Source organism: Panthera tigris, chromosome E2 (genome assembly GCF_018350195.1).
Source record: "Panthera tigris isolate Pti1 chromosome E2, P.tigris_Pti1_mat1.1, whole genome shotgun sequence".
In the NCBI taxonomy this organism is placed as follows: Eukaryota; Metazoa; Chordata; class Mammalia; order Carnivora; family Felidae; genus Panthera; species Panthera tigris.
In genome coordinates, this window is record NC_056674.1 from 34,263,822 (window position 1) to 34,333,874 (window position 70,053).

General features: G+C 54.4%; 2 protein-coding genes across 4 annotated transcripts; one reads left to right on the top strand and one right to left on the bottom strand.

Annotated features, from left to right (window-relative positions):
• Nucleotides 1-6,028: 6,028 nt before the first annotated feature.
• On the bottom strand, nt 6,029-29,889 carry CCDC102A (coiled-coil domain containing 102A). Of its 3 annotated transcripts, XR_006212016.1 has the most exons (10): nt 29,805-29,889; nt 20,998-21,736; nt 18,649-18,875; nt 15,387-15,495; nt 12,808-12,924; nt 12,239-12,448; nt 11,688-11,858; nt 10,406-10,509; nt 7,246-8,191; nt 6,029-6,436 (listed from the first exon to the last, which is right to left on the bottom strand). XR_006212016.1 is itself a non-coding variant. In XM_042969952.1 (9 exons), the coding sequence occupies exons 2-9, from the start codon at nt 21,580-21,582 to the stop codon at nt 8,062-8,064; spliced, it is 1,653 nt and encodes a 550-aa protein (XP_042825886.1). In that variant the 5' UTR covers nt 21,583-21,736; nt 29,805-29,889; the 3' UTR covers nt 7,116-8,061. The 3 variants fall into 3 exon arrangements, 2 of the variants coding, with proteins under 2 accessions (XP_042825886.1, XP_042825887.1); XM_042969952.1 differs by lacking the exon at nt 6,029-6,436 and having other exon boundaries at nt 7,116-8,191; XM_042969953.1 differs by lacking the exons at nt 6,029-6,436; nt 29,805-29,889 and adding an exon at nt 26,826-26,863 and having other exon boundaries at nt 7,116-8,191.
• A 5,319-nt stretch (nt 29,890-35,208) lies between these two features.
• Nucleotides 35,209-55,796, top strand: ADGRG5 (adhesion G protein-coupled receptor G5). Its single transcript, XM_042969654.1, is given in 14 exon segments — nt 35,209-35,614; nt 36,832-37,020; nt 41,797-41,898; nt 42,098-42,176; nt 42,812-42,968; nt 43,532-43,642; nt 44,155-44,274; nt 45,717-45,869; nt 46,609-46,730; nt 46,985-47,232; nt 47,235-47,243; nt 51,935-52,052; nt 54,698-54,975; nt 55,358-55,796. Coding segments are annotated over 12 exon segments (1,560 nt in total). The 5' UTR covers nt 35,209-35,614; nt 36,832-37,020; nt 41,797-41,834; the 3' UTR covers nt 55,459-55,796.
• The last annotated feature ends 14,257 nt before the right edge of the window (nt 55,797-70,053 follow it).

Consider the following 70,053-nt stretch of genomic DNA (forward strand, 5'->3'; position numbering starts at 1 on the left):
TTCACTGCCACTGTAGTTGGGACCCTCTGGGGCCTCTCTGAGGCTGCCTGGCAGGCTGACGGAGTGGATGGACAGGGCAGGGGGAAGAAGCAGACGCGGCCAGAGATCCGGCCGACGGGTGCGCCAGAACACCTTTGCGGCCGCAAGCTTTGCAGAAGAGCACAAAGGCTGATTCAGAGCCAGAGGAAAGGGAAAGGAGGTGGCCAAGGTCACCGTGGGCTAGGGGGTGCAGATCTGAGGGCTGCCCATAGAGCCAGGAGAGGAATGCTGAGGTTAACAACAGTGTGAGCAACCGTGGCCCTTCTTCCTGGCTCTGTGCTTGGGCCTCAAAGCCTCCCATCGAGACCGGTGCCATTGTCACCCTTTTAGGGAAGAAATGACAGACCTTAGATGTCCTGCCTCCCACCCTCCCGCTCTTCCTTGTCCACCTCTAGCCACGCCCTGCAAAGGGACAGAGGGGGAACAGAGGCCTGGGGTGGTGGGGGACTGGCCACCGGTGGCAAGGGGGGAATCCCAGGGGTCCCCACTCCCAGAGCGGGCTCTGCCCCACGGTGGTTGCCCAGCATCCCTGCGGAGCCCCTACCTGCTCCTCCTCCCTTCCCAAACCGCCGGGGGGCCAGGGGCAGTGGCAGGTGCACGTGTGTGTTCAGGACGTGCAGAGGCTTCCCCTTCTCCCAGCATCTAGAGCCAAGGCCAGCGCCATGGCCATCTCACCTGTCCTGGTCGACCCCCAGATGTTGTCCCTGGCGCCTTGGTTACTGTTTTGGGATCAGCCGTGCGGTAGCCCTTCCACTCTATCTGGGTTTGATTGTCCATAGAAAAATTAATGGTCCCTGCAAATAAAGAAGCATAACAACAGAGGAAGGCTTTTTAGACAATCAATTAAAAGCCTAGGAGCGGGATTATCTCACTGAAATATCAATTTTTAATAGCACCGCATCTTTGAGTTTCCTCTCAAAAAACTTTGCACACTCCATCTGCCTGCTCTGGTTTATAACTTCATCTCTTGCTGCCTTTGACCGACCTGAACCTCTGGGACTGGCCTTGGGCCACCCAGAGCAGGCGCCTGAGACGGAGCACGGAAGGTCATTCATTCATTCGTTCCTCCATTCATTCATTCGTTCGTTGAACACTCAGCGAGGTCCTGCTGTGTGGCAGGCGTAGGCACTGGGGGATACGAAGGTGACTGAAAAGGACCAAGAATTCTAGCCCTCAGAGAATTCACGGGCTGACAGGGGAGCAGGAAGTCAGCGCCGGCCAGGTGAATAAATGGGCAATTACAAAAGGAGAAGTCATCCAGAAAAATCAATGTCAAGGGACTGGGATGGAGGTTAATGGGCATAGGAGAGGGAATATCTGTGTGGCTAGAGGAGCCAGGGAAGGATGTGAAGGAGGGGAAGATGTTTCAGGGCAGAAGGAACAGCGTGCCTGCAGACTGGGGGCGGGAACGGGTTTGGGGCGCTGAAGGAGTAAACAGGCGGCCAGTGGGCTGGGACACAGTGAATGAGAGGGACGTGGCAAGAGAGGAAGGGGGACGCCACACAGACCTCCGAGGGCCCGGAGGCCGGGGAGGGGCACCTGTTACTTGCAAAGTGCACCAGGAGCCGCTGGTACAGAGGTCCCAGCGTCTGTTCCGGACGGTGGTGGCCCTGGTTCAAATCCTGCCTCTTAGTTGCTGTGACACCTGGGGAAGCTGCTGGGGGCCTCAGCCTCAGTTTTCTCACCCGGTGAGGTGGGAGAATAATTGTGATGCCTCACTGGGCTGCCATGAGCATCAAAAGAAATAAGAGGCCGACTGCCTGGTGTGGCCCCTTTTTTCTCTGTCCTCCTTAGCTTGGCAGCTTCCTCTGGTCAGCCCTTGGGGGGAACAGGGTGATCAGATAAACTTCGTCTTGCAAGAGACGCCCACCGGCCAAATCTCCAGGGATCTTGTTACACACATCATTTCAGCCAACAGGGTGGGGTTGGTGGCGGGAAGGCTGTGGTCCAGGAACAGACAAAGCTGCCTTTGCTTTCCAGTGCGACCCCGCTGAACCCCATTCCATCCTGAAATCAAGATACCTGGGCAACTGGGTGGGTGGTCAGGTGGAACTTCCTGAGATTGGACAGAGGGCGGGGGGAGGGGAGCGTGGCTGGGTGGGTGGTACATGCAGGCAGAGGCAGATCCCCGACAAAGGTCCCCACCCCAGACGGACAAGTGCACTGGCCTTCCACACAGACGTGGCAGGGTCCTGGGACAAAAGCGAACAGTCCTGCTGGGAGCTGAACCTCATGCTGGGAGCTTGGCAAACGTGCTTTCTAATCCCTACGGCACCCCATCTGTGTACATCTGTGGAAACTGAGGCCCAGGGAGGCAGAGCTTCCTGCCTATTAGTGGTAAAGGTGAATGCACATCTGTTTGGCTGTGCTGTCTCGAGTTATTATAGTAATGGAGGAGGTCAAAGGAGTGAAGGGTCACAACCCTATTAAAAGGGCCCAGGGAGTCCCAGGTCACACTTCGCTCTCTAAACCTCAGTTTACCCATCCAGGTAGTGAGATCCCCAACTCCAAGCTGCCTACCTTAGAGGATGAAGTGGGCTGCTGGATGAGAGAGGGCCTTGCAGAGTCTCTGAAGGGAAGAGGGCTTGATGTCAGAGGTTCTTTCCATCATTAGCTCCCTCCTGCCTCCCTCCTGCCTGCTCTGAACCGGCTCAGCCCTGTGCTGACGGCTGTAGCTGAGAACAACGGCCTTTAGATTTGCCTGGGTTCCAGTCCCAGCTCCCAGCCCTGTCCTCTCCTGGCTGGTCCCTTCCCTCTCTGGGCCTCGTTTTCCCCATCATGCCCTTGTGCCCCTATATAAACTTGAAATGACAGCTGGCAGAGGGTGTCAGCTCTGAAGGACCCTCTCCCTCCCTCCTGGGGAGATCCAGATTCCCAGAGGCAGGACCTGGGCCCTCAGAGCTGGAGGGCCAGGTGTGAGCAGCTTGCCAGGAACTGTCACGCAGTCCCAGGCCACTGATGCAGGTGTGGAGACAGTGCTGGCAAGGCCAGTGGGGATGGGAGAGAGGCCACAGCAAGGGGCCCGTCTGGACTTTATCGTAGAGTCACAGGGACCTGAAACCAAGGCCACTTGGAGCACGTGCTTAAGGGCATGTAGAGAGCACTCCCAGGGCCAGGATGTGGAGCGAGGCTATATTTGTCCAGCAGTGGGGAGCCACGGCTAGTTCTTGAGTGGGGGAAGGGGAGGCTAGGATGCTCCTCTCTGACTTCAGGAAGCCTGGGAAAGGGGAAAGCCACAGAGGAAGGCTACCTCCTGCGGAAGTGGGGGTGGCCTGAGCACCATGGAGACGACCCCCAATGCAGCTGGGTCTGTGGGGTTGGAGGAGAACTGGGAGGCTTTCCGGGGAGCCCCGCTCCATTGGGAGGAGCCCGCCTGGGGCCTGGGAGGCAGCTGGCATCTTGCAACCCTGCAATTAGTAGGTGGAGGAACTGGGTGGTGGGGGGGGGGGGGTTGCCGAGAGCTGCAGCCGGTTGATGGGTGCTGCCTCTGCGTCCGAGGTCCCTCCCGCTGCCCCAGAGGGGTGCCCAGGGTGGCTGGCAGGCCCCAGGCAGACAGGGCACTGGATTCTTGGGAGGGGATGCAGAGCATAGGGAAAGCCAGGAAAACAATACTAACAGTAAAGTCGCGTTGTTGGACGTGGGTTTGGACAACCCAGGTGCTATTGTCCTCATTTTCAGATCGGGAAATGAAAGCCCAGAGGGATAGAAGCCAGCAGACACTCAGCCAATTGGAAAGAGCCGGGGCCCGATACCATGTTTATCTGGAGGGCTGGGGCGCAGCGGGGAGGGTCACTCCCGGGTACGGGTACGGATCTCAATGCAGGCGACCCCGGGGGCTGCCCAGTAGAGTCGGGTTGGCAAAACGACTCAGGAGGCCGAGCCTTCAGAGGACTGACTCCAGAGCCCCCAGCCTGTCCCTGCAGGGGGAGGAGGGGCTGGGTGGGGCAGTCTGGCCCAGCCGGTTCTCTAGCCTGTCTGGGCACCCCAGGCCTGTGAGGAGAGGCCTGGCACCACCACCCCTGGGCTGCTGCTGCTTTCGTACTCGGCCCTCTGCCCTGGGACACTGCTTATCTGACCAGCGCAGACTCCCATCCAGGACCAGTCCTGCAGGTACTACAGTGGGGCTGGATTTGGGGGGTGGTTCTGGCTTCAGCCTTCTACCAAGCCATCCATCTCCCTCCCTCCCTGCCTCCCTTTCCTCCCCTTCCCTCCCATTCCCTCCCCTTTCCTTCCTTCCTTCCTTCCTTCCTTCCTTCCTTCCTTCCTTCCTTCCTTCCTCCCTCCCTCCCTCCCCTGCCTCCCTTCCCTTTCCTTCCTTCCTCTCTCCCTTCCCTTCCTCCCTTTCCTTCCTTCCTTCCTTCCTTCCTTCCTTCCTTCCTTCCTTCCTTCCTCCCTCCCTTCCCTCCCCTTTCCTTCCTTCCTTCCTTCCTTCCTTCCTTCCTTCCTCCCTCCCTCCCTCCCCTTCCTCCCTTCCCTTCCTTCCTTCCTCCCTCCCTCCCTCCCCTTCCTCCCTTCCCTTCCTTCCTTCCTTCCTTCCTTCCTTCCTTCCTTCCTTCCTCCCTTCCCTTCCTCCCTTCCCTTCCTCCCTTTCCTTCCTTCCTTCCTTCCTTCCTCCCTCCCTTCCCTCCCCTTTCCTTCCTTCCTTCCTTCCTTCCTTCCTTCCTTCCTTCCTTCCTTCCTCCCTTCCCTCCCCTTTCCTTCCTTCCTTCCTTCCTTCCTTCCTTCCTTCCTCCCTCCCTCCCTCCCTCCCCTTCCTCCCTTCCCTTCCTTCCTTCCTCCCTCCCTCCCTCCCCTTCCTCCCTTCCCTTCCTTCCTTCCTTCCTTCCTTCCTTCCTTCCTTCCTTCCTTCCTTCCTTCTTTCCTTTCTGTTCTAGCTTCAGACTTCTATCATGTCATCCAACTATCTATCCTTCTCCCTCCCTACCTTCCTGTTTTGGCTCCAGCCTTCTCTCATATCATCCATCCATCCTTCTCCCTCCCTCCCTCTCTTTTCTGTTCCAGCTCCAGACTTCTACCATACCTTCCATCCATCCATCTGTCCTTCCTTCCTTCCTCCCTTCCCTCTTTCAAAGATGCCCACTCAGTCCAGGCTACCGTGACGGCTGCTGGCAGGATTCTCTGGCCTCCAGGAGCATCTGGTGGGGCAGGCAGGAGAAGCAGAGGAGTACACAACCCCCTAAGACTCTAAGAATGAACAAAGTAGGCTGAGCTTTGAAGGACTGGTGGGGCTTTGATGGGGGAGGGGCAAGGCTGGTGGCAGTAGGGGGTGCACCTTGGCTGGAGCTGCAGGGTCTCTGGAGAAGTGGAGTGGGGGAGGGCTGCAGGGGAGGGCAGGGGCTGCACCACGTGGGGCCTTGCCTTGGAGAGGTGGGGTAGGGAGCCGTCCTCGAGAGCTCGGACTCTGGCCTCGGATCCATCGGACCTGGAATGGCAACATCACCACCAACCAGCTGTGTGGCCTTGGGATAGTTACTTGCCCCCTCTGAGGCTCTGCATCTTTGGTGAAAAGTGGGAGGATGATGGTAGCGCCTGCCTCAGCGGGTGTGAAGTGCACGGCGTGGCTCAACACGGTTACCCGTTCTCGGAAGTCACCCCGGTGTTGACGAGGAGCCGGTAAGAGTTCCGAGTTCATGGCTGACATGTGTCCCTGGACTGACTATACCTCACCCTGACCCTGGGCCAGTGTCTCCCCTTCTTGGTCAGTTCCCTCACCTGTTCAAGGAGAGACTGGACCAGACCAGAGGAAAAACCCTCAGGTGCCTCCGGGGGCCGGGCGGTGATGTGAATGAGGTGCACGCAGAGTAAGGCTGCAGGGAGCGGTGGGGACTATGGCCCGCCCAGGTGCCTGTGCCAGGCAGCACCTGCCTCTCCGCCCAGCGGCTGAAGTCACTTGTGAGCGTGAACCCGACGTGGTCCAATGTGCCGATTCCTCATGAGAAGGAAACCCGCATTTTTCTGAGAAGCTTCCCATTGCTATTAGCAATGCGTTTAATATAGTTTTCAAAGTATCACGTGAGCCAAAGCTGCTGCCGTCACCACCGCGAACGCAGGACGAACAGGCTGCGAGCAGGAAGGCAGCACATTCCAGGCCTGGAGAATCTTCTAGTTCCGCGTCTGCCCCTCCCGAGACTTTGGTCTTCCCTTGGAGGCTGATGGGGGAGGCCAGACCCTCTCCTCACTGCCGTTCTCCAGAGCGGCCCCGCCCGCAGATGGGCTGGAATGGGGTCCCTGCTCAACACTCTTTTTTCAGGGGTGCCAGGGAGTCTGGGGAAGCCCGCCTTACCAGCAGGTCTGCCTGGGGCCTGGGGAGGCGGCTCTCAGGGCTGCTGTCAGTGAGGGCCTGGCTCCTGGGTGTCAAAGGGCAGGCAGCATTTCAGCCCCTTCTGGGACTGACTTCCTGTTTGGAAGAGAAAACAGAAAGGCCCCAACAGGAAATGGGTCTTCTTCCCTTCTCCCCACAGCGCTTTTTCTGCTGGCTCTGGCCTGTGGGGAAAGACCCATGATGGAGGGAGGGGGGCTCCCCATGGCTGGGTCTCACCCACTCCTTCCTTTGCCCTTGGAGCCCAGGAGGGAACCTGAGGCCTCTCCGCCATGATAGCAAATCCCACCTCACCAGCACTGCTAGGTCACTGATCACCAGCACTGGGGCCTTGGGGGCCCCCTCAGACTGGGCCACAAGAGAGAAAGCACGGGGTGCAGCTCTCCACCACAGCCACAGAGTCTCTTTCCCAATTGAAGTGAACTCCTCTTTGGTGCCAGGCCCCTGCTCAGAGCCACAACTGCTCCTTGCATACCCCCTGAGCACAGGGAACTCACCCCTTCTGCCTGCTAAAACACAATGTTGACAGAGCCTCTTTCTGCAGAAAGCAGGCCTGCTGCTGAGAATTCATCTAAGGGCAGGTGTCTCAATGCCACCTAGACTTGCAGATTCAAAAATGTATGCTATTGTGTTTTGAATAAGTTTCTACCAGATTTAACATAAATCTGCTGGTTATAGAGAGTTTAGACATTAAGTATCAAAAATAACATGGAAACTACCTGCAATTTCATTACCTAGAGCAGGGCTGGGATAAAGATACAAGGATTTATTATTTATTGTGTTTACACCTACCTCTGGTCACCTGACCTTCATCCCATGCGGCAGAACCCAGCGGGCAAATCCCCCCTCTCTGGCACACACTTTCACGTATTTCAATAAGAACTAACCTTTACTGAGCTCCAGATGAACTCATCTTATTCTCACGATAGCTGTATGAGATGTCTAATTTACTGATGGAGAAACTGAGGCTCAGAGAGGTCAGGTACTTCCCCATGGTTGCACAGCCAGGAAGGGGCAGAGGCACGGATCTGAATCCATCCGGAGCAGAATGGAAGTCTCTTCTTCTCAGATTAGACACACACTGTACCTCTTCCTTCCCCTCATGGGAGCCGGATTCCCGACCATTTAGCAGCTCAGATGTTCATTCATTCATTCTTTTGCATATTCAGTCATTCATTACGTAACTTGACATTCCTGAGCTTGGGCTAGGTGCTGTCCCCTACACCAGCTGCCCACATCTGCCACACTCTCAGGACTCTGCCCTGAGAACCCAAACTCGGTTTATTACAAAAGGCTGAGTTTATCACATTGTACTATAAACAGCTCCACCTGACCCCCAAGCTTCAGAGAGGCAGCCTGGGTCGAGGCCCCAACAGCCCCCCTCGCCATCCCCCTCGCCCCTGCATGAAGGTCCTGGGTGGATGGGGGGTGTGGAGACCGGGCCTGGGAGCAGTCCTGTTTTTATAACATCAGATGGGTCCAAGGACCCCGCGCACATACATAAAATATACATGTATAAAACACAGGCGATGGCTTCCCTTCCAAGAGGCGTTGCTAGGGTGGGACGGTCGACCCCCACCCTGGGAGAGGAGGAAGTCAGCCGTGGCGGGGAACACGGGTGGCTGCACCAGTCCGAGTGGCCGGTCCGCCTAGGCACCCAGGGGCCTGTGGCCACGGGCCAGTCCTGTCCGGCCCTGGGAGCTCTAGGCCACCTGGATCTGCAGGTCCTCATCCTCATCCAGGTCGCTGGCTCCGTCCCCGGCTTCCTCAGTGCCGAAGCGAGCGCTTCGGATCTTCCCGAAGAGGGGGGCGTTCTGCTGCTGCCTTCGGAGCCTGTGGGGCCGGGTGACAGGACAGTCAGGGGAGTCTGTCAGCTGCAAGCAGCCAAGCCTTCCCTAGCACTTCCCTGCTGGCAGGCCCCAGGTTGGGCCTTTTTCATCCATCACCTCATCACCCATCATCCTCCCAGAAACCACGGAGGTGAGGGAGATGCTACTTCACCCCCGTTTGGCAGACAAGGAAACTGAGGCACAGAGCAGCCACGTAATCTGCCTAGTCCCCCTGGACAGTAGTGAGTGAGGCTGGGCTCCACGGTGGGCTGGGGCTGGAGAGATAAAGTAGCCGCTTAGGGTCATACTGCTGGGATTTGAACCCATGTCAGGCTCCAAGATCACAGGCAGAGAGTTTGGGGCTGGGGGTCTGAGTCCCCTACCCCCCCAGGGACAGTGAGAAAGTGCTCCGCCCTCGCTCTTCCCCACATTCAAATTCCTAAAGCCAAAATTTACAAGGGCTGGTGGAGGAAATGCCCATCCCCCAGCAAGTGGCCGCCTTGGCTGCATCTTACTGGAAGGCATGAATTATTAACACGGCAGGGAGGGGCCCCGGCGGGGGCCTCCATTACTGGGCCGTGATTTAGTGAGCTGTCCCCAGAACATTAAAGCACAAAAAGTTGGAAAATAAAACGAGGCAGCGGTCCTGGGCAGCCCTGCCCTCCCCGTTGGAAGCACTTGAGAGGCTGGGTAGAGCCTGCCTGTCCATTTGGGGAGTTTATGGCTCCCAAAGAATGTGGCCAACACTGCGGGAAAGCCCGGGGCTAGGCGGCCTCTGAGGGGTGTGTGCTGTAGGGGTAGAGTGGCCAGTGCCGGTCAGACACCGAGTCTGACTTGGACTCATGCCTGGGCCCCTGCACAACACTTTATGGGTCTCGTCCCAGGCAGACGGGGAAACTGAGGCCAGGTTGGCCACGTCACATGGCTTCAGGTCTGGCTTCATAGCCTGAATTCCCAGCCACGAAAACCCCACACACGGCAGCACATGGCACGTGCTCAGTAAATCAGGGCACAGATGGCCAGGGGGCAGTTTGGCCAGAACACTGGTCCACTGTGTGGCCGTGAAGACATCTACCTTCTTAGGCCTGAGTTTCCTCGTCCGCCAGCTCCCTAGAACAAAATATCTTCTACTTCCCTTCTCTCATAGGAGCATGATTCTTGCGGCACAACATGGGTCCCAAATATAAGTACCCCCCCAACAGCCCCCAGGGGCTCCCCGGGGGCAGAGGCAATAACAGCAGTAGCAGCACTTACTATGTGCCAGGTACTTTTATAAGCTCATTTAACTCACAATAACCGCGAGGTAAGAACTGTATCATCCCCATTTTACAGAGGAGGAAACTGACACAGAGAGTTTAAGCAAGTGACCCAAGCAAGACCACGTTGACCACCGACATAGCTACTAAATGCAGATTCCCACCACCCGGGCAGCCTGGCTGCAGAGCCCGTATCTCTCTGTTCTGTGAAATAATAGGATGCCACTAAGGGCCTGGCTAGGGCCTGGCACAGGAAGTTGGTCAGTATAGTGGTCATGATGCCCTTGGCTGGCGGGGCACCTATGAAGTAGGCAGCGGCTTAGGCTCGGCTTCTGTTACCTTGTGGCCCCGGGGAGAGTACACAGAGTCCTGGGATGGGGTGGTCAGGGAAGGGATGAAGAGTGCTAGCTGGGTGCCCCAGAGACCCTGAGGTCATCCTTCACTAACGCGGTCGCGTCCCATCCAGAGCTGATGGGTTGGGTCTACCATCAGGGCCGGGGCTCCTCCATGCTTCCCTGCCTTCCGATTCCTCAGCTCCCAGCTGGCCTGTGGTCACCCCAGCCCGGGGACCTTGGGGGCTGCTTGTTCTTCCTGGCCATGACTCTCCAGACCCTTTGGCCCTGTCCGCTGCCCCACCTAGGACCCGACCTCTTTGGCCGCCCTTCCTTCCCTCTCCCCACCCGCCCACCTGCCTGCCAGCAGGTCACAGGAGATGATTCCAGGGCTCCCAGCTGGTCTCACTTCCTGCACTCCCCTTCCCTGGTTTCCTGGCCCTGGCCCTTCCTGCCTGGAGGGGACAGGATTCTGGCCCCAGGGGTCTTGGATCTCTTCCTTCACCGCCTTCCCCTCTAGCAGGAGTTTGGGGCTCCAACCCTGACCGGGAGGAAGTCTCTCTGCCCGGTTTCTGTGCCCCGGCCGGGAATCCTCTCCCCGCTGGCCCTCCTGCCGCACGCCGGGCTCACCTGGACTGCAGATGTTCCAGCTGCACTTGTAGGTTCTCGCTCTGCTCCGTCTGCTCGTCCAGCGACCGCTGCAGCTTCCGTGCCTGGTTGTGGGCCTCGTCCAGCTGGTGGGCGAGCAGGGAAAGAGCGTGAGGGTCACCTTGGGCCAGCCACTCCTGCCATTCCTCTGCCTTCCCCAAGAGCAAGCCCTGTCTGCCCATTGAGGCCAAAACCAAGGCCCACCTCCGCCCAGGAAGCATCCCTTTGCTCCTCTCCGTATCTGCTGCGCCCCTGCCTTCCAAGTCTACACGTCTTGCAACACCCCAAGCTACTGATGCAGCGATCAACCCACCTGCCCGTCTCTCCCTGTGGGTCTGTTTATCTGACCATTCAGCCGTGGAATAGCATCTGTCCATGGAGACACCTACCTACCTGCCCACTCACCACTGCTTATTCTACCCGGCCACCCATCTGCCCCGTCTATCCATTTCCACTCTCCCAGACATACCTATTATCCCATCTTTCCATCCTTCTGTCCTTTCTCTCTGTCCATTCATCCTTCTACCCACTGATCCAGTTATCTGGCCATCTTTGCACTGTCATTTGTCTTTCCACATATCTGTACACTCATCTGTCATTTGTCCGCCCATCCACTCACCTACCCATCCACCCATCCATCTATCCACTCACCTACCCATCCACCCATCCGTCTATCCACTCACCTACCCATCCACCCATCCGTCTATCCAATCACCTACCCATCCACCCATCCGTCTATCCAATCACCTACCCATCCACCCATCCGTCTATCCAATCACCTACCCATCCACCCATCCGTCTATCCAATCACCTACCCATCTACCCACCCATCCACTCACCTTTCATACACCTATCGTTACATCCTCTCCATCCCTCCCTCTTCCCTCCTCCCCCTCCCTTCCCCATCCACCTGTCCATCTGTTCTCTCATACATCTGTTCATCCATCCACGGAGTTACTCTCTCGTCTTTCCATCTACACATCTATGTGGTACCTGTGCCTCCTACACATCCACGCACTCATCCATCCATTAATCTATTCGACTACTCATCTCTTCGCCCGTTTTTCTTCCCACGCTGCTACATACGCATCTATTTACCATCCGTTGGACGCCCACATCCCGCTCTACCCTGGGCACCTCCCGAGAGTCAGGCTCATGCCGGGCACCGGGGGCCCGGCGCAGAGCGACACAGGAGGGCCCTGCCGCCCCACTCCCACCCCGGCTGAGGTCTGAGGCCGCCCTCCGGGCCCCCGCGGGTGCTCACCTCGTCCTCGGCCTGGGCCAGCTCCTTCTTGAGCTCCTCCACCCGCAGCCGCAGCTTCTTCACCTCTGCCTCGTGCTGTTCCACCCGCCGGTTGGCGTGTGCCAGCTCTGCCACCTTCTCCTGGAACTGTTTCTTCAGCTTGCCGTGCACGTGCTTCAGGTCTGCCAGCTCCTGCGGGGCAGGGGAGACGGGGGAGGACTCGGCGTCAGAGGGCACCTGCCTGTTCGCCGCCGTGCCTCCAGTGCCCACAACAAGGCTGCACCCAGCGGGTGCCCGATGGACATCTGGAGGATTAAGAGGCTTAAGCGACACAACGAACAAAGAGCACTGGCGCGGGGCCGGGCTCCCAGTAAAGTGCTCGGTAAGCCTCGCCCCCGGTGGGCACCCAGGAGGAGCAGCTTCTAGGGCGACTGCCACCCCCGTCCTTAGTCGTTACTTCAGGGGTCCCCGGCCCCCAGTGGGCTGGAGCTGGACACCCAGCAGGCGCTCTGCCCTGGCTGCACGGGGCCCCAGGGGTGCCCCGGCCCCGGCCGTACCACCCGCTACCCCACCTTGTTCTTCTCGAAAAGCGCAGCCTGGCTGGCCCGCAGGTCACAGTCCAGCGCGCTGGCTGTCTGCCTCCGCCGCCGGGCCAGCGCCTCCTCCAGGTCCCCGACCTGCGCCCGCAGCTTCTTGTTTTCCCGTTCCAGGCCCAGCTTCTCGGTCTCCAGCCTCTCACGGCGACCCCACTCGGCTGCGTTCTCCGCCTGCAGCCGCTCCATCTACAACAGGGCAGGACGGGGTCAGGGTTCCGGGGGACAAGGGACAGCAGGGTCTGGGCTGGATGCTCCCCCTCCCCATCTCCTCCTGTAGCCAATTTTGGCTCCAGGAAGCAGATCCGGCTGCAGCAGCTATAATTAACCTGGGCTGATTTCACGGTGTGCAGGATGTGAGGGAGCTTCTGGTCTCTGTGTGGGAGAGAGGCCCGTCACCCCCTGCAGGCTGGAGCCCGGGGTGTGGCTGGTCCCCACCTCAGCGCACAGGCCTGCTTCTTGCCCTCTTCTGAGCGGTCGGCTGATGGAGACGATGCCCCTGGCTCCCCCCGGTCCCAAACTCTCCCGGCTCCCAGCCGCGGCCTCACCTCACCCCTCAGCTCGGCCATCTTCCTGTCCATGCTGGACCGCGCACCCAGCTCGTCCTCCAGGTCTTCGGACATGCGACCCAGCTCGTCCTGGTGGGCCTCCTTCAGGATGCTGAGCTGCAGGATACAGCACAGCCTGGTTATGTGAGAACCACCTGGGTGCATCTGGAACCAGCTCTGGGGGATGGGCTCTGGTGCAGGAATGCTCTGCAAAGAGTCTGAGGCGGGGCCCACGTGGGCCACAGAGTATCCAGAACAGAGCCTGAATCCCACCACTTGTGCCATTTCTGGCATCTCACGCTTCCGACCTCATTACCCGCTAGCCTCCCAGTGTCTACTCGTGGCCCCTGTCACCCCACTTTCCACAAGAGTAGCCTAGAAGGAGCTCTTTAAAAAGACAAATCCAATCATACCTCCATCTTTGGGTTGCTTAGGATAAGGACCCGCCTCCTTTCTATGGTCTCATGAAGCCCTGCGTGGTTGGACCCTCGTCCATCTCTCCTCAGCCTCATCTGCCACCTCTCTCCCCTTAGTTCACTGTAATCTAGGTTCTAGTCCTCAAACACACCAAGCTCCTGTCTACCGCTGGGCCTTCGCACATGCGGCTCTCTCTACCTGGTGCACTCTTTCCAAGCTATTTTACAGGACTGACTGTACTCATTCTCAGGGTTTGGCCCAAATGCCCCCTCCTCAAGGAGGCCCCTCTCCTCCTCCCTAACTACAAGGGGTGCCTCCTTTACTCTCTGTCCCACTCCCCACTGGAATGTGAGCTCGGGAGGACAGAGAGCTTGCCTGTCTGCCCACCTTTGTATCCCCGATGGTCTCGGCCCTGGGTAGCCCTGTGCTGGCTGAATGCACACAATAGACCCGAACAGGGTCTGCGTATGGGTGCGGGGCTGGCCATGTCAGGATCGCCTGGGGTGATTCTGGCAGAGTTGCACATTCCCTGTTGCACAGCAGGAAAACCAACAAACTACCACTCTGTGCAACGACACGGATGAACCTCAAATACATAACAGTGAGGGCAGGAAGCCAGTTACAAAAGAGAATCTTTATAATTATCTGCTAAACTGCACATTCATGTTTTATTCACTTTTCTGCAAATGATTCCACTTCATAATTTGAAAAGATTAAAAAGGCAGATTCCTGGGCCCATCCCCCAAAGATGCTGCTTCAGGAGAGTGAGGGTTTTAGGATATTTCCCAAGAGTCTACCATGGGACCAGCCTTAGTCGCCTCCACGGCAGTTTCAGGCTCTGAGGTCTGGATCTTTGTACCTTCTGGAAATGCAGCTGATCCACAGGCTTTCTCTGGGTGGCTGCGCCCCCTGGTGGCTATGAGGGCCTGCACAGGAGGCAGTAGCGGCCCCCCAGGGGGATTTCTGCCTACCCCGAATCCCCCTGCTACCGTGGTGGAATCCCCTGACAGCTGGAGTCTCAGTTTTGTCATTTACAAAATGGGGACATCAGGGTCCAGCCTCCTCGACCGCCCCGAGGCATCAGTGAGAGCACACACTAGGTGCCCAATGAATGCTACATCCAGACTCTTCCCCTTCAGCACAGTCTACAAAGCCCAGTGAGGTCTGGCTCCCCTGTAACCTCCTCTCTCACTACCCTCCAGCCACACTGGCCTGTTTCTTGCACACACTAGGCTTATTCTGGCCGCAGGACCTTTGCATTTGCTGTGCCTTCTGCCAGGAACTCTGCTCCCATATTGTCTCAAGGATGGCTTCTAATTCCTTTAGGTCTTGCCTCAAACATCACCTTCCTAGAGAGGCAGGCCTGCCTGCCTGCCTGCCTTCCTTCCTTTTCTTCCTTCCTTTCTTTCTTTTAAGATTTTGTGAACTTTATTTTTTTTTTTATACTTTATTTCTTTATTTTGAGAGAGAGAGAGCAAGGAGGGGCAAAAAGAGAGACATAGAGAATCTCAAGCAGGCTCTATGCTGACAGCACGGAGTCCGACCCGGGGCTTGACCTCACAAACTGTGAGATCATGACCTGAGCCGAAATCAAGAGTTGACTGACTGAACCACCCAGGTACTCCAAGAGAGGCCATTCTTTTTTTTTTTTTTTTTCTTTTTTTCTTTAAATGTTTATTTTTGAGAGAGAGAGAGAGACAGAGTGCGAGCAGGGGAGGGGCAGAGAGAGAGAAGGAGACAGAATCTGAGGCAGTCTCCAAGCTCTGCACTGTCAACACAGAGCCCGATGCGGGGCTTGAACTCATAAGCTGTGAGATCATAACCTGAGCCGGAGTTGGACGCTTAACCGACTGGGCCACCCAGGCGCCTCTAGAGAGGACACTCGTGACCCACCACCCCATCTCTCTCATTCTGAGTGCTTCAGAGCTTATGAACGTACCTGCCCGGTTACTGTCGGTATCCCCCGGGCCCCACCCCGTGGCCTCCACAAGGTGAGCTTCTGAAGGCAGGGACATCGCCTGCCCCGGCACCCAGAACGGCGTACGGCACACAGCCAGTGCTTGGCGAGGAAATGCCTGAACGCCCTGTCTCCTGCTCCCACTGCTGAAATTCAGCAGCGCAGTGCTGCATCTCAAAGGAAGACCGTCAGCTCCAGGACTTACTTGCTTGAGCATCTCCTGCTTGGTCTTGTTCAGCTCCTCATACTTGATCTTCCACTGGCTGAGCTCCCCTTCCAGCTTCTCAATGTTCCTGCTCAGTGCCAGTTTATCCCTGGAGAGAGGAGGAGGAGAGGCAGACATGGGGGTGAGCTCACTGAGGCCCTCTGCTGAAAGCCCTCACCGGTGGTCTGCACCGGAGGAGTAGTCCGTGTCCAAAGTCCTTGCCTTGGCATTCAAGGCCCTGGCACCCCACACTGTGGCAGGCACCCTGCTTCTGCACTCCTTTTGGAGGGGTACCCCCAACCCCACACACAACCGCGATTGCCCGGCTTACGACGTGGGGAGGTGACCGAGACTCCAGGGCAGTGGCCATCCTGGGCAAGAGTCTCAGGCTCAACTGCCAAATATGACGTCTGTTCCTGTTTTACGTACTGGGGTTCCCTGTAAGGCTTGGTTTGCACACAGGGTTCGGGAGTTGGAAAAGCTGGAAAATACTGTCCAGTGGGTCTTAGATGGAGGGGGCACTTCCTGTCATCATCCCTGGGTGGGTCTCCTGCGATCCCCACTCTGCACTCTGCTCTGCGCATGCATGAGATGCTGGGAGTAAAGAGCACAAGGCCTGGCCCTGGCACACAGTAGGTGCTCAACGAAGAGCTGTGCTTATCATCACTCTTCAGCATGCTGTGCCTCACGACTGTCCCCCTCCCCCCACCACTCTCAGGAAGCCTGACGTGTCCTACGTCTAACATGGGCTTCTCAGAAGAGACAATGCCACCTTCTAGGAGGTATGTCTGATAATCACGCGTGATCGGGTCATTTAGTGGGCAGGGACAAGGCGTGCCTACGTCCTGCAGTCAACGCCCAGGACATCTTGTGCACCCAGGAGCTGTCCCGCATCCCTGTAACGCGTGCATGTCCTGTTGGACATCCCTGGGTGTGAAAAGGATCTGAGCCTTGAACCTCAGGCTGATTCCCATATAAACAGAAAGTATCTTCGGTATAACGTGGTGTTCCCCAGGAACAGAATCGCTGTGTAAATTGAGGGAATGTCGCGCTCTGCTTTGTTCAGAACTCTGCCAAAGGCTGTTCATCTCTCAGGAAATCTGGTCACCAAAGAGACAGCACTTGTGTATTTGAGTTATTAACCCCACACACCTGCACCTGCCGTTTTTGTAGCCACCCTGGGAGGTGACTTTACCTGACTGAACACACGTAAGGCTGCAGGACAGTGGCTGGCTCGGAGTATTTGCTGGTATGGTTATCATCGCTATCATTCTTTATAAAGTTACCAGATGCTGACTACATTTGACCCTGAACACCATAGATTTCAACCGCATGGATCGACTTACATGCACACTTTTCAATAAATACGGTACAGTACTGTAAGTATATTTTCCTTTCCTTTTTTTTTTTTTTAAAATGTTTGTTTATTTTGAGAGAGAGAGAGAGAGAGAGAGAGAGAGAGAGAGAGAGCGAGCGCATGTGCCCAAGCAGGGGAGGGGCAGAGACAGAGGGAGAGAGAGAATCCCAAGCAGGCCCTGCACTGGCACCCCAGAGGCTGACGTGGGGCTCGAACTCATGAACCATGAAATCATGGCCTGAGCCGAAATCAAGAGTCAGAGTCTTAACCAACTGAGCCAGCCAGGCGCCCCTTCCTTTCCTATTCTTTTTTTTTTTTTTTTTTTTTTTTTTTATTTATTTTTGGGACAGAGAGAGACAGAGCATGAACGGGGGAGGGGCAGAGAGAGAGGGAGACACAGAATCGGAAACAGGCTCCAGGCTCCGAGCCATCAGCCCAGAGCCTGACGCGGGGCTCGAACTCACGGACCGCGAGATCGTGACCTGGCTGAAGTCGGACGCTTAACCGACTGCGCCACCCAAGCGCCCCTCCTTTCCTATTCTTAATGTTTTCTTTTCTCTAGCTTACTTTATTATAAGAATACAGCATATGATATGAATAACATACAAAATATGTGTTAATCAACTATTCACATTACCAGTAAGGCTTCTGGTCAACAGTAGGCTATTAGTTAAGTTTTTGGGGAGTCCAATTCTGGGGAGTCAGATTTTCAACTGCACGGGGGGGTGGTCAGTGCCCCTAACCCCCACATTGTTCAAGGGTCGACTGCATTTCACTATTTCTTCTAGGGGAGCTGGGCCTGAGCATTTCCATGTCACGATACATATATTTTATGATAGGCTCCCCTCATGTGTACTTTAAATTTCAGTTAATGAAACAGGTTGAGTTTCGTCTGTTTTGCTTAAACAGAAATTTACGGTCTCACGGTTCTGGAGGCTAGAAGTCCAAGGTCAAGGTGTCAGTAGGACTCATTCTGTCTGAAGCCCACGAGAGGGAATCTGTGTCCTCGCTTCTGGGAGTTTGTGGGCCACCACTGGGGTTCCGTGATTATAGAAGCACCACACTGACCTCTGTCTTCACACTATCTATGCATTTAATTTCTGGACAGAAAAGGGGGTGTTACAAAATATTCTTTGCAATCAGGCCTGTGCCCTGATCAAGGTCACCGGGAACCTCCCTGTTCTAAATCCATGGGTCAGAACTTAGTCCTCTCCTTACTTGATCAATTCAACTGTTCCCTGTCCTCTGTGAAACAGGTGCTCCTGGCTTCCCTGTCCCTTCCGGGACTCCCTTCTCCTGTCTCGTCTCCTGCTTAGCTCTTCCTCTGCTCTCTAAACTAGGTTGGCTCCAGGGCTCCGTCTCTGACCTCCCTTCACCTGGCTCGTGGCTTTACCAGTATCGCCTATTCACTGCTGACTCTTGAGTTCTTACCTCCAGCCCAGATCCACCTCACGAACTCCAGACTCCTCATGTCCCCAGCTGTCTCCCTGTCATCTCAGACTCAACCAGTCCAAACCTGAATTCCCATCGGCAACCCCTCAACCTCCCTGACTGTCCATGGCACCCTCTCCCTGCCAGGAGAAAAGCTCCGTGAGGCCAGGGGTGGGGAGGTTCGGTCGTATTTAGAGCGGTATCCTGACTGCCGAGCACGGGTTTGCCAGAGTAAATGCACGATACATATTATTTAACTAATGAATTATTAAAATAAGTCAATAAACCAAACCTTGCACTGGGTCCTCCGGTAGAGCACGCCGCTCTAAAGTTCCAAGACTCGGCCCTAAGTAGTGCCATTCACCTGCAGCGAGCCTCACGTTCCACAACACTGACTTTCATTCTGTGATTCTGAGGGTGCCCTGGTGTGGCCGGGTCCACCCCCTGGGGCCCTGCTTCCCTCCCAGGACTCACTCTCGCTCCTTGAGTAGCACCTTCTGGGATTCATCTAGCCGCAGCCGCAGGGCGGTCAACTTGGATGCACCCTCTTCGATGGTGGCTGTGTCTTCCCAGGGCAGCCGGCTGCGCTCCTGGCGGCCTGAGCTGCCCCGTGGGCCCCCGGCCCCCACGCTGCGGGCCTCCCAGCAGCCCTCGGGCTCCTCTGGTCTGCTCTTCAGCAGGCTCTCCACTAGCTCCAATTCCTGTGGGGACCAAGGCGGAGGATGGACCAGTGGCAGCTGAGCCCCGCTCTTGGCCAACCTCCTGGCCTTTCCCAGGCCCAGGGTCTGGGATCAGCTTGTAGGTAACCTTGGGCGAATCACACAGCCTGCCTCTCCATCCCGTAGCCTGCCTCTCCATCCCTGGAGAAGGAGAGACACCCCCTCTTCTGGGCCTCCCCCTTCACTTCCTGGAACTGTGCATTGAGTCAGCCACCAAAGTTCTCTGTATCCGAGAAGATTTTGCAGGAGATGGTGAGCTCCCTGTCATTGGAAGTATGCAAGCATATGGTGGGACACTGGTGTGAATGGAAGCAGAAGCAGGGACACTTATAATGGATAAGAGCTAGCTTCTCTCAAAGGGAATTCCGGCTCGAAGATCCCATTCTTCACGTGCCAACACTAAGGCACCAGGAGATATGTGACATGGTAAAAGAGGCAGTCCCTGTGAGCAGAACCAGCTCCCAGACAGGAAGCACTGAGGGATTATTAACTCAGTGCCAAGCCCTCTTCCTCTCCTCCAGCCTCCCCCTACCCCTTGGCCCCTTCAGCCTGCCCCTGCTACACCCACAGCCTGTCTCTGACCACGAACCTGAGACATCCATGGACTCTTTTCCAGCCTGGCTTCCCTTGTGACCTTCCTAGATGAGTCTAGGCCACTCCTTCCAGGTCTGGCCCTCCGTTTCCCTATCTGGACTGGGACAGTGGCCCTGGGAACTACCTGGGGAGAGAGGCTCTACTCCTAATGTATCTCAGACTGTCTGGGTGGAGGCCTTGGACGCCACCTGGTCCAAAGTCCTGTTTCACAAACAGGGAAACAGGGAGGGAAGGGCTTTTTCTGAGTCTCAGACCCAGACCCTGATCACCACCAGCAGCCCCTTGGCTAGGCTGGAGGAAAAAACCTCAGACTGTAATCCCAAGGTTCCTGCCACTGCACTGCCACCTCCGGGGCTGTGACTGGCAACCACAACAAGGACAGGTCAGGAATAGCACCTGAGGCTGGCTGACAGGAGCTGTCATTATCTGCCCCAAAGAAGAGCAATGAATGCCACCTCTGAACACCAGGCAGGCCTGGGGAGGGAGGGGGGGGGGTTTCAGCCACCAGGAGGCAGCAGTGCCCACTCCAGCCTGCAGGGATGGAAGGGGAGGGAAAGGGGCAGCCAAGAATCTGAGCTGGAAGAGATGGCCTGTCTGGGGATGGAGCTGGGAGGAATGTGAGTCTGGACTCTGCTCCTACAAGGACTGCTGGGTCAGGGGATGCTGCCCTCCACACCCACCATTAATGCTCCAGCCAGACTGATTATTACAGTGGGTCCTGGAGTTCACCTGGTTCAACTACCCAATGCCCCAGTCACCAGCTGGCAGACATTGGTACTTAATCTCTCTATGCCTCAGTGTCCTCATCCACAAAGCAAACACCTCTTGGGATTGTGAGAATTAACTAGATACGGCACACGCAGAGTTTAGTGCTCTGTGTAGGTGCCCACTGAATGACGGGACCTGTTATTCTCAGCCTCTGGGCTTTTGCATGCCTAGGATGCCTGCCTGCACATTTCACAGCTAATTCCTCCACATCCGTTTAGTCTCAGCTGAAATGGGACCTCTTCCAGGAAAGCTGTGAAGCCCCCTTCCCAAAGCCTGGTTCAGGGACCTTCTCTGTGCCCCTATTGCCCTGACAATCTCCCACCCCCTCAGCTTTGATGATGCGGGTTATAGATGTTCACCCCTACCCGCCCCCCATTCAAGCTGAAAGGATGAATGAATTCAGCTGCGATGCTAATGGACGCCTACCAGGCAACTGTTCGGATCATACTCCTGCCCTAAAGGGACGATTTCATGGTTCTGTTGACTGCTCAGATGTGGGAGTGGAGGGACCACCAGGTCTCAGGCCTCGCCACCCTGGCGATCTGCCTCTCCCGAAGAATGGCCTCTTGAGGCCCTGGGGAGCAGAGGCCAACCCAGGGGAGTGAAACCTCCCAGGGGACCAAGCCCTTCCTTATCCCCCTTTCGGAGTCCCGCAGCGCTCCCTTCCGGACCCCGGTGCCAAGGCCCTGCCCAGGAGCCCACCTCGTCCCCAGCCCCACAGCCCCACCCGCGCGCCGCGCACCTGGCTGCCCTGGGGCACTTCCGACCCGACGTCGCGCACCGGCTCCTGCTCCCGCTCGGGCTCCGGCCCGTCCGGCGTCCTGTCGGCGTTCCCCCGGGCGCCGCGCAGCCGCGCAAGCTCGCGGCCCCTAGCCTCGCACTCGCCCTGCGCCTCCTGGCGCTCGCGCCGCGCGCCCGCCAGCTCCTTGGTGAGCGCGTCCAAGCGCTGGCGCAGCTGGCGCACCTCCTCGCGCGCGCGGTTGCGCTCGGCGCGCACCTTGCTCCACTTCTCGCGCCAGTTGGCGGTGCAGTCGGACCACCAGCGCATCGTCTTCTCCATCTGCGCCGCACGCGCGCGCGCCTCCTCCAGCTCCCGCAGCCGCAGCTCCTCGCGGCTCTCCCAGTCCCCGTCGGCCAGCAGCGCGGGCGCGGGCGGCAGCGACAGCGCGGGCGGCGGCCCCGGCGAGGGCGTGCCGCTGGGCGGCGTGGGCGGCAGCGAGTCGGCCGGCCCCATGCGCTCCGGCGAGGGGCTGCCCAGGATGGTCAGGAGGCTGCCTTTGGACAGCTGCGGGGACTCGGCCAGCCGGGGGCTGGGCCCGTGGCTCATGGTGCGGCCGCGCGGGCGGGCCCTGCGTCCCAACTCCGGCCGGACTCAGGGGCGGCACGGGGGACGCCCGGCGGATGCGATACGACTGTGCATGATGGCCACTGCTCCCCACCGCTCTCCTGGCCACTGGGTGGGGGACGCTTCTTCCTTGGACCTGTGGGAGAACACAACCGTTATTTGGTCGTGGCCACCACCTGTCCATACCCATAAGCTCAGACATGGGAAGGGCAAAACCGGTAGCGGGAACCGCATGAGCAAAGGCAGGAGGGGGGAAACGGTCTGCTTCAGGAAAGTCCCAGTGAGGCTGTAGTGGTGAGCAAGGGCCTGTAACCGCTTCCTCACTGGCCTCCAGACACCACCCTACTGTCCCCTCACCCTGCAGCCGAGGCAGCTGATCTGAAACCTTGATCTGCTGTCCCTGACCTTCAAGTCCAGTCTCACAAGGTGAATGGCTGGTACTACTTCCCCATCTCCACCCCAAATGCAGCACGCATGCTTGCTGAAGGAGTCCCCTCCCTGCCGCTTGCTGCGCTGGGCTAACTCTCATCCTTAAGATTTATCTGAGATATCATCTCCTCCTAGAAGTCCTCCCGGACCGCCTCAGGCCAGGTGGCCAGCCCCATCTGTGTCTCCATCATTAGTCTAACCAACCTCACCTACCATTGATCTGTATCCCTGTCTGCTCCCCATCCTGTGAGTTTGCTGAGGGCAGGGGCTGGCTCTCGGCCACTGTTTTAGTCCCAGCATATGATGACAATGGCAGTGACATTTGTGGAGGGCTGACTACAGGCCGGGTACCATGCCTAGGGTCTCATTTATTCCTCTCAATAGACTCCAGGGAAATGACTGCCATTTACCTGAGGGGAAAGGGAGGCTCAACTCAAGGTGGGTTAAAGCCTCGGTCTGATCGCAGATACTGTGTCTGGGAGCCCAAATGCAAACACTGGTGAGGGTTTGGTGAATGCAACACGTGTTCTGGTGGTATGATGGAAAAAAGCCCGTATGCAGTGTGGGGGTGTGGCGTGGTGAGGGATCGGTCCCACTGCTGGACTCTGCTATTTGTGGGCCACATCACTTTAAAAGAAGCGAGATGTGGACCCCTGGGTGGCTTGGTCGGTTAAGCATCTAACTCTTAATTTTATCTCAGGTCATGCTCTCAGGGTTTGTGGGTTCCAGTCCTGTAGCTGGGCTCCACACTGACAGTGTGGAGTCACCTTGAGATTCTCTCTCTCCCGATCTCTCTCTGTCCCTCCCAACCCCCTCTTTCTTAAAATAAATAAACTTAAAAGAAAAGTGAGACGCATGCCCTCTCTCTGTCCCCAGCCTGTCCCCCTCTCCCTCCATTGTGGCCTTGTGTTGACCGCCAGCAGCAGCCTCTCTTGGGACATCATGCTCTTCCTTCCCCATTCAGCAGAGCGTGTCCCACAAATCCTCACCCAGGGCCCTGCCCCGATAGCCATCCCTTCCTTTCCAGTGCACTTCTGGCGGGACTCAGCCCCACAACAAAGTGTCTCAACACCAGCTGCTCCCAACACTGCCTGGCCAGCCCTCTCTGTCCCCTCTTCATCCTCCTCCCACCTCTAACCCCCACTCTCAGCAGGTGATCTAATGTCATAGTTGCAGTGAAAAGGGAAGCCATCAGATTGGCACTCCCTCCAGGTCCTGTTCCAAGTCCCGTGGCCCCCTTCTCTCTGGCCCTAAGAGGATGGAAGGGCTGTCCCTCTTTGGGTCAAAGGTCCCCTCTCCGGTTTCTCCCATCTCTGCCAATGATGCCCTCTCTAGGGGGCCTCACCCCTGCTGGAGTCTCTCCTGGCACGATCCTCCCCCCTTCTCCCCTCCTCTCTCTCTTCCCTGTCAAGGCCCGTCCACCCTTTCAGTCTCTTTGCCCTCTCTCATCAGGCCACGCCAGGCTGGTTTCCGGCCACACTGCCCTACCTACCTACTGGGCAAGTCTCAGCCCTCGCCGCTGCACCCTCTCTAGCGTGGGCACCGTCAGCCTCTCCTGCTTTCCTGCGTCACCCTCATCCAGGACGCCGTGCTCTCCAGGTCTTCCTCCTACCCTCCAACTGCTTCCCGCCAGCCTTCCCGGGACAACCTGGGTGCATCTGTTGAGTGGCGGCATCATCCAGTCCTGGGGCTCCTTGTCTCTCACCACCCGGCCTGAGCCACCCCACCATGTCGTCACCAGCCCTGAATCTCTCTCTCTAGCCCAGGTGCCCCACCGGAACCTCCCATGCCTCTACCGGGATGTTCCTCAGATAACTCAGACTCAGCCTGGCTGAACTGGAACTCACCTTCTCCATTCCCTCCACAACCAGCTCTTCCTTCTGGATGCCCCCTCTGGGAGAAGAGCACTTCCTCACTCCTTCATGCTGTGGAGTACATTCTGGAATCTTGCTTTGTCCCCACACCCCTCATCCCGTCACCTCCAACTCCTGTTGGTCTGTCTGCCACATGTCACAAGGATCTATCCACCTTCTTCCTACTCTGTCACTAACCTGTCAAGGCCACCACCATCATTTTCCCCCTGGGTGACCCCAGCCACTGCCTCTCTGCTTTCCCCCCTGGAACCAAAGGTGGTTCCTTTGCCTTCTTCAAATCCATTCTTTTTTTTTCTTTTTTAAAAATGTTTCTTTATTTTTGAGAAAGAGACAGAGTGTGAGTCTGTGGGAGAAGCAGGGTGGGAGAAGTGGGAGAAGCAGAGAGAGAGGGAGACACAGAATCGGAAGCAGGCTCCAGGCCCCAAGCTGTCAGCACAGAGCCCGACACGGGGCTCAAACTCACGGACCGTGAGATCATGACCTGAGCCGGTTGGACACTCAACCGACTGAGCCACCCACGTGCCACTCTTCAAATCCATTCTGAACAGTGGCAGCCAGAGTGAGTTTTAATTTAATTGTTTTTAAAGTTTATTTATTTTGGGGGAGGGGGAGGGGACAGAGGATCCGAAGCAGGCTCTGCGCTGACAGCAGAGAACCTGACACAGGGCTTAAACTCACAGGCGGTGAGATCATGACCTAAGCTGAAGTTGGACACTTAACCGCCTGAGCCACCCAGGTGCCCCCAGAGTGAGTTTTTAAAAATGCAAACCTGGGGGCACCTGAGTGGCTCAGTCAGTTGAGCATCTGACTCTTGATGTCAGCTCAGGTTGTGATCTCGAGGTTCACGAGGTCAAGCCCCGACCCAAGCACAGAGCCTGCTGGGGAGTCTCTCCCTCTCTCTCTCTGCCCCTCCCCTGCTCGGGCGCTCTCTCTCTTAAAATAAACAAACATTTTTAAAGAACACCAACCTTTGGCCACGCTTTGTTGCTGGCAATAGCGGTGACCCCCCTCTAGTGTCAAGTCCGAGCTCACTCCCTCTGGGAGTCCCAATCACAAAAATCCTTCAACCCCACCACTTGTTCGCGGTCCGCACCACCCGCCTCCCACCCCCCCCCCCGCCCCCCAGCCCTGCTCCCCTCACTCAGCTCACGTTCCGCGGCCCTGCTCTCGCCTTGGCAAACTCCCTCAGCGCCCCAGCCCCTCTCCTGTTCTTTTCTCCCCAGGCAGTGCCAACCTAGGTCACCTCCACTGCTCTGCCTGCCTTGCCTCCACCTGTGCAGCCAGACACCGCGGGTTTTACCCTCAGGTGGAGGAGTTTACGTTCGTGACCGCTCGTGTGTCAGTGCTGCCCGGCGATCCTCCTGTATTTCTCTCGTCCGTTGGCTGTTTGTTAATTGTCTGTCCACCGTCACCAGGCATCGGTTCTAAAGGCCCAGCTCTGTCACCAACCTCGTGTAAGCCACTGCCCCTTTTTGGGCCTCAATTTCTTCACCTGTAGCATGCGGGTGGCGTGGGAGTGCGGGAGACCAGTGCTTCCTGATCAAGGGATTTTTCGGATTCCCCTAGATACTGGCTTAAAATGCTGTTCCTGGGCCTTACCTCCCCCACGCCCTGCCAGAGCCTCATGGTCAGTAGGTGTGGGGCTGGGGATCTGCATTTTTATAGTCCAGGTTGGGGACATTTGAGTACATGGTGATGCCTCGTCACCACCCCTCATTTCACATAGACACACGTGTACGTCTCGATGCCAATAACAGCTACACAAAGTCACACACCCAGACACAGCCATACGGACCTAGCTTGCAGTTCCCCACACACCACCACCTCCCTGGCAGGCTGCGTGCCCTCCGACAGGCTCTCTGTGTGTGCAGTGAGGTGGCTGGCCTAGATACCACGTGCATTCGCAGACATCTTCGCACACCCGGACACGTCTGCAGACACGCATGCAATCCCACACACTTAAACACAGACACAGAGCGACACGGGAAGGCACGTATCCTCAGGGATGGACCCCTATGCACGCACCACGGTACGGATGCACGGAGATACTCCCCTGTAGATACAGAGTCACGGATGCACCCGAAGACACGCACGTGAAAACACCGGTGGATACACACGGACACGTGCCGATACTCACCCCTAAGACAGACAGATGCACACGCACACAAACACACACTCCTCCTCTCCGCCTTTCCCTGGCCCAGCTCCACGAGAAGAAGCTCTTGGAAAAGAGAAACAATGTGAGGGCCTGAGGGGGAGGGGAGGAGGCAGGAAATCCCAGTGCCAGCCCTGTGCTGGTTCTGGGATGTGGGGGGGGAGGTCCGCCAGGCTCCGGCTGCTGGGCCCTTCTGGCAGCCCTAAACTGAGAGGGTGGCAGGGAGGGGGCCACGGCCATATTCTCTTGGCCTCCGGGAGCTTCCAGGCCTGGCATGGGGCTCAGCAGTGAGGGGGCGGGGGCGGGGGTGGGCTCTTTCCAGGAATCTCAAGCCTGTCGCTCAGGGGCAGGGCAGGCGCCACCCAGGCCCCTAATGGCTTCCAGGCGCCCACACTAAAGGCAGGGGTGGGCTCCAGACGGAGCTCCTGTTGCCCTTCCCAGCAGCCTGGCTCAGTCCCTCCTGGGGGCTGGGGGAGGAGGAAGGGGAGCAGCGGGGAAAGAGGGACTCTGGACAGCCCTCCTGCAAGCCCAGAGTCCCCTGGGGGCCGTGTGTGCATACGTGTGGAAAGGGGTGGGGGTCCCAAGGTTGGCTTTCTGGAGAAGCCCACCCCCCGGCACACCAGGAACCCTGCACCCCACGTAGAGTCCGCGGCAGCCAGACCCTGCCTAGCAACACCTCCCCTCACCCTCACTCCCATCCCACTCACACAACACAGCCCCAGGGACACACACACAGAGCCCTAGTAACGGACGCTCACCACACTCACCCAGAGTCGTGTAACACAGAGGCTCAGGTCACAGTTACAGAGACAGACTGCCGCTGCCCTGCCCTTCCTGCCCCCTCTCCACCAGGCTCAGTGCCTTCTTCCCATAGGGTGTGTGGTTTGTATGTGTGTGTGTGTGGCCTCCTGCTTCCCCTAGGGTGTCACTACCCCCCAAAGAGCAGGTCGGGGAGGGACCAGCCACCACAGGCCCCAGAGAGCCTTCCTCATCCCACCCTCCCCTCTCCTGCCTCCCACCAGCCAGACGGGTCTATTCCTGCTCTAATCCTCAGGGTTTCTGCTCAGGCTGTTCCCCCACTCGGAACGCTGCCCCTCAGTCTCCGAAACCCCCACCCATCCCTCAAGCTCAGTTCTGCCACCTCCAGGAAATGCCTCGATCTCCTCAGCTCCAGCTCCTCCTCCCCAGAGAGCACAGCCCTACAAACCCTCGCAGCCACATTTGGCCAGCTGCCCTCTCTTCTTGCAGCACAGGCTTCCCGGGCCCAGACGGGATGCTTGTGCCACCCACAGCTTCTAGGACAGGCCTTGAATACAGGATTTGCTTGAAGTTGGCTGGCGGGGTGGAGAGCAGAAGGCTTAACTGTGACCTCGCATCCCATTAGTTGGGCAGTCCCCCTTAGTGGGACTCAGAGCTCCCGAACCCCAGCCCCACAGCCGTCCTCACTGCTGCAGGAAGCTGTAGGCTCACTCTAGGACAGAAACTGGAATCTTTTGATCCAATACTTGCCTCAGGCGAGGCCCTCATCTACTCTGTCCACAGAAAGTGACCAGTGGTTCCTGCTGCTTGTGTTACTGTCTAGGTCTCTCCCTCCTTCTTTCTCCATCAGCGAACTCCTACACATCCTTCAAGACCCACCTTTAGTTTCCCCTCCTCTGGAAAGCCTTCTCTGATCTCATATAGAGCACGCGAGTGTTTCCAAAGCACTGGCACACCACCCTGTTCTTAGGCAATGGTCATAAGGAAATCTTGATCTCTCCGGCTGTCAGCACAGGGCCCAGCATACAGCAGATGACACATAAATACTTTCTAGGTTGATGGATAGAAGATCAACAGTTAGGGATCCCCTTATAAAGAGGGAGGGTTGAACTGTCCTAAGGATAAAGAGTCATTTTGTAGCCAGACTCCAAGACAGGCAGGTGTGTGAGCCTATCTGTGGCCAAGGTCAAAGTCAGAGGTCATTTCATGGTCAGGTTAGGGATTGGGCCTCTTACTTAAGCTTAAGTGGCCCACAGGAGGACAACTTTGTGTTTTGTCTTTAGCACATTTAGATGACTCTCACTATCCAGCTAGAGAAGGGAGCAATGCTGAGGGCTGGATGGGGGCCAGCTGAGGGGACTGGGGGTTACGCAGCGGCCCAGCTCTTCCCTCAAGCTAAGAACCCCGCTGTGTCCTTCCAGAACCTTTCAGGTGGCGCTCTGGAGCTGCCCATGGCCACAGGCCTGGCTGTGGGCAGGGAGCAGAGCCCAGCAGGAAACCGCAGAGGACAGCCTGATTGGATAAGTGCAGGGTCCAAGACTGGTCAGCCCACAAACTGCGGGCACCTGTCCCTCGGACCTGCTGCCTGGGCTCCAGCCACTGGAGGGAGGGAGGGAGGTAAGCAGGGCCTGCCAGCTAGACCTGAGCCCCTGGGGAGCAGACTATCCCAGGCACCCCCATCTCAGACCGAGGAGCCACAAAGATGTCCTACATCACTGATTAGAACTCCTTTCTTTACAATGGACCAACTTAGGTCCAGAGGAGCAGCGACTTGCCCACGTCCACCCAGAGGACCAGCAGCAAAGTGGGGGTGGGGTGTGGGGGGGGTGGGGCTGGACTGCTGGGATTGGATCCTTCCCCTCCTGGGCTAAGTCTGCCTAAGGGGCATGATGCCCCTGGGAACACTTATAAGAGGGGGTCCTCAGGCATCGGGCCAAGTGGCCAAGCATAGCTGGTATGGGAGAGAGTTAGAGCCTTTCACGGGGGCCGGCCAGCCTCTCGGCGACTCCTTGAACTATTCGCTTTTGTAGAGCAGACGTCTCACCAGTCAGGGCTGTGCCACTGGTAGGCTGTGTGATATCTGCAACTCTCTGTCTTGTCTGGGCCGGTTTCCTTGCCTGTACGATGGGGAGAGGCACTAACAAGATTCCTAAAAGCTCTGTCCAACAAAGTGGGCAGACCTTGTGCCACCTGAACCGACCCGAGCCAACCCAACCCCCACACAGGTCTGTACAACCCTCACTTAAGACACAGAAACAGGAGCCCAGGGCGGAGAGTGGGTTTGCCAGCTATCATCTATTGGCACCATTAGAACGGGGGGGGGGGGGTAACTGAGGACCACTCCATTCTCCTCGCACTGAGCCATCGCTCTGACTGCCCCATCTCCCTCCAGAAATGCGCTTTCTGCCCGCCCACGGCCAGAAGTAGCGTCGACCCTCACTTCCTCGCCCCTTCCCCAGCAGCCCCGGTCCGGCAAAGACGCCCCGCTCCCTCTAGCGGCTGGCGGAGGGCAGAGGGGGCTCCCGGCCCCAGGCAGCGCGGTCCCGCCCACCCCGCCGCGCGGCCCCCATTGGCGGCCGCCGCGGGCTTGGGGCGGCGGCGCCGCGCTCCGATTGGCCCTTGAACCCGTCCATCCCGCACTCGCCATGGTGACCACGTTGGGTCCCCCGGGAGAGTTCCAAATTCCGCCCCCGCCCGCCGCCCCCCTCCCGTCCGGTCCCGGCCCGCAGCATTCCGAAGGCGGCCCTGCCCTCCCCCCCACTCCCGGCAACCCCTCTACACCCGAGGCCTGGGGCCCCGGGAAGTTGGGGAGCCCCGGGAGAGGGCTAGGAAGTTCTCGGAGTTTGGGGGTTGCTGCGGACGCTGTGCCCCTCTCCTCCAGCACGCCCCCCAACTTAACCCCTTCCCTCCCGCGGATGGTTCGCGGCCTGGAGGGAGTTCCCGAGACGCAGTGGCTAGCTGCCCCCAGCGCTGCCGCCCCCGCTCACCTCAGCCGGGGACCCGCGGGCTCCGGACGTCCGACCCGCCGCGGCTGGGCGGAGCGGGCACGGGGCTTGCCGCGGCCTCCGCCGGGAGGGCCGAGGGAGGGCCGCCGAGTCTCCTCCTCCCTCCCGGAGGGAGGGGAGGGAGAGGAGACGGCGGGGCGGGGGCGGGGGGCCCCGGCAAGCTGCAGCCCCAATGTGACCCGGGCCCACCGAGTTGCCGGGGTGGGGGCACCAGCCTGATTTGGAGGCGAGGGGCACGGGCCGGGGCGGCGGGCTCTGCTAGAGAGGGAGCGGGACCCGGACGGAGGCCCCACCTCCGCTTGGGGCCGAGGGTGGGGGTGGGGGGTACGAAAGGCAGGGTCTGGGGGCCCCCGCGGGGTTCGGCTTTCCCGCCTCAGGCTTCCAGAGCGCCAACGACGCACTAGGCGCCCTGCAGCCGAAGTAGGCACCGCCTGTGCCGGGACAGCACGTGGGGCACGCTTATCAAATGTTCACTTTTGTTACCTGCATTCTTCCTAGTGCCAGCTCTGCCACCGAGTGGCCGTGGAGCAGCAAGTCTCTGCCCTTCACAGGGCCTCAGTTTCCCCTTTGTACCACAAAGGGATTCACCAGAGTAACCTCACGCATGTTGAGAAGCGTGGTGCGGCACTTGGCCCGCGGTGGGGGCAGGGGGAGATTTTCTCCGAGGTGCTGGGGTGCGTCCAACCTGGGACAGGAGCAGGCACTTGTCCCCAGGCAATTACGGTAAGGCGCTCTTTTGTGCGCCCAATGGCTGTGGGACTTCCTCCGCCCATGGGAGTAAGGTGGTTGTGGTTTGCCCGCGAGATGGGGGATGGGTGCCAGGAGGGCTTCTCATCATATCCTGTATCTGGAGGGCGACTGTGGTCAATCCTCTTTTTTTTTTTTTTTTTTTTTAAAGTAGGCTCTAGGCCACCTGTGAGGTTTGAACTCATGACCCTGACATCGAGTTGCATAGTCCGCTGACTGAGCCAGCCAGAAAAGCCCCTGCCATGAATCCTTATGAAAAGATCACCAAAACTTCCCGGAGAGAGTGGAGGCAACAAGACCACATTGGGACTCTACCTTGAAAAGGAAACGAAAAATGTTGAAGAAAGACTAGCTTTAACTAACGAACACTATTTAGATTATGATTGCAACCATGCAGACATTAGAATGAAGAGTTGGTCCTTTACTGAAACAGGGCCATTTTTGCAAATATATTTGAGAGTTTCGCGTGCAAATGGTGCTCTGAGTCCTTCGGTAGTCTAACAATTCTCTCTGGAAGGACGCGATCATTTCTCTTTTGCGATGTTCTCTTCCTTTGTGGACAGCTATGCCTTCATTTGTCCCATGTCACTTTAACCAACTTCATGAAGCCCTGCGCTTTTTGCAATATTTGCAGTTTTGCTTGTCAGTTCATTTGCTTCTTACTTGCGTGGTTAAATGCTGATGTCTGATGGAGACAGATTTGGGGAGAGGATGTGGTGTTGGAGAGAGATCTAGTCTGTAAATGTTGCGAGGCTGGCCTTTGCTTTGCTTTGTACCTGGGCCTGTGAGAGTCAGTTACTAAGGACTCAGAGGACAGAGATTCTCCCCCTCTTTTTTTAAAAAAAGTGTTTATTATTTTTGAGAGAGAAAGACAGAGTGCCTGAGCAGGGGAGGGGCAGAGAGAGAGAGGGAGACACAGAATCTGAAGCAGAATCCAAGCTGTCAGCACAGAGAGCCCAACGCGGGGCTGGAACTCACAAACTGTCGAGACTGTGACCTGAGCTGAAGTTTGCTGCTTAACCAGCTGAGTCACCCAGGTGCCCCAAGACTTCCCCCTTTTAAACTTGAGGAAATGCTCTGGGTGGGGTGGGGGTGGGGGGGCTTTTGGCTCAGACTTCCCCGAAGTCCACAGCTGGTAAGGACAGCAATGGGCCAAGAACCCCCTGGTTCTTTCCCAGGGTTTCTGGAGGTGACAGTAGGGATAGAGGGATAAAGAAGGTTGAAGAGGTCGAGTCATTGGTGAAGCTGAGCTCCAGTGAGAACATCACAGTTGGGCCCTCTCTCCTAAGAAAGGAAGTAGTCCTAGGAGTGTCTTGCAGGGGATGGGGAGATCCCACCCAGTCATGGAACCAAGATGGTTACTGACCATAGGCTTGGCAGTTCATATGAATTATCTCAGTTTTTTTAAAAAAATTTTTTAATGTTTATTTTTGAGACAGAGAGAGACAGAGCATGAACGGGGGAGGGTCAGAGAGAGAGGGAGACACAGAATCCGAAGCAGGCTCCAGGCTCTGAGCTGTCAGCACAGAACCCGACGCGGGGCTCGAACTCACGGACCGCGAGATCATGACCTGAGCCGAAGTCGGACGCTCAACCGACTGAGCCACCCAGGCGCCCCATGAATTATCTCAGTTTTAAGCCACCCCGCGAGTTGTTATCACCAACTCATGGAAAAGTAAGAATCAGAAGTCAAGTGACAGGCCCCGGGTCACAGAGCCAGAAGGTCTCAGCACCCAGATCTGACTCTTTCAATCTTACCATTGTCACCCCTGTCTCTGAAACCACACACCCAGACTGCCCTCTGGATGCATCTAATCTGGTGTCAGCCTCCCGGTGGCCCCACCAAAGGGGTTCCTTCCCCAACTCAGCCTTCGATTGAGGTTTGTATTGGTGTTTCCCACATTCCAGCATTTCTGTCTTGTACCTCTGCCCCCACTTTTTGCCGTCAACACATAGCTCTTTTCCTTTAAATAATTTCGTTTTTTAGGATGTATGTGTATTTTAGGGTAAGCAGGAAATCTGTATCAGTTGTATAAATAGAAGAAAATCATAAAAATTAATGTCATGTGAACAAACAATGCTACTAAAATCTAGCTAGAAACTTGCTCTTTGTTAAATAGGGGCATTTTTCACAATAGCCAAAAGGTAGAGGCCACCCAGGTGTCTGTTAGTGGACAAATGGATAGATGAAATTGGTCTGTACATTCAAAGGAAAGTTACTCAGCCTTAAGAAGGAAGGGAATTCTGGATACATGCCACAGCATGGATTGACTGCAAAGACATTACATTAAGGGAAATAAGCCTGTCACAAAAGGACAAATATTGTGTGATTCCACTTCTAGAAGTTTCCTAGAGTGATAAGATTCCGAGTAGACTGGTGGTTGCCAGGGGGCTGCAGGGAGGGGGGTAGGGAAAGTTGCTATTTCATGGGGACAGAGTTTCAGTTTGGAAAGGTGGAAAAGTTCTGGAGACACATGGTGGTGAGGGTTGTATAGCATTGTGAATGTACTTACTGCCACTGAACCGTCCACTTAAAAAACGGTTTAAACTGGTAAATTTTATGTATATTTTGCCACAATAAAAAATTATTAAAAATCAGGTATCTAGTTTTCTGAGTCCAATATAAAAGATTGAGAAATGAAAAGATAAGGACGCAAGGCAAGAGACAAGTTAGAGAGAATTCAGCTCTAAATGGAGGCTTCTCCTGGATGCAGCCAGGATTGAAAAACAATGAACAGCGAGTGACTTCTTCATGGTGTGACTCAGTTTAGGTAATGTCCTGTTGGGGGTCCCACTTACTGTCCTCTTGCAGATCACGGGGTGAGTAGCCCCCATGGGGAGAGAGAGATGCTTCCCTAGGGATGGTGTGTGGCTCTCCCAGGATGGGGAGAGGGAGGTGGCTTGCTGCTTCCTCCCTGCCTGGGGGGCTGAGCAAGGGACTGGCACGCCTCTTAAAGCTGAAGCATCTGGAATGTTTTATAGGGGAGGTGGAGGCAGATCAGCCTTCTCAGGGGAAGCTGGACTCAGGGGAGCTGCCCCTGAGCGCCTGAGGGATGGAGAAGAGCTGGGCTCCTGCCCAGTACGTGTGTGTCCCAGCTGGGACAGAGCGGGGAGGTGGATGCGAATGTGGCAAGCCCATCCAGAGCTGGGTGGAAGTTGGACGGGGCTGGACCACGAAGGCAATCTGGAGCCACTGCTGGCTTTTGAGCCGGGGAGTATCTTGGTGGTGATTTCCAGGGTCTGGGGTGCACGGTGAGGTAAAACCAGCACTGCAACTGAGGCAAGGCTTCGTGAAGTTGGCACAGATCCCAGGTGGGAAATAGAGGGGATTTGGCATGAGCAGGGCCTCATCCTGAGCCCTGAGAGCAGCCTCTTGGGCTCGCAAACAGCACGAGGAGGAAGGCTGCTGGTGTTATAGCCTTAGATAGAGGTGGCCAGGAAACCTCAGAAATGAAGGGCCTGGAGGTCATGGCCTGGGTTGTGGCCACAGAAAACCAAAGTGCGGAGAAAGGCAAGGACTTTCCCAAGTCGTTTAGCAAGAGTGTGGCCAAGGGTTCAGGACAAAAGTGCACAGGTGTCTCTGCAAAGCCTTTACCCTGCAGCCTCTTGCAGTGGGAGAGGGAGTGCGGAACCTGGATGCGTGGACCTGTGCTCCCCTCAGATCTCGCTGCCCTCCAAGAGGCAGCTCTCTTCCCCCTTCCCAGAGAGGCCTGAGCTACCTGTGGGTGACACTTGGGTTGATGCTGGAAGGGCCACGGGCTGGGGGAAAGAGGGGAGAGACCCTGTTGGGACCTGCCTGTCTCCTCCTTGCTGCAACCCCTTCTCATCCCGGGGGGAGAAAAATACTTTCCTGAGCCGGAATTTGCCCAGGGAGTCTGGCTGGACAAGAGAGAGCACCCAGCCTCCCACCAAAATACACAGATTCTTCCCCTTCCCCTTAGGATCCTGCACAGGAAGTGGCTGGAATAGGACCGGCTGACCAGCCTTCCAGCCCCGAGTCTGGCCACATTTTCTGAGCGCTGTTCCGAGCAAGACCCTGCCCCGGAGGGCTCTGCATTGGGTAATTCCGGGCCAGGCTCTTGTCCTCTCCAGACCTCAGTCTCCCCCATGTGTGAAACAGGGGAGCTTTGTGGAGCGCTGCTGGTGACTTCGCAGCATTTCCTTTTATAAGCCCCATACTACCCCATGAGGTGGTACTATCTCTCTCTTTTCCTTTTTAAAGTGTGTTTATTTATTTTTGAGAGTGTGTGTGTGTGTGTGTGTGTGGACAAGGGGCAGAGAGAGAGGGAGAGAGAGAATCCCAAGCAGACTCTGTGTTGTTAGCACAGAGCCCTACTCGGGGCTTGATCTCATGAGCCCAGAGATCATGACCTGAGCTGAAATCAAGAGTTGGATGTTTAACCCACCAAGCCACCCAGGCGCTCTTACGTGGTACTGTCTTATCTCCATTTTACAGGGGGGAAGCTGAGGTTCAGAGAGTTTCAGTAACTTGCCCAAAGTCCCCCAGCCAGTAAATGGCAGGCTTGGTATTTGAACCCAGGCAATCCGACCCAGCCTTTGCCTGAGGTCCCGGCCATCATCACTCTCATTGATTGTCAGTTCAGGCAGGGGTCATTCTCCCTTTCTGCAGACGGGAAAACCGAGGCTGAAGAGGTGCAGAGCAGAGGCAGGTCTTGAAACCTTGTGGGGTGCCACGGGGGCCAGCTCTCCCCCCTTCCCCCACTGATATCAGACACCTCCTTGAGGTACTGCCATCCCCAGGAAGTGCTGCAGGAGCTGGGGAGTGAAAGCAAGAAGTGTTCTGAGCCCAGAGACCAGAGGAAGCAAGAGGCTGCAGTGAAAGAAGAAGTGAAGTGAAGTGAGAGCGTGTTGTGTTGTGTTGTGTGGGGGCAAGGAGAGCAGAGAGAAGGGGAGGTCTGAGAGCCCGTGCCGAGCACTGAGGGGAGCAGAGAGGAGGCGGCCGGCAGAGACATCCAAGTTCCCTTTTGTTCTGTGGACCGGAGCTGGGAGCCCGTGGCAACAGGACAGCAGCAGCAGCTTCACAGGTCAGCCCCATCCAGCATCTCTATTCCCCACTCCCTCACCTGTCCTTATCCACCCGGTCCCCAGCAGGTGCCTGCCGGGGCCCAGGATTGGTGACATCCTGGGAGCAGCAAGCTGGGGACACACCTCATTCCCTTCACTCTCTGGGGGCAACTCCAGATCCCTGGGAATGTAGAAATCTATATTTAAAAAAAAGAGCAATTTATTAAAAAAAAATTTTTTTTAACGTTTATTTTATTTTTGGGACAGAGAGAGACAGAGTATGAATGGGGGAGGGTCAGAGAGAGAGGGAGACACAGGATCTGAAGCAGGCTCCAGGCTCTGAGCCATCAGCCCAGAGCCCGACGCGGGGCTCGAACTCACGGACCGCGAGATCATGACCTGAGCTGAAGTCAGACGCTTAACCGACTGAGCCACCCAGGCGCCCCAAAAGAGAGCAATTTAAACGAAGGAGTGTTTAGGCACTAGGTTCAAATCTTAGCTCCCTGCTGCAACCTATGGCAAGTTATTAGACTTTCCTGGATTTCAGTTTCCTCATCTGTACAGTGGGGTTAATCTGGTAGCCTGCACCTTAGATGACATTGGGAAGGGCCTGGATGGAGTTTGTACTGGGCAAACGGGAGCTGGTGCCATTCCTCTCAGAGTGACCTGGACTGGAGCCCGGGGACTCTATGTCTCAGGGAAATGGCTCCAGTGCTGGCTTAGTCACAGACTAAGTTGGGCCTTGGCGTGGCCTCCCTTTCGCCACCTGTAAAATGGGGCTAATAATGGTATTTGTCAGGGCTTTCCTGCAGAGACCACAGGTTCAGTCCTCACCCAGGCTGGGGTGAGGCCAGCCGTGGGGGCTCCAGGAGCATAGCTGGCTCAGCAGGCCTGGTGCTGCCGGGGAGAGGGCAGGCTGCGGGGGGGATGCACGGTCAGCCCCAGGGAGGAAGGCAGGGGTTCCCAAGGCATATGCTCAGATGTATCCCCAGCTGGGGCTTTGGGTCAGAGCCCTAAACTTGCAGTGGGGTCATGGAAATGTCTATGTGTCTCTCCCCCTGAGAAATAGGTGTCCTTGGCTTCAGTTTACAGATGGGAAGCCCTCAAGCACAGAGAAGTAGAGTTATTGCCCCACGTCCCAGCCCAGGCACTGAATACTGGAAGTGGCTATCAAATTTGCATCTTCTAGAGGCTCTAGTCTGCACCCTGTTGTTTCCTTATCTCTTTGTTGACCTAGATAGAGGCTTACTCATCCGTAGAACAACCCAACCATCTTTGGGAGCCTGTGGCACACAGCACTGGACTTGGAGCCTGGGGCCCTGGGTTTGAGTCCTGGCTTGACCACGGGACTGCCGTCACCTCCCAGGCAAACTCCTGTGTGGTTTCCCGTTTCCGCACAGTCAACTGGAACCGTCTTGGACATCAGGTAGGGGGTTTCTGTTTCCCAGGGAGCTTCAGATAATGAATTGTGGGCCATGGTGAGACGGGTGAGGGTGTGGGGCAATGCTGCACGGTGGCTTCTCTGAAGGGCAGGGGAGAGGGGTGTGTTAAGCAGAGGTGAGGATTGTGATTTGCCCCCTGGGAAAGGGAGTGGTAACCACAGCTATTTGAGGGGTCTAGGAGAGGTGTCACTTCTGCTTTGACCTTGATTTCTCCAGTTGGTGGTGGGGTTAGGCCCCTCTTCCCTCTGTAGACACAGAGCAGGGTGGCCAAGGGCCTGGGGAGCTGGCTTTACGGTCCAGACCCTAGAGGTCAAATCTGCACCATTGTCTGGGCCTCCATTCACACAGTGAGGGGGTAGACAAGATGACCCGAGATCTGTCTGCACTGTTGGGTCCTCAGACTTCTTATCTGAAAAGTTTTAAATTGTTTCATTCAGCAGCTTCCTTTGTCCCCTCAAATGTTTTCCCTCCTGTCTTCTCTGAGGTTCAGAGAGGGCAAGTCAATTGCCCAAGGTAACACAGCCTAATAAATAACCAAGTGGCCAAATGAATAAGAACCCAGCACTCTGTGACTCCAAAGTCTCTATTCTCTTTTCAAATCAACACATATATTAATAGTGTTAAGACACATGTACGACTACCCGGGAAAAACCATCGCATCCCCATCTCATACTGTACTCTGGGATCAATGAAAATGGACTGGAGGTTCCAATGTGAAAAATGCAAACTTAAAAGGACTAGGAGAAACTTAAGAGAATTCCTTTGTAATGTTGGAGCAGGGAAGGCCTTTCTAGCTACAACTCAAAATCCAGAAGACCTAAGAGAACATGCTGCTAATTCTGATTACATAAAAATTATACATACAAAAAAAGACTCCTACCAGCAGAAGGACCATGTGTAATGTTAAAAGGCAAATGACAAACTAGGAAATATATTTGTAACTCACACAGTAGACAACGAGCTAATTTTCCTATTATGTAAAGAGTTTTGAGAAGATAAGGAAGAGTCAAACCTGATGTAAAAATGGGCAGATGTGGGGCTCCTGGGTGGCTCAGCTGGTTGGGCGTCCGACCCTGGCTCAGGTCATGATCTTGCGGTCTGTGAGTTCGAGCCCCGCTTCGGAGCCTGTGCTGACAGCTGGGAGCTTGGAGCCTGCTTTGGAATCTGTGTCTCCCTCTCTCTCTGCCCCTCCCCCACTCACACTCTGTCTCTCTCTGTCTCTGTCTCTCTCTCTCAAACAGAAAGAAACATTTTTTTTTAAAAAAAAAAAGGGCAGATGGTGAACTTGCACACGTGGGAAATGACATCAGAACAGCTGCACTTTGGAAAGAACCAAAGACTGGAATCAACACAACTAGCTGTTCACAGGGCACCCACTGAAGAAGTTAGGGTTTATCCCTCCAAAGTTAGACTATGAAGTTGTAATAGTAAAAAATGGAAGCTCTAGGAACTGTTACAGAAAGCTCTCCAAGATATATTTTCAAGAGAAAAATGCAGAGTGCAGAACAGTAAAAAGTGTGCTTTTTTTTAATAAAATGAGGAGAATCATATATATGTGCTTATATATATTTTTTTTAATTTTGTTTAACGTTTTTATTTATTTTTGAGACAGAGAGAGACAGAGCATGAACAGGGGAGGGGCAGAGAGAGAGGGAGACACAGAATCTGAAACAGGATCCAGGCTCTGAGCTGTCAGCACAGAGCCCGACGCGGGGCTCGAACTCACAGACCGTGAGATCATGACCCGAGCTGAAGTCGGACGCTTAACCAACCAAGCCACCCAGGCGCCCCCTTATATATATATTTTTAAGTTTACTTCTTTTGAGAGAGAGCAGGGGAGCAGCAGAGAGGGAGAGAGAGAGAGAGAGAGAGAGAGAGAGAGAGAGAATGAGAATCCCAAGTGGGCCCCACGCCGTCAGCACAGAGCCCAACATGGGACTTGATCTGTGAGATCATGACCTGAGCCAAAAACAGGAGTTGGACACTTAGCTGACTGAGCCACCCAAGTGCCCTATGTGTGCTTATCTATATATGAAACTTGGCAAAGTCCACAAAACACTAATGATAGTAGTTACCTGGGGGTGACTAACGAGGAACTGAGTGGTTGGGTGACACGGGCAGCAGGGATACTATGATTTTATGTGCTTGTGTGCTTATTTATTGTTTATATTTGAAAGATGTAAATTCCAAAAGCAAAGAGCAAATAAAAATCGAGAAATATACAACTATAACGCAGGGTAACTTCAGAAAATACAGGCAATCAAAACTAGTACCCAGAAGTGACCCCTGAATCTTCCACATTTTGCATATATGAAAAAATATGACTTTTACAAGGGTTGGATTACACTGCTTTGCAACATGGTTTTTGTTTTACGTAAGCAATATGTCACCGTTATTTTTTCCATAATGCTAGTCATTTGGAGCATTAAAATAAACTCTAAGTTGGGGCACCTGGGTGGCTCAGTCGGTTGGGCGTCTGACTTCAGCTCGGGTCATGATCTCACATTCCATGAGTTCGAGCCCCGCGTCGGGCTCTGTGCTGACAGTTCCGAGCCTGGAGCCTGCTTCGGATTCTGTGTCTCCCTCTCGCTCTCTGCCCCTTCCCCACTCATGCTCTGTCTCTCTGTCTCTCAAGAATGAATAAACGTTAAAAAAATTAAAAATAAGTAAAAAATAAAAAAACTCTAAGCATTAAAAACTTGCTTTTCTGTTTTGAAGATAACACATGTTCGTTGCAGAAAATTTGAACTATACAGAAAACATAAAAAAGAGAGTAATCCTCCTTCCCATAACATTATTAGCATTTTGGTGACCATTCTTCTAGATACCCTCCTAGGCTTAAGCATGTATATTTGCACACATTTCCATACATGTGATTATATTGTGAGTGTTATGTTCAACTTGCTCTTTTCAATGCGTAATAATATACTATGTTCCTCTTTTATGTTACTATTGACATCATAACTTTCGATAGTGACGTGGCGATCCAGTGTACTGTATTTTTGAACTTCTACTTTTGAAAAAATGACAAATTCATAGGAGGCTGCAAAAAAATAGTACAGAAAGATTTTGTGTATGCTTCACCCAATTAATCTGTATAATCTCCTCCTTCTCCTCCTTTTATTTGTTGAAGCCTTCCTCCTGGAAAATTCTTTTCTCCTGCTCCCTTCTGGACAGGATATACCCGGTCCTGCTGTCCAACCTACAACCGGGGGAATAGCTTTGTCTCTTCTCCGCTAGGGTTTCCTGTGTCCTGTGTTGTCTTTCACAAGTCACTCCCTCATTCTGTTGGAGCGCGTCCTCCAGCAGCTTTCTGAAAGAGGGTGTATGTTTTAAAATACCTAGTGATCCTCGGTTGACCGCTCACCTTTAAGAGTGCAGCACTAAAGCCTTATTGCTTGTCAGGACTGATAACTGGGAAAGCTCCAACCTGAGTTTGGTCCTGGCCATTTCACTGAGGAACATCAAAACCTCAGTAGCTATAGGATACTTTTCTTGGAATAGCCAGTTCTTCAGCAAAGAGTTTTCTCCTGGCTTAGAGCATCGTCACCTGGCTGCTGCAGGCTTCTGGAAGCTGAGTGGAGGAAGTGGTGAGGAAGGGATATGGCTTAATTTTTCTATACCTGAATGGCATCCCATCCTTGCCCTCAGGTCCTCTGGCATGCACGGTTTCCCGGGAATGAACTTTATGTTGGAATGCGGTTGAGGGTGGTAGGGTGGTGATGACAACAGTCCTGGGCACCCCGGGTGACAGAGGAGATCTGGGGCCCCAGCTGGTCATTTAAAAGACTCACCACCATCAATCCCCCATTTTTTTGCCTTCACCCTTCTTTTAGAGGTTCTCGATGCCTCTGGTTCTCAAGTGTTCCCAGGGCTCTAAGCCTTCTCCCTGTCCCCTCCCCTTCCCCCCCCCCCCCCACTCCACACCTCTCCCCCCTGCAGACACTGGGGCTCAACTCTTTACGGTTGGCTAAATTGATTACCAGGTGGTCACCTGCTTGGAGCCTCCAAAGTTTTGCTAACATTTCTCACCTGCTGTTGACTTCTTTCCTCTTCTGTCTTTGTGGCTTTGTGCCCGTTAAGCAGACGTTTATTGGTTTATTTTAAAACTACAGAAAATGAAGGCTGAGAGGGACAGACCCCTGCCCAAAGTCACACAGTGAATTAATGACACAGCTCAACAGGGTTACCTGTTGCTTGCTCCCAAGCAACTTCCCCTGGGTGAAGTCAGCGCCCTGGAGAAGCTCCCAGACAGACCATTTTTTTTGGGGAGGGAGAGTGACTCAGGCAAAGCTGGTAATGGTGGGCATTTCTGAACAAACAATCTGGGATTCTTGGAGTCGCAGAGACCTGGCTCAGGGAGCCTAAAGCAGAGCAAACCCTCTTGCTCTCTGAGCCTCAGTTTCCTCATTTGTGAAATGCAGGAGCAACGAGGATTAATTAAAATGCTACATGTCCTGGGGTGCCTGGGTGGCTAGCCGATTAAGCATCGGCCTTCGGCTTAGGTCGTAATCTCATGGTTCTCAAGTTCAAGCCCCACATCAGGCTCTCTGCTGTTAGCACTGAGCCCGCTTTGGACCCTCTGTTCCCCTCTCTCTCTGCCCCTCCCCTGCTTGTGTTCTTTCACTCTCTCTCAAAAATACATAAACATTTAAAAAAATATATAAAATGCTAGATGTCCTACCTTTGGGACATGCCGGACACCTAGAAGTTAGAGCTCACTCTTTTACCATGGTGACAATGGCATGCATCTTTTCCAGGTTGGAAACTAGTTTTTGGAAGAGACTGGGAACAGGACATGGATGACCATAGGGTCTTTTTCCTCTGCCTGTGCCTCATGATTGCTCACAGTGATACAGTGGGTAAGGGGGTGCTGCTGAACTGGGGGGCAATCCGAGCCCGGGCCCGTGGCTGTGATGTGAAAGGGGGACGCCCTAAACCAAGGGAGCTTGAAAGAGGGCACTGAGGTCTCCCGGGGCAGCAGCAAGGCTGAGGCTGTGGTAGAAGGGCCCAGAGGCTGTGGGGACAGAGGCTGATGTGGAGGTGTGACCTGTCCCGCAGAGGAGTCCCAAGAACCCCTGAGCTGGATGAAGACCCTGGAGATGATGTCCAGGAACCGCAATGTGACTTCGCTTCGTGGGTGAGTTGGGTGGCCCTCCCCGCCCCCCTTGAGTCAGCTGTGCCTCCCAGCCACAGCTTGCGCCTTGAGTCAGTGGTCCGGGGTTGTCCAGTGTAGACCATTAATCCATTTATTCAACATTCAGTTATTGAGTACCTACTGTGTGCCCAGCACGAGGCTTGGAAGATGCAGGTTAACCACGTCCCTGCCCTTATCAAGTTTGCTGTCTGGTTTAGGGCCTTTAACTATGGATGCCATGAAATCAGGTGCAGAATCATGGGTCTCTGCATTTTCCTGGGAAGGAGTTGCAAAGCTGGACCGAGCTCTCGAATGCTCTCGAAGCTCTGGGTGAGGGGATGGTGCTGATTGGACCGGCCGGGGGAGCACAGGGACTATGTGGCATTTCGCTCAGTCAGCAGAAAAAATCCAGAAAAGTCTTCCTGAAGGAGGTGTCCAAAGACCTGGACCTGAACAAGAGGTGATCAGGAGATGTGTGGGGTGGAGAGGTAAGAGTGTGCCAGGGACACTGTGTGTGCAAAGGTCCGGAGGTAGGGGTAGCAGGTATGGGCTGGGCGAGGCCCTGCCCTTATTGGCTGTCTGGGGCCCCTCTTGCCCCCACGCCCACTCCAGACCCTGGCCAGCTCTCTCACCCTCAGGCTTATCCGGGGCCTGGAGTGCAGCCTGTTGAACACCAGCTTCGGGGGCAAGAACCTTACCTTGCAGACGCACAGCATCCAGACACTGGCCTTCAAGCTGGGCTGTGACTTCACTGGCCTCGCGCTGAGCAGCGCGACTCTGGAGCGGGTCCCCCAGGTCAGAGGGGGCCGGGAGATGGAGGGCAGCCAGGGTCTCGACCCTGGAAATCCTCCAGGGGCTTCAGGTCTGGACTTTCCCCCAACTAATCTGGTCTGCCCTAATAGCTGTGAGTTGCCTCTTCTGTAAAATGGGGCTGGCATTCCTCACACGAATGGTGGAAAGAGAGGGTGCTCTGTGGCCCCTCGAGGGCGATGTCCTCTTCCTGCTTCTGCAGGTCCCCGAGGGGAGGCGGCAGTGGGAGAGGCCAGGGAAGCCAGGGTCCTTGGAAGACTCTGGTGTGATTCCTGCTGACCGTCTGGGCGCTGAGGGCTGACGAGCTCCATCCCCAGGGGCCCCAGTTGGGTGGGGTAAATCGAGGCAGGGGCAGCCTGGAGGGAGGGCCTGGGATCTCAGGAAGCTGGGGAGGAAGTACAGCCTGGGAGGCGAGGGCTCTGCAGGTGGAGCCTCCTAGGGATGAAATGCCCCAGGGCAAGAACAGGATGGGAAGGCTTCGCAAGGAGAGGGGAGCAGTGGACGTGTTGGGGCCGGGTGTGGCTTAGCCCGTCCATGGCTGCCCGTAGGCCTCGGTGCCGCACGCCATGCAGTTCCCGGCAGCGCTGACCCAGAATGCCTGCAGGACCCGCCCCAGGGAGCTGCGCCTCATCTGCATTTACTTCTTCACTGACTACTTTTTTCCAGGTCAGTGCCACACGGGGGCCAAGCAGGGTAGGTGCCGGCCCCTTCTTGAGGGCACTGCAGGCATCCGTACCATTGCCTGGCCTCTGCACAGGGACCAGCACCAGGTGGGACCAGCCCATTGTGCAACCTGAGCCAGCCGCTGTCCTTTCTGGGCCTTGGTTTTAGGAGAATGGTGTTGGGGGTGCAATTACAATCAATCTACCCTGTATGTGTCTGTCCCTAGATGGGAGACAGACAAAGGTGTTTTTAACTTTGGCTTTGAAAGTGAGCGAGGACAGACGGAGGCTGGAATGCACTGAATCCATGGCGGAGAGGTGGGGGGTGGGTGCTGAAGGGACAGCTTTCCAGGTGGAGGGGACAGCACACGCAAAGGCTAGGAGGCTGGCCCACATGTGAAGGCACACTGCTGTTCTCACCCGGGGGAAGGGGCTGGTGAAGGGGGGCTCTCGGACCTCAGCCGGGGTCTCCATGCATGCATCCTCTCCAGTCAGCCCTTCTGCTGTCCTTCCAGAGTATCAACTCATCTTTGCTCAATAACTATGTCCTGGGAGCCCAGCTGAGTCACGGACACGTGAACAACCTCAGTGAGCCGATCAACATCAGCTTCTGGCACAACCGAAGCCTGGTACTGTGGGGGGTGCCCCCATTTCCACCTCACCCCTGCCCCTTGTGGCTCCTGTTGAATTCTGGCTCAACTAAACCCACACCCATGGAAGCATTTCGAAAACAAACCATTTCAAATCGATCACAGTTTGAAAATTCCTGTCAAAGGAATCAGAGAGAGAAGTTTTGCTTAATTTATTTTTACTTACCACATTAGGCAGGATTCTTTGAGTTGCAAGTGATACAAAGCCAAGTCAAGCCAGCTTAAACACAGAAAGGATGGGCTCATGCAGATGAAATGTCCAGGGCTGTCCAGCTTCAGGCCTGGCTGGATCCAGGGGCTGATGCAATGCCATTCTGGCTCAGCCTCTTTCCATCGCTCAGCAATGGTTTCCTATCTCGGATCTCTACTCTGGTAAGATGGCAGCAAAAGTGCTGGACTTCCATCCCCTCTTCCCAGGAGGCTCTTCCTCATCAGTGCAAATGAGGGTTCCAAAATGGAGTCCTTAGGGTCCAGCTGGGTCATGTGTCCATCCCTGCACCATCACTGCACACAGGTGGATGGAACGTGTGGCTTGGCCAGGCCTGGGTCACACGGCTTGGGGACGGGGCTGGATTCATCTGATCTGCCATGGGGGCAGGTATGGGTCTTCAAGGGAAGCTCAGAAGCTGATCCTGGAGTGAGGGAGAAGGGCTGCTGGGTGAGCACAAGCCCTGGTGTCTCTGCTCTCCTGGCCCTGGCATTCCGGAAAAGCCCAGAGACTCTACCTTCTGCCCTGACTTTCCATCAGCTTCATGAGAGTGCTCTGCACTCTCATTTTCTCCATCATCCTTCCCTTACTTTCCTCTGAACCTTTGCTCCCGCAGTTCCCTTTATCTGGATTGCCCTCGTTCCACTTCTGCTGAGATCTGATGTGTCCTCAAAGACCGCAGTGCCCCAGTCGTCCCTTCCCTCCTTGGGACTCCCCTACCCCTTACTCAGTGGTTTTCCATGGCACTTTCTGTGTCGTTCCTCCCACCCCACCACCCCCATGGCTCAGCATCAGGGCTGTCTGTGGATGAGTCTCTTTCCCGCCCTGGGCAGTGCACCTGCAATATCGTTGTTCCCCATGAGGAGGAGGAGAAAGGGCACAGTTGGTTGTAGAGCGCCTACTGTCCAGCCAGAGCTGGTCACTCAAGATTCCTCATTGCCCGTAATTTAATACCCTCTTTGAGAAATTGTGTATAGAGGATCCCATTTTACAGATGAGTAAACTGAGGCACAGAGAAGCTTGGCAACTTGCCCAGGTTACTCTGAGAGTCCATAGTGGAGGCGAGTCTGGAATCTGGGTCCGTCTGGCCAAAGCCCAGCCAGTGCCTTGTAAGATGCTGACAAGGGTGCAGTTGAATCAGCTTTGGCTCCCACAATTTCCAGACTCTGATCCACGGCCCTCCCCCATACCCAACTCCACCATCTCCCCTTAGGAAGGCTACACAGCGACCTGTGTCTTTTGGAAGGAAGGAGCCAGCAAGGATCACTGGGGGGTCTGGAGCCCCGAGGGCTGTCGCACAGAGCAGCCGTCACCTTCCCAGGTGCTCTGCCGCTGCAACCACCTCAGCTACTTCGCTGTTCTCATGGTATGTGTGCATCCAGTCTGGGTGATGGGAGTCAAAGCTGTAAAGGACCCCATGTCTAGGCGAGAGGAGCAGGGCATAGGCAGGTGCAAGGGACAGACAATCCAACTCAAATGGGCTTAAGGAGAAAAAAAGAGAAACGTATGAACTCCTGTGGCTGAAGAGGCTATGTTGGGCTTCAGGCATGGCTTGATCAAGATGTTCAATATCACCAAGACAAGGCTCTATATCTCTCACCTGTGTTTGCTTTGTACTGGCCCGGGCTTCAGATGGAATTTCCCTTCAGGATAATTATATGGCTGCTAGCAGATCCAGGCTCGTGTCCTACTAGCTTTCAGGCCAGTAGGCTCTAACTGGCTCTTTCCCAATTCTGCCAGCTAGTTTGGGGATTGAGTCCCACTGGCCTGGAGTGTGTCACATTCCCATCCCTCAACCAATCACTCTGGGCAGGAGGAGGGAGGGCTCTGATAAGTCAGGCCTGGTGCACTGTCCACGCACAGTGTCCATATATGTCTATGTGCATAGACAGCGAGGCAGGGGAGGTTCTCATAGCGAGAGGGGAGATGGGAGTTGAGGGGCGCAAAAGCCACCGTATCTGCCAGAGCTTTTTCTTTCAAGTCAGGACCATGGTAGGCTTTGTGGTGGGGCAGGGGAGCTTGGAGCTGAGGTCTTAGCAGGTCCCTGTGGGTGCGGGGAGGGCATTCCCATGCTTCTGTCCTCCATCCCCCCTTCCTTCCTGCAGCAACTCTCCCCGGCCCCGATCCCCGCAGAGCTACTGGCGCCTCTTACGTACATCTCCCTGGTGGGCTGCAGCATCTCCGTCGTGGCCTCGCTTCTCACTATCCTGCTGCATTTCCAAGCCAGGTATTCCCCTGCCCCCGTGCCAGGACCGCCCACCCGCTGCTGCTCAGCACCCCTCCTTATCCAATTGATCCCCCAGAGTGGGGTGGACTCCTCCAGGGGATGGGGGCAGGAGACCAGCCTTGCTGTGTGGCTGCTGTTGGATCCCCGCGACCTCTCAACCTCAGCGTTCCCATCATTGTGTGTCCGTGAGCCCAGGGGGTGGCACTGCCTGGGTGACGTCCCCAGGCCACGGAAGGGCATGCTCCCGCCCGCAGGAAGCAGGGTGACTCCACAACACACATCCACATGAACCTGCATGCGTCTGTGCTGCTCCTGAACGTCGCCTTCCTGCTGAGTCCTGTGCTGGCCAGGGCCGGGGCAGCATGCACAGCACTGGCGGCCATCCTGCACTTTGCGCTGCTCAGCTGCCTCACCTGGATGGCCATCGAAGGCTTCAACCTCTACCTCCTCCTCGTGCGCGTCTACAACATCTACATCCGCCGATATATGCTCAAGCTGTGTGCAGTGGTTGGGGTAAGCAGAGCCGCCCTCCGCTCTTGCTTCCTGAGGGTTCCAGCCACACAGGCAGTCTACCCTCTCCTGCCCTTCTCTTTCTCCTCTTCCTCATCAGAGCGACCATGAGCACCGATCATCATCCCTGCCAACGCTCACCACTACTTTCTACACTGCTTTTCTTATCATCGGTTCTACTTCCAAACCTCCATGGCGACCTCCACCCTAACACCTCCATCCCCTCCACCCCAACACCTCCATTCCCCCCACCCCCAACACCTCCATCCCCTCCCACCCCCAACACCTCCATTCCCCCCACCCCCAACACCTCCATCCCCTCTACCCCCAACACCTCCATCCCCTCTACCCCCAACACCTCCCTCCCCTCCACCCCCAACACCTCCATCCCCTCCACCCCCAACACCTCCATCCCCTCCACCCCCAACACCTCCATCCCCTCTACCCCCAACACCTCCCTCCCCCCCACCCCCAACACCTCCATCCCCTCCACCCCCAACACCTCCATCCCCTCCACCCCCAACACCTACATCACCTCCACCCCAACACCTCCATTCCCCCCCACCCCCAACACCTCCATCCCCTCCCACCCCCAACACCTCCATTCCCCCCACCCCCAACACCTCCATCCCCTCTACCCCCAACACCTCCATCCCCTCCACCCCAACACCTCCCTCCCCCCCACCCCCAACACCTCCCTCCCCCCCACCCCCAACACCTCCCTCCCCTCCACCCCCAACACCTCCATCACCTCCACCCCCAACACCTCCATCACCTCCACCCCCAACACCTCCATTCCCCCCACCCCCAACACCTCCATCCCCTCCACCCCCAACACCTCCATTCCCCCCACCCCCAACACCTCCATCCCCTCCCACCCCCAACACCTCCATCCCCTCTACCTCCAACACCTCCATCCCCTCCACCCCAACACCTCCATCCCCCCCACCCCCAACACCTCCATCCCCTCCACTTCCAACACCTCCATCACCTCCACCCCCAACACCTCCATCACCTCCACCCCCAACACCTCCATCACCTCCACCCCAACACCTCCATTCCGACCACCCCCAGCACCTCCATCCCCTCCCACCCCCAACACCTCCATTCCCCCCACCCCCAACACCTCCCTCCCCCCCACCCCCAACACCTCCATCCCCTCCACCCCCAACACCTCCATCCCCTCCACCCCCAATACCTCCCTCCCCCCCACCCCCAACACCTCCATCCCCTCCACCCCCAACACCTCCATTCCCCCCACCCCCAACACCTCCATCCCCTCCCACCCCCAACACCTCCATCCCCTCTACCTCCAACACCTCCATCCCCTCCACCCCCAACACCTCCATCCCCCCCACCCCCAACACCTCCATCCCCTCCACTTCCAACACCTCCATCACCTCCACCCCCAACACCTCCATCACCTCCACCCCCAACACCTCCATCACCTCCACCCCAACACCTCCATTCCCACCACCCCCAGCACCTCCATCCCCTCCCACCCCCAACACCTCCATTCCCCCCACCCCCAACACCTCCCTCCCCCCCACCCCCAACACCTCCATCCCCTCCACCCCCAACACCTCCATCCCCTCCACCCCCAACACCTCCCTCCCCCCCACCCCCAACACCTCCATCCCCTCCACCCCCAACACCTCCATCCCCTCCACCCCCAACACCTACATCACCTCCACCCCAACACCTCCATTCCCCCCACCCCCAACACCTCCATCCCCTCCCACCCCCAACACCTCCCTCCCCCCCACCCCCAACACCTCCATCCCCTCCACCCCCAACACCTCCATCCCCTCCACCCCCAACACCTCCATCACCTCCACCCCAACACCTCCATTCCCCCCACCCCCAACACCTCCATCCCCTCCACCCCCAACACCTCCATCCCCTCCACCCCCAACACCTCCCTCCCCCCCACCCCCAACACCTCCATCCCCTCCACCCCCAACACCTACATCACCTCCACCCCCAACACCTACATCACCTCCACCCCAACACCTCCATTCCCCCCACCCCCAACACCTCCATCCCCTCCCACCCCCAACACCTCCATTCCCCCCACCCCCAACACCTCCATTCCCTCTACCTCCAACACCTCCATCCCCTCCACCCCAACACCTCCCTCCCCCCCACCCCCAACACCTCCCTCCCCCCCACCCCCAACACCTCCATCCCCTCCACTTCCAACACCTCCATCACCTCCACCCCCAACACCTCCATCACCTCCACCCCAACACCTCCATTCCCCCCACCCCCAACACCTCCATCCCCTCCACCCCCAACACCTCCATTCCCCCCACCCCCAACACCTCCATCCCCTCCCACCCCCAACACCTCCATCCCCTCTACCTCCAACACCTCCATCCCCTCCACCCCAACACCTCCATCCCCCCCACCCCCAACACCTCCATCCCCTCCACTTCCAACACCTCCATCACCTCCACTCCAACACCTCCATTCCCTCCACCCCCAACACCTCCATCCCCTCCACCCCCAACACCTCCATCCCCTCCACCTCCAACACCTCCATCACCTCCACCCCAACACCTCCATCACCTCCACCTCCAACACCTCCATCCTCTCCACACCTCCAACATCCCCAACACCTCCATCCCCTTCACAGCTCTATCCCCTCCACCCCCAACACTTCCATCCCCTCCACCTCCAATGCCTCCATCACCTCCACACCTCCATCTCCTCCACCAACACCTCCATCCCCTCCACCTCCACACCTCCTTCACCTCCACACCTCCAACATTTCCAACACCTCTATCCCCTCCACCCCAACACTTCCATCCCCTCCACCTCCAATGCCTCCATCACCTCCACACCTCCATCTCCTCCACCACCAACACCTCCATCCCTCCACCTCCACACCTCCTTCACCTCCACACCTCCAACATCTCCAACACCTCCATTCCCCCCACCCCCCCCAACACCTCCATTCCCCCCACCCCAACACCTCCATTCCCCCCACCCCCAACACCTCTATCCCCTCCACCCCAACACCTTCATTCCCTCCACCTCCAACACCGCCAACACCTCCACACCTCCAACATCTCCAACACCTCCATTCCCCCCACCCCCAACACCTCTATCCCCTCCACCCCAACACCTTCATTCCCTCCACCTCCAACACCGCCAACACCTCCACACCTCCAACATCTCCAACACCTCCATTCCCCCCACCCCCAACACCTCTATCTCCTCTACCCCAACATCTCCATTCCCTCCACCCCCAGCACCTCCATCCCCTCCACGCCCAACACCTCCATCCCCTCCACACCCAACACCTCCAACACCTCCAACACTTCCACACTTCCAACATCTCCAACACCTCCATTCCCCCCACCCCCAACACCTCCATCCCCTCCACACCCAACACCTCCAACATCTCCAACACCTCCATTTCCCCCACCCCCAACACCTCCATTCCCTCCACCCCCAACACCTCCATCACCTCCACACCTCCAATATCTCCAACACCTCCATTCCCCCCACCCCCAACACCTCTATCCCCTCTACCCCAACACCTCCATTCCCCCCACCCCCAGCACCTCCATCCCCTCCACGCCCAACACCTCCATCCCCTCCACACCCAACACCTCCAACACCTCCAACACTTCCACACTTCCAACATCTCCAACACCTCCATTCCCCCCACCCCCAGCACCTCCATCCCCTCCACGCCCAACACCTCCATCCTCTCCACACCCAACACCTCCAACACCTCCACACTTCCAACATCTCCAACACTTCCATTCCCCCCACCGCCAACACCTCTATCTTCTCTACCCCAACACCTCCATCCCCTCCACACCCAACACCTCCATCCCCTCCACACCCAACACCTCCAACATCTCCAACACCTCCATTTCCCCCACCCCCAACACCTCCATTTCCTCCACCCCCAACACCTCCATCACCTCCACACCTCCAATATCTCCAACACCTCCATTTCCCCACACCAACACCTCCATCACCTACACACCTCCAACACCTCCATTCCCCCCACCCCCACACCTCCATCACCTCCACACCTCCAACACCTCCACACCTCCAACACCTCTAACAGTTCCATCCCCCCCACCTCCATCACCTCCACACCTTACCTCCAACACCTCCAGTCCCATCACTTCCAACACCTCCACCATCACCTCCACCTCTACCACCACCATCACTTCTTCCATCGTCTCCACCACGTCCACCTCTAACACCATCAACTCCACCACTGCCACTTCCATCACCACCTCTGACTCTAGCATCACCTTCACCACCACCTCCACCGTCACTACCATCCTCATCCTCGTCTTCACCACCATCTCTGGCGTCACCGTCACTGGCACCTCTACCACCATCCTAGCCCTTCTTTAGCATCTCTTGTTTCCTCACGAGTTCTCCCAACCCTCTGTCCCACTAGCCTGATCTCCCCACTGCTACTGCCATTGCCATCCCACCCTAGAGCCCTCACTAACATCATCTTGGAGAGCTGTCTCCTCTCAGACCTCCAGGTTACGGGCTTTGAAGCTGGACAATATGGCAGGGGCTGGGGGCTCAGAACAGTCCCTTTCCCTCCCCACTTGCTCAGTGGGATTCTGTCTTAGCAGCCCCAGGGACCCATGACAAGCCTTTCTCTGGGGTCACCTGACAGATGCTGAGAACTCTGTCTCATCCCTCAGGGGTCCCAGCCCTCCTGGTGCTGCTCCTTCTTGTTGACCAGAATTCAGTGTATGGACCTCACACAATCCCACTCTTCGACAGCCGGGGAAATGGCACGGGCTTCCAGAACCATTCCATGTGAGTACCTTCAGGGCTGTGGCAGGCTCTCTGGCTCTGGTGGAAGGACCCAGGGGCTCTGAACAGGGTGTGCTGTAGGCAGGACACTGGCTGTGGGGCAAGCAGGGGACCAGGGCTCAGAGAGGGGGTGGTTTCCAGGGGCCTTTGCCACACCTTCTGCTGGATCCCCGAAGCCTCCCACAGAGGCAGGCTCTCGTCCTAGGCTGGCTAACCCTAGAGAGCCCTGGCATGAACTCTGGTGCTTGCTCATGGGCCTCCCAAGCCAGGGTAGCAGGCCCTCCACCTCCTGGCAGCACAGAGGTCGGCCCAGCGCCCCCTCCCGCTCTCAGACCTCACTGGGGGAGCTCAGCCTGCGCCTGACTCTGCTGTCCTTTCCCACCACCTTGCTGTGCTCACTCAGCCTCCTGCACCTCCCAATCTGTGCCTGGCATAGCACTGCCAGCCCACAGACCCTCCTGGTCAGAGACAGTGCTGCAAGGGCTGGGACATCCCAAGGACAGGGCTCACGTGTGTGTGTGTGTGTGTGTGTGTGTGTGTGTGTGTGTGTGTGTCGGGGGGCCTGGGGGTCTGGGGGGGGGGCCAGACTCTGTTGCTTCTTCCTGTGCTCTCGGACACTAACCTTTCTCTTGCTATGAAGTTTCTAACAGCCAATGTAGGGAGAATAGCTTAATAACCTCCCGTTGACCTAGCTCCAGTATTCGGCTGTCCATCCTGCTTTCTTTCCTGGCTGACACAAGCTCAGGACTGCTGAGGGCCAACTCTGTGGCAGGCCTCATGAATTATCCTGTTTAAACCTTGCAGCAAGGAGTGGGTCCTGTTGTCAGCCTCTGTTTACTGTTAGGGAAACTGAGGCACAGACAGCTGATGAACCCTGCCCAAGGAAACCCAGATGGTCAATGGCAGAGCTGGGACTTGGCCACAGGCAGGATGGCTCCAGAGCTTGGCCCCCCAGCCTCCAGGAAGTGAGAACTCTGGGCACCGAGTGGAGGCAGAGTGGGGTTTATTCCTCACGGAAAGGGTCAGGCTGCTTCGTCAGAGGAGGTGTGACTTGGGGCTCCTTAACCATGTAGTTTTTTAAAAAAATGTTTTAAGAATTTTTATTTATTTTGAGACAGAGAGAGAGAGAGAGAGAGGGAGAGAGAGAGAGAGACAGAGCACGAGTGGGGGAGGGGCAGAGAGAGAGGAAGACACAGAATCTAAAGCAGGCTCCAGGCTCTGAGCTGTCAGCACAGAGCCTGATGCAGGGATTGAACTCATGAACCACAAGATCATGACCTGAGCTGAAGTCAGACGCCTAACTGACTGAACCACCCAGGTGCCCCTCACCATGAGTTTTAATATAATATGTGCTGTGTGCCCTGCAGTGGGGACAGGAAGGACATTATTGCTGGGCTGTCAGAGCACTCCCCACTCTAAGGACCAGCTTCTCCCAAAGCTTCTTCCTTCTTTCTCCTTTCCCTCTCATCTGGCTTCGTGACTTTTATTCTCCTGCATTTAAAAGACCCTTCCTATGTAGATATGTGTTCCTGAACACAAAAAGCAATAACAAAAACCAACCTTGAACATACTCCAGTGCCCGCTGACGGGACACTGGTTAGTAAATTGCGATAGAGCCACCCCTGCTGGATTGTCACACTGTGGTGAAAAGGAATGATCCATGACCACACTCAGTCCCTTGGATAAATCCCCAAGATCACATTCAAGAATGGTGGCTGCCGCAGCAGGGGCTCGAGCAGGCGACTGTGACAGGGACACAGGCATTGAGCCTGGGACTTCAAATCCCACCTTTGCCTCTTACTAGCGCATGTTCCTAAGCCAGAGCCTCAGTTTCCTCATCAGCAGGATGGGGATGGTGATGCACCTGCCTCATGGGGTCATCGTGAGAACTGAATGGGCTAATCCACGGAAAGTATGGGACACGGTGTCTGAGTGGGTAAAAGGTACCACCTGTCTTGCAGGTGTCCTGGGGAAGCAAAGGGCATGAAGCCCTCAGGGAGGGTCTAGGAGCAGGGCTGGGGCCACTGCCAGGCCTCTGCTCTTTCCTCAGTCCTCGGTGGCATCTTCCTGCTGTTACTTCTCTGCTCCTCGGTCCACACGTCGCCGTGACTGCCCCTCCACCAGGCTGCCCCGACTTGCAACAGCTTGTTTGCTGCTCAGAGCCCAGCATGTCGGCCCAGTCTAGGTGGGGAGGGGTCCACTGCACAGAGATGCTGATTGGATGGTGATGACCGTGTGGTGGGTGGGAGGAGGAAAGAGGGCCCCCGGGCCAATGATCTGACAGTATCGTACAAGTTGGCAGTTTGGCTGGCCGTGGAAGGGGAGAGAGGTAAGACGTAGAAAGGAGAGGAAGAGTTTTCAGGTGGGCTAAGGCATGGAGGCATGAGAGAGCCCTGTGTGGCTGGAAAGGAGAGCTTGGGGGGCTTGAGGCAGGAGGCTGAGGTGGCAGGTGGGGCCTAATGTGGTGGCCTGGCTCGAAAGCTGGGCCCAGAACTTCACCACACGTGTGGTCGGAAAAGAAACAACGGGTCTGGGCCAGGAGACAGGCCTAGGTTCGGGAGCCCATCCAGAGGCCCAGAGACCAGGATCTCCTCCCCACGCTGGCCTTGGGAGCCACACCGACCCTGAACTTCACCCCTCCTCTACAGATGCTGGGTGCGGAGCCGCTGGGTGCACAACATCTTGGTCATGGGCTATGGTGGCCTCACATCCCTTTTCAACCTGGTGGTGCTGGCTTGGGCGCTGTGGGCCGTGCGCAGGCTGCGGGCGCAGGAGAAGGTGCCGGGCACCCGGGCCTGCCGAGATAGCGTCACCGTGCTGGGCCTCACCATGCTGCTGGGCACCACCTGGGCCTTGGCTTTCTTCTCCTTTGGTGTCTTCCTGCTGCCCCAGCTCTTCCTCTTCACCATCTTCAACTCGCTGTACGGTAGGTCCTGCGGGAGGCGTGGAAGAAGCCCCAAGGGGTGTGCACAGCGGCAGGTAGATGTTTAGCCCGAAGGGCTTCAGGCCAAGGGGGCGAGTCAGGGGCAGAAATCCAGCTCCCCTGCCAAGCTGGTTTGGGGGCTCCTTCTGCCCATGGGAAGGAGCATGTCCTTCTAATTGGCACAAAGGCACCTTCTGGCCTAGTGGTGGCTGGTCCTCCAGCTTCTACGCTCTGCCCCTTCTGGCTTCCAACAGTAAGGGGCCCTAAGAATGACTCCTGGGCCTCAAGGAAGCTCAGCTCACCCCCAGCGAGGAGATCCCTGGATTCGGGGTGGGGCGCCACGTTGCTCCTGCCAGTGTCCCCCTGACCAGTCTTTTGCTTGCAGGTTTTTTCCTCTTCCTGTGGTTCTGCTCCCAGAGGTGCCGCTCAGAGGCAGAAGTGGAGGCAGAGATGGAGGCGTTCAGCTCCTCCCAGACGATGCCGTAGTCTGGGCCCGCTGGCCCAGAACCCGTAGCCTCTCTGGCTGCCTGCAGCCCGAGACTCTGGCTCCCACCAGAGAAGGTGGCAGGTCAGCTGCTGGACACCAGAAGCCGCTGTGCCCTCCAGGGAGGCTTCCCTACCTCCATGGCTTCCCCGGGCCCAGAGGGCAGGGCATTCTGCCCCGGGACAGGTGCAACCCCGCTGGGGGTCAGCAAACTTTACTGGGGTGCCTGGGCCCAGGGTACCTGGTCAGGCCCATGGGTAGAGCACTGGCTTGGGAGTCAGGAGGCCATATTTCGAGGCTTGGCTCCGAGTCTTACTGTATGACCTTGGGCCTGTCATCTCCCTGACCCTGGTTTCCACATCTGTGACATGGGGCAGATGGCTTCGGTCCTGCCTAGCCCAAGAGCTTTGTGAAGACTGAGTAAAACCAGGGAAGAAGGTCTTAGTGGGCCCCGTTACTTCCAACTGCCTGCTGGGGGCGGGGTCTCTGCCAATCTGCCCTGGATATTTCCTGCTGGGCCCTGCCACCTTCCTTCTGGGAGGGCCAGACCACATCTTGGCCCAGGGTCCCCAGCCCAGAGCTGAGTCACACCCAGTGTCTGAGACCTCACCAGCTTATGCCTGAGGCTGCTTTTCCTTCAGTCCCCCCAAATTATGATGACCCACAACTCCAGGCCTGTTCTTAAAGATCAGGAAGTCCAGTCCTTCCCAGAAGCTCCTCCTCCAGTGCTCCCAAGACCCCTATAGACCATGTAGAACAGAAGCTGGCGATAGGGCTTCCTGGGGATAGGAGGGCAGAGTCTCTTTCCCCTCCACCTGAGCCAGCTGGGCCTGTGACCTGGGTATTTGATGATCGGTTAGGATCGAATTTCCCCTGGTAGGAGTGAGGGTATGGATTCTAAACCCAAGCTAAGGCCACAGTTGTAGAGACCTACCTTGACCTATCTGTCAGACCAAGAGGGAGAGGGCTCACGAAGCCAGCTGCATTCCCAGGATGTACACCAGAGGGCACTGTTGGCCTGTGCTCAGAGGCCGTTGGCTCCAAAATCCATCTGGAAATGTCACCTGTCTGTGGACTTGACACACACGAGCTGCAGAGGTCCTGCTTCCAGAACTGCTCCTGCTGAGGGACCAAAGAAAGAGTTCTCACACCGTTTACATGGCCATTTCTCTCTTTTCCCAACGCAGCTGCCGGTTCTGGCTCTTCTGGGCATATCCGGCGCTAAAGCCGTAGCCTGGGGTAGGCTCTCAGGGCGCCGCCCCAGGCCGTCAGACAGGTAATAATGGCTGTGGAGGGCGCGGCGAGGGAACTGGAGCTGGATCCCTTTTCTCCCGGGGGGATCTTCTGCCCTCTGCTCATTTCTTGATGCAAATAGCCCTTCTCTGGGTGGTGAGTACTGTGGTCTCTAGAGCCAGACTGCCTGGGCTCAGATGGCTCTGCCACTTGCCAGCTATGTGACAAGCCGCTCAAGTTCTCTGTGCCTCAGTTTTCTAATCTGTAAAACAGAGGTAGTAGTAGGGGTGCCTATTTTGAAGATGAAAAAAAAAACCCATATAAAGAGGCTTAGCGCGTAGTAAGTGCTCAATAAACGGTTATCATTGTTATCATTAGTGTTTTTGCTATTATTATTAACAGAGTCAACTGAGAGGGCACGCCATCACTAGGCACAACCTGCTGTCCCTCAGCTTCATCACCTCCTCCCCCACTTTCCCTAGAGTGGCCTCTGCTCTGACTTCAGAGTGGCCCCCCCACCTCTATCAGGGTGATGTGGGTCTCCATCCAAGTCCCCTGCCTGGGGTTGGCCCAGTCCTGAGTGGTACCAGGCTCCTTAGGCCTGGGGGAAGGGGGTCTCATACTAATGAGGGTGCTGAGGGATCAGGGCAGGTTCCCACTCCTGGTCTCAGACAATTCTGGGTCTGTAGCCCAGTGAACAAGGGCCTTGCCTGTGACTTGGCCCACCCCACTAGTTCAGGCCCCACCTCTAGACCCTACCAAGCCCAGGGCTATATCCCAAGGGAGGATGTGGCCACAGTGACAAGGGGTCGTTCTGGTCGTTCCAGAAAACAGGCCCAGGCATGTGGCCCTGAGCACCATGGGGATCAGTTCCCAGAAATGCCCCTCCCGGGTGTGAGGGCAGGGATGAAGGAGACCTGCTGGACCTCCCTGCCTTCCCCTCACTCCCAGCAGGGTCCTGGCCTGGCCCAGCCTGGGGACTGGGCTCAGATCTCCGGGGGCTTGCAGGCCAGTGGGAAGATGGACCGGGTAGGATGACAAATGGATGCCGTGGGGCCGCAAACTAGAGGTGTCTGTGTTGTTTAGATGCTGCCGCATCAGGAAGGCACAGTGTGTGTGTGACGGGGTGGGGTTTGAAAGCAGGGTTGCCAGATAAAATACAGAATGCCCGATTTAAGAGACATATACTAAAAAATTATTCACTGTTTATCTGAAATTCAAGTTTAGCTGCGAATCCTGTAACTGTCTGTCTATCATGCTCCCCCTTTCTTTGGCTGTCTGGCAACCCTATTACAAAGGAGCATCGGCTTGGGAGTGCAGGGTATGCACTCTTTACCCTTCAACTGTACCCCAGATGTGCTGACTGGGGAGCCCCTCTGCCCACTGAACACACCCTGCACACTCGGGCTGACTCAGCCAGGCTTCTCCTCGGTGCTCCCCTTACCTGCCAAGGTCGCCGAGAGGGCGCTCAAGGAGTCGGCCTTGTGCTGCACCCCTCCCCCGCTATCAACCTTGGCCCAGCCTCCATCCCTGCAGAGCCTCCTCCCCGGCCTCCCTGCCTCCCCATTCCCATCCTCCTTTCACTCAGAAGCCAGAGGGACTTTCCACCCTGCAGCCTGATCACGCCCTTCTGTACTCTGTTCCTCCTTTTTGACAAACTCCTCACAGGAGCTTCAAAAGCCCTGGGGGTCTGCCCCTTGCCCTCTTCTCCAGCCCATCACCCACCACTCCTTCCTCATCCTCCTAGCAGCTGCCACACTCAACTCCTTTCAGTTCCTCGAACAGGTTCTTTCTCACTGCCAGGCCTCGGCACAAGCTGTTCTCTTTTCCCAGAACACTGTCCCTCAGTGCTTTCATTCGTGGAAAGATGAGAGCCCAACCCTGAGATCTCTGCTTTGCACCCTCCCCTGACCTCCTGGAGTCTGGACTAGGAAGCTGGCCCTGCCCTCCAGCATCTAGGGTGGGGTCTTCTCTCGCCTCCACGGCCCCTGCCCTCTCCCCTTAGCAGTAGTTACTTCTCTGTCTCCTGGTCTGTCTCAGCTTCCAGATTGAGAGCAGTTGGGGGACAGGTACTATGCTTCATTCACTCCTTCATTTATTATATGTCCATCACGTAATTGTGAGGCACAATCCAGACACCGTGCAGGTTGCTGACGGTGGCATATAATAAGCCATTTAACAAATAAATAGGATATCATTAGTGGGAACTCATGCGATTAGAAAAATAAAGGAGGGAGAGGGGATACAGAGGCCGGGGGCTCGGGTTTCAGCAGAGGGGGTTGGAGAATGAATCCAGAGGTGCTGGGGTGGGTAGGAGAGAGTCAGAGAGCTGGCCTGATTGGCTGGTTGCCTGGGGAGCCCCAAGGCCAGAGTCCTCTAGAGGTTTTGCCACACGGTGATAGTGATCTTTGGATCTAGGGATGGGGAAGATGGGAACTTGTATCTGTTGTGACGAAAAACTCTAAAGGGGGGCTGGTGAGGTGGTCCCAGGTTGGGAAGCCCTCGGCTCTTGGCAGAAGCAGAAGTAAACTCAAGGCAGAGGAAAGCTTCCCTCAGGTGGGCCAGGAGGACCCCTGCAGAGTAAGACTCGCTGATGAGCTTAAATACAAAACTTACCAAGTCACAAGAAGACAAGTTACCATGAGTGACAGCAGAGACAGGAAGCAACACACGAGTCCTCCAGGGTCAGAATACAGAGTGGCCACGTATGACATGTTTAAAAAATAGTTACACAGAGGAGGTTAAGCATCTGACTTCGGCTCAGGTCACCATCTCACAGTTTATGAGTTCGAACACCACGTCGGGCTCTGTGCTGACAACTCGGAGCCTGGAGCCTGCTTCGGATTCTGTGTCTCCTTCTCTCTCTGCCCCTCCCCTGCTCATGCTCTGTCTGTCTTTCTCTCAAAAACAAATAAACATAAAAAAAAAAGAAAAGATGAACATATAAACAAAGAAGGGTGAAGAGAGAGAGATTTGGGGGAAGAACATATGGAAATTCCAGGAGTGAAAGACATAATTTCAAAATCAAAAATTTAATCAATGGTAAACAGTTGAGTAGAGAATTTGTGGACCAGAAGTTGCATATAATGAATGCAGGAGGTGGATAATATGAATGAGAGATTAAGAGATACAGAGAATTGAATGAGAAGATCTTATATACTGGAATCCCACAAGTAGAAGAAAAAGGGAATGGAGGAAAAGCAGCATTTGAAGACATTAATGGCTGTAAATTTTCTAGAAGCAGTGAAAAACAGATCCACAGAACCAGGAAGCTCAAAGTATCTCAAGCATAATAAAAAAAAAGAAATGTAAGGGTTACAGACATTTTATTGGAACCACAGAATGCCAGACGCAGAGAGATGTTGAATGCAGTGGGAGAGAAAGGACAAATCATCTCCAAAGGGATGACAGAACGTGAGCTGACTTCTCAACAACCACAACAGAAGTGAAAACGCTGGAGAAGATGGCAGAACAGCATGGAAGTTGGGGTTTTTTTTGTTTGTTTGTTTTGTTTTTTTTGCGTCTCGCGTCCATGAAATATAGCCAGACCAAGACTAAACCATCCTGCACACCCAGAAAACTGATCTGAGGATTAACATAACAATCTGCACAACCTGAACCACAGAACTCAGCAGGTACACGGTGCGGAGAGGTGAACTGGGGGAGAGAGAAGCTGTGGAGGGCAGGGAGCTGTTTTTGCTTGCGGAGAGAGGACGGAGACAGGGGAGGAGGATACGGGAAAAGCACCCCTCCCCAAAAGCAGCTGGAGAGAAAGTGGAAAAGTGGAAACAGCTGCAGGGACTGAACTAAAAAGAGAGAAGGGAGAAAGGAGTGGGTTTCAATTCCACTAAGACTCTGTAACAGGGGGAGCGCAGAGTCGGAAACTGCGCAGCTGATACCTGGCGGTGCTCTGGTGGGAAGGGCGAGTCCCCAGGAGCAGAGTGAAGTCTGGGCGGCCCTCGGGCCACATGGGGAGTGGTGGTTCCCCTGTTGGCAGGACATCGGGTAGAGGCTGTGTGGCCCCCGCCCCCACAGGCAAAGGTGTCAGCGGACCCGGAGAACAACCACATTCGCTGGTGCTGGAACAAGGTCGTTGGGGGTGAAGCCTGGTGCCAGAGGCGTGTTGTGATTTGCCACAACCCCTGAAACGCTGCTGCCACGCAATCGCGTGGACTTTTTCTGGGGCGGGCTGGCACCTGGCCGCAGTCTGGGCATCAGCAGCAGCAGCAGCACAGTCCCTCGAATGTTCCTGGGTGCGGCCAGCACCCGGCCATTGCTCGTGAGACCCTCCCGCGGAGGAGCGGAGCAGGCCAAACACAGTCCCTCAGAAGTAAGGGGTCAGGAAACACAGACTCATCTGACGTAAAACTCAGGAGGGAGGTGTTGCCTGGCAGCCTGATGGCTCACGAACAGTGAAAAAGCGGGGAGTGGACGAAAGCTGAAGACAGAGGACGGGTGAGCAATTGCTGATCGGGGAGACCAGAGTTCTGATACTAGAGACTGGGTAGCTGGGTGACGCCATTTTCACTGCTCCCGTGCATGCGCATACGCACCTACAAGCGCCACAGCAATCCTTCCCAATAAGTTAAGCAGCGCCATCTAGTGGAGACCGGAGCCATTACACTAAGCCCGGCCCAACTGGGACAACCTCACTCTTCAGGAATACAAGTCTCTCCACCTGCTGAGTTTACAGACCATAAAGTGCTTCATAGTTTGACTTCTAGGGGAAAACGATGTAATATCAATCGTATTTCGGTCTGTTTCCTTGTCCATCTATTCAATTTTCTTTTCTTCTTTTCTCTTTTTCGTTTCTTTTCTTTTCCTTGAATACAGAAAGAGAAAAAATTTACTTTTATTTTCAATTTTTATTAAAAATATTTTTCTTTATTTTTTCTACTATATTTTTTTACTTTTTTTTTGTAAATTTCTCAAATTCTATTTTACTTCCATCATTTCATTTTATTCTATTGCAGTGTGTTCATTTTTTTCAAATTTTCAAATATTTTCCTTTTTCTTTTCTTTCTTCCCCTTTTTCTCTAATCTATCAAGCTCCTTTCAACAACCAGAGCAAAGCACACATAGGATCTAGCATCATTTATTTGATTTTGTGTGCGTGTGTGTGTGTGTGTGTGTTGTTTTTAATTTTTTAATTTTATGTTTTTTACCTTATTACTTCCTTCTCTCCCTTCAAAATGACAAAACAAAGGAATTCACCCCAAAAGAAAGAGCATGAATAAATGACAGCCAGGGATTTAATCAACACAGATACAAGCAAGATGTCTGAACCAGAATTTAGAAGCACGATAGTAAGAATACCAGCTGGAGTCAAAAACAGATTAGAATCCCTCTCTGTGGAAATAAAAGAAGTAAAAGCTAGCCAGGATGAAATTAAAAAATGCTATAACTGAGCTGCAATCTTGAATGGATGCCATGGCAGCAAGGATGGATGAGGCAGAACAGAGAATCAGCGATCTAGAGGACGAATTTATGGAGAATAATGAAGCAGAAAAAAAGAGGGAGACTAAGGCAAAAGAGCACGATTTAAAAATTAGAGAAATCAGTGACTCATTAAAAAGGAACAACATCAGAATCATAGGTGTCCCAGAAGTTGAAGAGAGAGAAAAAGGGGTAAAAGTGTTATGTGAGCAAATCATAGCTGAAAACTTTCCTAACCTGGGGAAAGACACATACATCAAAATCCAGAAAGCACATTCATCTAATGTTGCATCCCGTTAGATTCAACAAAAACTGACTATCAACAAGGTATATCATAGTCAAATTCACAAAATACTCAAGCAAGGAAAAAATCTTGAAAGCAGCAAGGGAAAAAAGTCCTTAACCTACAAGGGAAGACAAACCAGGTTTGCAGCAGACCTATCCACAGAAACTTGGCAGGCCAGGACAGAGTGCCAGGATATATTTAATGTGCTGAATAAGAAAAATATGCAGCCAAGAATTCTTTACCTAGCAAGGTTGTCATTCAAAACAGAAGGAGAGATTAAAAGTTTCCCAGACAAAAAAAAAAAAGGAGTTTGTGACCACTAAACCAGCCCTGCAAGAAATTTTAAGGGGGACTCTCTGAGGGGAGAAAAGATGGACAAAAAAAAAAAAAAAAAAAAAGACCAAAAACAACAAACATTAGAAAGGACCAGAGAACACCACCAGAAACTCCAACTCTACAAGCAACATAATGGCAATAAACTCCTATCTTTCAGTACTCACTCTAAACGTCAATGGACTAAATGCTCCAATCAAAAGACATAGGATAACAGAATTGATAAGAAAACAAGATCCATCTATACGCTGTTTACAAGAGACCCGCTTTACACCTAAAGACACCTTAAGATTGAAAGTAAGGGGATGGAGAACCATCTGCCATGCTAATGGTCAAACAAAAGAAAGCCGGAGTAGCCATACTTATATCAGACAATCTAGACTTTTAAAATAAAGACTGTAACAAGAGATGAAGAAGGGCATTATATCATACTTGAGGGGTCTATTCACCAAGAAGACCTAACAATTGTAAACATTTATGCTCTAAATGTGGAATAACCCAAATATATAAATCAATTAATCACAAACATAAAGAAACTCACTGATAATAATGCCATAATAGTAGTGGACCTCAACATCCCACTTACAACAATGGACAGATCATCTAATCAGAAAAATCAGCAAGGAAACAATGGCTTTGAATGACAACTGGACCAGATGGACTTAACAGATATATTCAAAACATTTCATCCTAAAGCAGCAGAATATACATTCTTCTCCAGTGCACATGAAACGTTCTCCAGAATAGATCACATACTGGGACACAAATCAGCCCTCAACAAGTACAAAAAGATTGAGATCATACCATGCATATTTTCAGACCACAATGCTGTGAAACTTGAAATCAACCACAAGAAAAAATTTGGAAAGATAACAAATACTTGGAGACTAAAGACCATCCTACTAAAGAATGAATGGACTAACCAAGAAATTAAAGAGGAAACTAAAAAGTACATGGAAGCCAATGAAAATGATAACACCACAGCCCAAAACCTCTGGGACACAGCAAAGGCGTCGTAAGAGGGAAGTATATAGCAATCCAGGCCTTCCTAAAGAAGGAAGAAAGGTCTCAGATACACAACCTAACCTTACACTTTAAAGAGCTGGAAAAAGAACAGCAAATAAAACCTCAAACCAGCAGAAGACAGGAAATGATAAAGATTAGAGCAGAAATCAATGCTATCGAAACAAAACAAAACAAAACAAAACAACAAAAAAGAAACAAACAAACCCAGTAGACCAGATCAATGAAACCAGAAGCTGGTTCTTTGAAAGAATTAACAAAATTGATAAACCACTAGCCAGTTTCATCAAAAAGAAAAAGGAAAGCCCCAAATAAATAAAATCAAGAATGAAAGAGGAGAGATCACAACCACCACAGCAGAAATAAAAATAATAATAAGAGAATATTATGAGCAATTATACACCAATAAAATGGGAAATCTGAAAGAAATGGACAAATTCCTGGAAACATATAAGCCACCAAAACTGAAACAGGAAGAAATAGAAAATTTGAACAGACCCATCACCAGTAAAGAAATCGAATTAGTAATCAAAAATCTCCCAAAAAACAAGAGTCCAGGGCCAGATGGCTTTCCAGGGGAATTCTACCAAACATTTAAGGAAGAGTTAACACCTATTCTCTTGAAGCTGTTCCAAAAAATAGATATGGAAGGAAAACTTTCAAACTCTTTCTATGAAACCAGCGTTACCTTGATTCCAAAACCAAAGACCTTACTAAAAAAAGGAGAACTATAGACCAATTTCTCTGATGAACATGGATGCAAAAATCCTCAACAAGATATTAGCCAACTGGATCCAACAATACATTAAAAAAATTATTCACTACGACCAAGTGGAATTTATACCTGGGATGCAGGGCTGGTTCAATATCCACAAAACAATCAATGTGATTAATCACATTGATAAAAGAAAGGACAAGAACCACATGATCCTCTCAATAGATACAGAGAAAGCATTTGACAAAATACAGCATCCTTTCTTGATAAAAACACTTAAGAAAGTAGGGATAGAAGGATCATACCTCGAGATCATAAAAGCCATATGTGAAAGACCCAATGCTAATATCATCCTCAATGGGGAAAAACTGACGGCTTTCCCCCTAAGGTCAGGAACAAGACAGGGATGTCCACTCTCGCCACTGTTATTCAACATAGTATTGGAAGTCTTAGCCTCAGCAGTCAGACAACACAAAGAAATAAAAGGCATCCAAATCAACCAGAGGAGGTCAAATTTTCACTCTTGGCAGATGACAAGATACTTTATATGGAAAACCCAAAAGATTCCACCAAAAACCCACTAAAACTGATTCATGAATTCAGCAAAGTTGCAGGATATAAAATCAATGCACAGAAATCGGTTGCATTCCTATACACCAATAATGAAGCAACAGACACAGAAATCAAGGAAACGATCCCATTGGGGGGCAGAGTAAGACCAAGGCTAAAGTGCTCTAAAGACCTTGCACTTGGGAGGAATGGGGGGGGTCATCAATATATTGTTTAACATTAGGTATTGTTAATTAAATGTGCATGGTAAAACTTCAAGGATAATGACTAAAAAAATAAAACTGGAATGTATACATTTCACTCCAATAGAGAGGTAAAGGTAGGATAGGAAAACAAACACTTTGAAAGCTTTTTAAAAGGCTAAGGAAGGAGAAAACAGAAACTAGGGATACCTGGATGGCTCAGTCAGTACAGTATGCGACTCTTGGTTTCAGGGTCATGAGTTCAAGCCCCACATTGGACTAGGGGCCTCTTCAAACCAATAAATAAACAAACATCAACAACAACAAAAAGAGCAGGACTAATAGAAAAGGATAAACAGCTCAAGACAAAAATGCACAAAATGTGAACTGGCATTTCACGAATGATGAACCAGCTATGGTCAGAAAACACAGTGAGAGGCTTACACTCTCTGGTGACCAGGGATCTGGAAATGAAGACCACAATGAGACATTACTTTCTCCCCATTTGACTGGTAAAAAGTCTGATGTCTGGTGCTATTAAATGTTGTCGAGGATGTGGGTCAACAGAAACTGAAAATTGCTGGTAGGAGAGTAAATTGGTTCAAGCACCATAGAAAGATAGTGGGACATTTCTTTGTGAAGATGGACCCTGGCACACCTGCGTCCAAGGAATCCCCCCCCACCTCCCCGGATTCGAAGAGGAAGCCTCGCAGGTGCACCTAGAGATACATGCAGCTTGAGGATGTTCATGACAGCACTGCTTACAATTGCAGAAATGCTGGAATAATGTGGGTGAGTCTAAGACATGTGATACTGAGTAAAAAAATCAAGTCTCGGGGACTAGATAGAGTCTGATGCTCTTTTTATAAAGTGTAAAACCAACAAAAGTAAATAATATCCATGCGCGTACCCATACTAAGAGTAGTGGATGAAACCCACAAAATTCAGGAAGGCTCTGGGGTGCAGAGGTGAGGAGGGAGAAGAGAAGAGGGGGGCTCTGGAATTTGGATTTTATTTGAAGGTAACACAGGACGGGACTTGTTTCCAGGGAGAAGGCTGATGTAATTGTACTGTGTTTTTAATTTTTTTTAAACATTTATTCATTTTTGAGAGATGGAGAGAGACTGAGCGTGAGTGGGGGAGAGGCAAAGAGAGGGGGAGACAGAGAATCTGAAGCAGGCTCCAGGCTCTGAGCTGTCAGAGCAGAGCCTGACACGGGGCTTGAACCCACAAACTGTGAGATCATGACCTGAGCTAAAGTCGGACGCTTAACAGACTGAGCCACCCAGCTGCCCCAAAGTTGTTTTTTTTTTTTTTTTTTTTAACACAGGAAGGTGAGTGTAGAGGCAGGGAATTGTCACACCTGTAAATATTCAGGCTTTTCCTTTTCTGAGCCCCATTTTTTCCCTCATAATGGTGAGAGGAAACCTTTACTATGTGTACCAGATGCTCACTATGTGTAATAGCTCATTTAATTTCCCTAACAAGCCAGTGAGGTACATGGTTATTATCATACTTGTTACATCCATGAGGAAACTAAGCACAGAAAGGTTAAGTGACTCGCCCAAGGTCACACAGCTACTCAGTGCTGAAGCTGAGATCCAAACCAGCCTGTGCTGAACAATGAGGGGATGGAAGTGACCCAACCAGGTGACAAGTCCTGCTGTGGCGGAGGCTGTATGTGTGTGTTCATGCTGTGGTCCCACCCTGGATACTCAGAAAGTCAACCACAATTATTGTCACAGCAGGGTTTGTCAGAGGGGCAGGGAGCAAGGATGGGGGAATCCCAGACAACCTGGGTTCAAATCCTGGCTCTGCCACTCACTCACTCACTCACTCACTCACTCACCACAGCCCTTGGCCTCTCTGAGACTTAGCTTTCTCACCTGTAAAATGGAGATTGCTCAAGTTGTTACTTCTAGGGGTGAGGTGAGGGATCAGAGAGAAAAAGCTGTGAGTGGCCTGGTCTTAAGGGCTTAAATGTGGGCTGTTACTGGTCACCTGTCCACGTATGTCCTTGGCACTCTCTCCAGGCAATCTCTAACAGGGCTGGGCAGATGGCAGGCCTTCCACAGTGTAAGTGAACGCCTGGTCCACCACTGGACACATCATAGATTCTGCGGGCTGTGTCTAAGAACAATTTGATGGGAGCCTCAGCCTAGGAGCCAGGAGGTCAGGGTCTGGGGTGAGGGCGAAGGTGGGCTCCCAGCTGGGAGGGCAAGGCCAGGGTGGCTAAGCCAGGCTCTTGGGTGGTCATTCTTTTTTTTTTTTTTTTTTTTTTTTAATGTTTACTGTTTTACTTTTGTGGCTCTTCACATCTTTTTTTGTTTGTTTTTATTTATTTTTGTGAGAGAAGGGGGGGGAGGGGCAGAGGGAACCGGGGACAGAAAATCCGAAATGGGCTCTGCAGGGACAGCAGCGAGCCCAATGCGGGGCTCAAACTTACGAACCGTGAGATCATGACCTGAGCTGAAGCTGGACACTTAACCAACTGAGTCATCCAGTCTCCGGGATATCTGGGGTGGTCATTCTTATGGCAACCACCAGGGGTCACGGTTGGCCGTGTCTGCCTTTCTCCCTGGTCCCAGCTCCCTCAGGTGGCCTGCAGAGGGCAGCAGGGGCAGCCACCTTCCTGCTAGCTGCAGGGTGGGGCATTGGCAAAAAGAGTGCATTTGAAGCCCTGACCTACTTGGCTTCCATACCTCCGTTAAAGAAGAAAATTGGTAAGTCTGCCCATCCAGCTGTGGGTCTGTCTACCCGTCTCTGATCCACCAAACCTTTGTCCCTTTGTCTTCACCTGTCTGTTTGTTCATCCATCTTTCTGTCTGTCCATCCATCCATTTTTTTTCCCTTTATTTTCCATTTGTTCATCTATCCATTCATCTGCCCCCTCATCCAGCCATCCACCGGACCATCTAGCCATCCACCTGTCCTTCATTCATCCGTCTGTCCACCTGTCCATCCTAATGTCTGTGCATCTGTCTATTATCATGCTTTTATTCACCCATGTGCCCCTTCATCCATCCATCCATCCACCCATCCATCCATCCATCCAACATCTGTCCATTTACCCACTGTATATCCCACATGCACTGAGACCTTCTATACAGCCAGACCTTGCTCAGTCCTGGGTTTCCCCATGAAGGGAGGAGGTACAGTTCCTGCTTCCAGCACCCCCCTGCCAAGCTCACCATCTGGTGGGACAGAAGACAAACCAGGCAGTGATAAAATAGCATGATGTATGTGGACAGACTTGGGGGCTTGGCAAAAATGTCACATTTCATTATTATTAATTTTTAATTCACATTAGACCCTAATACCCCCTTCCCCTGCCTGGGCGGGACATTCAGTTTGTCATTTGTGGAGAAGGCCCTTGAGTTCAATGAAAATCTGGGAGGCTTATGTTGCTCCTAAAAGAAAATGGGGGAAAGACCTTCACCCCTCATCGTCACTGCTGGAGCCCTTGTTTTGGAGCCCATGGAATCTCTTCTATCGGCTCTCTCCCTGCCCCTCCCCAGGCTTTCTGGCCCAGGGAAAGCTTTGCTGGACGGAGGCTGACAGGCTGCATCTCAGAGGCACCCCAGACCTTCCTTCCAGCTGTCCCCAACAGTAGGAGCCTCTGGTCTCTGGCAAGTCCTGGCTTCGTTCCCTCATACCAGGTGCCTGGGTTGCAGGAACACCAGCCTCCCATGGCCCAGAGCCTGGAGCCTGTGGGCTTGGCTGCTTCCTTAGGCAGGGTGTTGGGGCAGGGTGGGGGTGTAATCCAGCAGGGAGGGAGGCTTCTTGTGAAAGGGGGCTTCTAGCTGAGACCTCAGTCTTGAATAGGGTGAGACCGGAGGAGGGGAAGAGGTGTTTTGGACAAAGGCTTGAGGTTGGGGGGCGGTGAAAAGGAGAGAAAGAGAGAGAGAGAGAGAGGGAGAGAAGCAAGTGGGTTTAGTGGGCAGGGTGGCAGTGAGAGAGGCAGGAGGGAAACCAGAGGAAGGAGAAGGGGCTCGGTCATGGAGCTTGGGCAACAGGGAGATATTGAAGGCCTTTGACCAGGAGAGTTCTTGATCAAGTGGTGTTTCAAAAGGGTCACTTCAAAAGGGCAGAGACAGGTTGGAGGGACAGCCAGGGAGGAGCAGCTGTCTCCGGTGGTCCTTGGGTGGACCCGAGATGATGCTGGGCCTCCCCACCCCCAGTGGTGCTGATACAGGTACAGAGAGGGGGTGAGGCTCTGAGAGGAGTTGCAAGGAGGACCCGCAGGGTAGAAGGCCTGAGTGGATGTTGTTTAGGGTTGGGAGGCATCAGAGCTGATACCTGGGGGTCCTGGGTGGTTGGAGTGGCCTGTCTGTAACTGCGGTGGGGCGCACAGGACAGGAGAGCAGGTGGTGTGTGAGGCAGTTTTACTGATTTAATCATTTTTAAACATTACAAAACACCGTGAATGTAGAGATATACACACAATTTAACAAAAAATGATAAAAGCCTATCCCTATGTAACCACCACCCCCAGAAACCCCCAGCCCCCTTTCTCCATTACACACCTCCCTGAGAGAGACATCCTGACACTTAAAAGAATCGCTTCCACACTTGTATTGATAGTTTTACCACCTGTATCTGCATGTCTAAACAATAGTTTGGGTTTTGCCTGTTTGGCAAGTTTATCGAAACAAAAGCCCACAGTCCTTCAACTCACACTGTATTTGCAGGATTCATCTGTGCTGTTGTGTGTAGTTTGCGTAGATACAGTTTGCGCATGCGTAGATACTGCGCATGCATGGGTCGGTAGATGCAGTTTGCGCATGCGTAGATAGTTTGCGCATGCTCATTGCTGCAA

What these genes read in the sequence shown, in the direction of transcription:
- CCDC102A (XM_042969952.1), bottom strand. Translation starts at nt 21,582, where the DNA reads ATGAGCCACGGGCCCAGCCCCCGGCTGGCCGAGTCCCCGCAGCTGTCC. An exon ending in GTGCTACTCAAGGAGCGAGA is followed by an intron (nt 15,496 to 18,648) that starts GTGAGTCCTGGG and finishes TCCTCTCTCCAG; the next exon opens with GGATAAACTGGCACTGAGCA. An exon ending in CGCTTTTCGAGAAGAACAAG is followed by an intron (nt 11,859 to 12,238) that starts GTGGGGTAGCGG and finishes CCTGCCCCGCAG; the next exon opens with GAGCTGGCAGACCTGAAGCA.